This window comes from Megalops cyprinoides, chromosome 5 (genome assembly GCF_013368585.1).
Source record: "Megalops cyprinoides isolate fMegCyp1 chromosome 5, fMegCyp1.pri, whole genome shotgun sequence".
NCBI classification, from domain to species: domain Eukaryota; kingdom Metazoa; phylum Chordata; class Actinopteri; order Elopiformes; family Megalopidae; genus Megalops; species Megalops cyprinoides.
In genome coordinates this window covers 3,776,337-3,848,425 of record NC_050587.1, presented here as the reverse complement: position 1 = coordinate 3,848,425, position 72,089 = coordinate 3,776,337, and the positions used below count along the sequence as shown (strand labels likewise).

The 72,089-nt window shown below is 41.6% G+C and overlaps 3 protein-coding genes, 1 long non-coding RNA gene and 3 other non-coding genes across 7 annotated transcripts; 6 read left to right on the top strand and 1 right to left on the bottom strand.

Annotated features, from left to right (window-relative positions):
• The first annotated feature begins 24,500 nt into the window (after positions 1-24,500).
• ppp1r26 (protein phosphatase 1, regulatory subunit 26) lies at positions 24,501-31,388 on the top strand. Its single transcript, XM_036529674.1, has 2 exons — positions 24,501-24,628; positions 27,510-31,388. Exon 2 carries the CDS (start codon positions 27,569-27,571, stop codon positions 31,139-31,141), a length of 3,573 nt encoding a protein of 1,190 aa, XP_036385567.1. The 5' UTR covers positions 24,501-24,628; positions 27,510-27,568; the 3' UTR covers positions 31,142-31,388.
• An 8,207-nt stretch (positions 31,389-39,595) lies between these two features.
• Positions 39,596-41,469, top strand: mrps2 (mitochondrial ribosomal protein S2). Its single transcript, XM_036529853.1, has 4 exons — positions 39,596-39,646; positions 39,875-39,994; positions 40,125-40,254; positions 40,652-41,469. The coding sequence occupies exons 1-4, from the start codon at positions 39,622-39,624 to the stop codon at positions 41,190-41,192; spliced, it is 816 nt and encodes a 271-aa protein (XP_036385746.1). The 5' UTR covers positions 39,596-39,621; the 3' UTR covers positions 41,193-41,469.
• A 4,301-nt stretch (positions 41,470-45,770) lies between these two features.
• On the top strand, positions 45,771-48,512 carry LOC118778521. Its single transcript, XR_005004987.1, has 4 exons — positions 45,771-45,793; positions 46,852-46,922; positions 47,364-47,431; positions 48,113-48,512. It is a non-coding gene; the product is annotated as an uncharacterized LOC118778521 (long non-coding RNA).
• On the top strand, positions 46,590-46,723 carry LOC118778597. Its single transcript, XR_005005003.1, has one exon. It is a non-coding gene; the product is annotated as a small nucleolar RNA SNORA17 (small nucleolar RNA).
• On the top strand, positions 47,060-47,186 carry LOC118778598. The gene has a single exon (XR_005005004.1). It is a non-coding gene; the product is annotated as a small nucleolar RNA SNORA17 (small nucleolar RNA).
• LOC118778595 lies at positions 47,483-47,614 on the top strand. The gene has a single exon (XR_005005002.1). It is a non-coding gene; the product is annotated as a small nucleolar RNA SNORA17 (small nucleolar RNA).
• Positions 48,513-51,608: 3,096 nt separating the features above from the next.
• dipk1b (divergent protein kinase domain 1B) lies at positions 51,609-68,215 on the bottom strand. The gene is made up of 5 exons (XM_036529457.1): positions 67,661-68,215; positions 59,739-59,873; positions 54,425-54,532; positions 53,714-53,890; positions 51,609-53,164 (listed from the first exon to the last, which is right to left on the bottom strand). Exons 1-5 carry the CDS (start codon positions 67,724-67,726, stop codon positions 52,352-52,354), a joined length of 1,299 nt encoding a protein of 432 aa, XP_036385350.1. The 5' UTR covers positions 67,727-68,215; the 3' UTR covers positions 51,609-52,351.
• Between the last annotated feature and the right edge of the window lie 3,874 nt (positions 68,216-72,089).

Below are 72,089 nucleotides of genomic sequence, written 5' to 3'. Positions count from 1 at the left end.
AGGACGAATCCCCCGCAGCACCAGGGCGGGTCAGAGCGGTGGCCTTGGGAAAGCTATTACGGCTTGTATGTGGCCTTGTACATCACCATGACAGGTTAGCTGCTGGTCCCCGAGGCACCTCACAGAGAAGGCCATTCCCCCACAATCCCCTCTGAGCCGTCATTATCACGGCCGAGCAGATGAAGGCGGCCCTTGTTATTACTTAATTAACAAGCAAGTCGCACCCACCGCACTATGAACTTCAACTCCGACATGCCCCGCACCTCTCTGGGGTGTCATTAAGCACCTCTCATAACATTGGCGGCTTGCATCCTGAAAGACGCTAAGGAGAACCTTTGTTTGCGGCATTGTCTTTGTTGTCACTGTCGCTTTTCATCTGGGTTATGAAATATACACATGAGGACCTCCAGAACGTGGGTGTTTATTTTATAAAGCGCAAATTATAAACAGGATTTTGTTTTTTTGTTCTCTCTCATTTGCAAGGTACATGCCTTTAACCAAGGAAACTTGTCAATGTCAAAACTTCCAATGTCAGAGAAATTTTAGGCTTTTGAATGTATGTTTTTCAGTCAAGGGGACACATTGTATAGTTCTAAGCCATTTGAAGAGATGGCCAAAGTACTTTTCCACCTGCCACTTCAGTAACATGATACACAATTCTATGTCAATTCAATGCCAAAATATGCTTTTTTATGCATGAGATGTCATGAAAAACTCCCTGAAAAATGTCAGAAAATGAGGGGCTGTGTGATATATCTTTTGTAGGATTAAAATTAGGTCCAGGTAATGTCTGGGGGAAATCCATCAGGGTATAACACTTTAAGAGGTGTTTTGATCTGTGCACAGCACTGCAATGATAACACTGGTGACAGTTTAGCTACGTCTGAGCAATCACATTTATCAGGTTTGATTTTCATGGGCAGGCCTCTGCTCAGCTCAAATTATAACGTCAATTTCTATTCAGTTAATGAACAAGCCCTTGTAAAGCAAAGACCGCAATCAATGCCGTGTGAACCTGTTAATCCACATATGCCACAGATTGATTAAGAATCAACTGTTGGACGGGTTCTCTCCCATAACCCCATCCAGACAGCCAACCAGAGTCTTGGCCTTTTCCATCTCGGGTCTCTCCTTTGCTTGACTGCAGCCTGCAGTCGGCTTCAGATATACGCTTAATGTGTGCCAAGATGGGAGACGTTTCAGCTTGACAGAGTCCCATCAGCAAGATTGTGATGAACTGATTTGAAGCGCGTAATGAAATGTAAAAAACAGATTCAATATTTCATGGAAGCTATTACAGGGAGGCTGCTGGAGCTGCGTGTGGAGAGACGAGGGAAGGGGAGGTGAGGCAGACCGGTCGCGTGAAATCAAGATTACAGATCAGAGTCCAGTGGAATGAGCAAAGCCCCCCAGCCCCCAGGAGGCAACGCAGGGAGGAGTATGGGGGGTGCTGGGGGTATTAGACAGAGAGGAGGGCAATGATGAGGCTATACAGAGAGGCTGCTGGTCCTTTATGTTCGCCACGGGGTAGAGGGGTTTGGGGGGGGTTTGTGAGATAAGGGAGAGAAGGAGACCAGCACTGTGTTACTGACAGAGCGCTACTGTCCTCCACTGGCTGCTGACAACAGCACTGAGGGAGGACAAACACACTGCCCCCCTCACTCGCTGCTGCCCCCGCCTCCACCAAGGCAGTCTGTACACTCCTCAGGTCCCCACAGTGAAGAGGGAAAAAATGTGAGCGCTCTGTGCAGACGTCTCTGTCTTCCCAGAATGCACTACTGAGAGACTATTACAGACATGGCAACACCATTGTTTCAGATTCATGAAGAATCTGCCAGAGGAGGCGAGAGGCTAGGCGAGCATCACTCACCTCTTTCCTCAGGCCGCTTGGGTTGACATGCCATCCATCCATGATTATTACCCTTTCAATGCAGGATGCAGCATATCAGAAAAGATGACATCAATACAAATCTCATGTACAAATGCGGGAGTCCAAGTCATCTTCAACTCCATTACATATCTGTATCACTGCATTATTAAGGTCAGTGGAAAGTTGACCCCATATTCCTTTCCAATTACCACTAAGTCTGCAATACCTGCAGCTACGCAGTCAGGATGGCAATTGAAAAAGGGGAGGTAAATGACAAAAATGAGTGTCACTTGGAATTTGAAAATATTTTTTCTTTTTTTTTTTGAAGACCCATAAAATCAGCTTTTATCATCAGCAGAGCACATCAGTTATGTCTCCCATACCTGAGGCACTACAGTCTCCTAGCAACCATGCTAAGGCATGGTTCACTTAGATATGGGGGTATCTTGACGCAACATTCCTGTTCATGTAGTAAATTTGGTGAACTGGCAGCTTGGAGAATTGTTCTACCCCCTTCCTCATTATTTTTTTAAATATCACAGCAAATAAACCTCCCCCCCTTTCAATGCATATGCCACCTTAACATCTCACACATTTTTACATAAAAATACATTTAAAAGGCACATTTTCTTTCCTGGCATAGTTATTCTTTCTGGAAAAAAACCATGCTGCAAATTTGGTTTAAAAAGAATGAAAGTTGAATAAAAAAACAGCAGGAAAGCAATCTTGAGGAGGTGAACTGACGGTGGGGAATGACTGAATTATATCAACAAGGGATACACTGCAATCTCTCCACTTCAATCTGAATATCTGTATTAGTCTACTTGCAATCCAACACCCCTTTCAGCCACTTATTGAGCTTATATATACATGCCAGTGCGAGTTAGCAGGACCATTTATCAAAGTGCTCTGCTGTTGAGTTGGTCCAGCCCTCGCTTCATATGGAGATATTCCCCATTTTCTTGTCTCCTTTTCTGATAGCACCACCCCCCATCCACGGGACAAAACCTGCATTACTGGTTTCCTCATTTCTACCTATTAACATAATAATAAGCCCCATAAAGAGATGTGGAAATATTCACCACCCCTCCCGCAGATCTCTCTTGGGAAAACACAGGAAAAAAATTCTGGAATCATACCTTATGCATACCTCTGCACTGTAAATGCATACTGAATTCACAGCAAGTGATTTCTGTTATTCTCTACTGCTGTAAAGGTCTGTGTCCTTCTATCCAAGAGCAAAATTGGTACAGATTACCTTAATTCACTCCTAGGCCCACCCTCAGGTGAGGATGGGTAACCGAGTCAAAATTTCTCACACTGCAAAGTGTTTAATCTTCACTTCTTTTGCTGTCTCCTGTGTGGGGGCTCTGTGTAAGCATGTCTGGCGCCCCCTAGTGTTTCTCCTGTCACATAATTTTCTAGAATTGTGATCTAAAAGTACATTCTAAATGTACAGATGGCCTTTTACTGGCAGGTAGAAAGGTTACATGTTCCAACTAAAGTTTGCGTTGATGGGACCATTTTCATGTACCTACATTTAAAACAAAAGGTATGAAGAAATATCGCTCTGTATTTCAGTACAAGATCAACAAAAGTCCCTGCGTTCTGTCCCAACAATTGTGGCTCAAAGCACAAATACAAACAAATGAAAACACGAAGACGAAATGTAGACAACATGCGATGATTTGCTTTCCAATAAGTTGGCATAAATGCAAAGAGATGGATCACAAGCTCACAAATCTCTGCAAATTTCAGCTTTTGTTTACAATAGTGAACTATTTACATGAATAATGCATGGAAACCATGCATTTTTAGTATATGCATACAAATAGGCATAGTATATGCATACAAATGCATAATTTTTTCACCACACAAACAAAACTTTGCTATTCATGATTCTGTTGTGTTGAGGGTTGTTTTCTTCAATTAAATCATGCAAATCATGTCTTATCTTAAAAAATGTACTAATGGAGACTCAATAATGTATAAAAAGAATTTGAAATAGGAAGCGAATGGCATGTGATTCTTTATTTTTTACCCAGCATAGTCTTGGTCTAATATCACTGTAAAGCAGGACAAAACTGTTAGGACAAACGGATATGGCAGACCGCCTTACAATCACAGCCAAGCAGGTAAACAGTCATGAAAGCTCATTCCCGTTAGTCCGTCTCATCTACAAATACTTGCAGTGAGTACATAAGACAGCTAAAAAAAACCCATCTGAAATCATCTGGTATGCATGCTGCAGAGTTTACCCTTGACATTGACAGTAAGTTATTCAATGCGTTTCTCATTAACATTCTTAATTTCCATTATCTCTCCGTTACTTTTCAAAGATAATCCTCGACTCTTTGGCTGTGTGTCCAATCTGAGTTCACAGATCAAACACAATAACTTTCCCTCTCTTTCTAGTTAATGAGAGCCTGAGAGACCGTGGGATCTGTTAAGTGTGAAAGGCATACAGAAGTGAAGATTTGTGTCTTGCTTATGCAGAAAGCTCTCACACTAACTGATGTTTTCACATGGACCAAACTGGCTGATGTCTGCCAGCTCCAGAGAGATCAATGATGGGACATGAAGAGACACTGCTGTCGATACAGGAATAGCAATTCTCAGAGGAAATACTCCACACATTTACCTAGTATACTCTCTGTGTCATTTTGAGGTATTAATGGGAAACTGCAAATTTATAATGCATCATGTTGGTCCTAATGTTGTTACTATGATAGATATCCATAATGAACGGCTCTTGTTATAATAACGAACAACGCAAGCTGATTTCTGTGGTTTCGTAAACTGCCTCAAGAAGAAAACGTTCTTGATCATTTAAACACACTAATACAGACTCAATATGCTCAGCTAAGCTTTGTGTGCTAAGGTGCTCCCTGTTGGACTGTGTGCAGTTTCAGTTTATATTATCCACATTTTAAGAGGGAGGAAGCAGTTTCACAATGCATTCTGGCCACTGGAAATACACACCAATGAAGATGGAGTTCACAGGGTTTCAACTTAAATTTGAAAAAGTATTAATATTTTACTAAAAAATGGCTTAAACGTGTCAGGACAGACACCTGTTAGCCTTCAGCCAAAGCATTACAAAGGGGACCTATCCAACTTTGATGTCAGAGCATAAAAAATTTTGGAAGAAAATGGAAATGTCTTCACTGAGACCAGTTCCTTCTGCAGTACGCATAGCTATTACATTACATCATTACCATTTAGCAGACGCTCTTATCCAGAGCAACATCAGTTGCAGGTTTTTACAATGTTATCCATTTATACAGTTGGATGTGGGTTAAGTACCTTTACCCAAGGGTACAGCAGCATTGTCCCCATGGGAAATTGAACTGGCAACCCTTTGGTTACGAGACCTGCTCCTTAACCTCTATGCTACACTGTCGCCCCTATTAAATGTTAACGTAAGAAGGAACATACAGGAAATACAGTGAAACCATTTCGTTTCTACCCCATAATGCACTCCTATGACACTCCCTTCTTGTCATAATATTTCATACTTTATGTTCTGTATTCTCTCATTTCTCAATCTCTGAATTTTACCCATCCCAGAACCCCTACGATGGATGTGAAATATGATACAGGGAATGGAAGATATGGAAGATAAAGATCAAAATAAAACTGAGGAAAAAACATCCATAGATTTTCCAGCAAAACACCCACATATTTTCATGCAAATTAATTCCATGAATATATCGAGAAAATGACATACAATTTTTCAACATTGTTTATGAGTCTCTCTGGCAGAATTGAAAAAGCTGAGCATTCAAGTCAAGTGACACTTCAGTGAAGGAAACCAAACACTTAATGTTAGCCTTGTTCTATTCATCAGTGGGTCCACTTCCCATTCATCTGGAAATGGTGGAAATCTCGACATGCATTTCATTATGCATTCATCTTTTCCAGAGCCAACCCTGATAGATATAATCCCTACAGAGCCATCTCTAGGTCTCTGACCCTGATGTTTCTGTAACATACTTCAATAACTTTGTTAGCTCTGAGCTTTTAATTTTAGAGACTTGTGGGTCTCTAAACTGACTGACACAATGCATGATTGAGTTTTGTACATTGATGTTTTCTTGATATTGATTTCAGCATCCAGCTGATTTTAGTGTCCCCCTCACCGAAACCCAGCTGTCTTCCATAGGTTTCCAGGTTTTTGATCTTATCATGAAAAATGTCCTGCTCAAAATACCTATCACACACTTTTTATTAAACTAAATGAATCCCTCTCCTTCCAGTTGTACTGATATATGATAAATTTTAGGTTACTGTGCTATGTATTGATGATGGACCAGCCCCCTCATTGATCAGTGAAAGGCACTGTGTAAATGAACATTATTATAGTTGCAGTTATTGTAATATTAGTAGCCCCTCCTATTCATTAATGGGAAATACTTGTCATGAAATAGGCAAACATAAATGGAATAATCAGTTGTAATGTTCTGTTTGAAAACAGGTTGTCTCAAGGGTTACCTGTTCTAAATAACATATTTTTAACTGTTCACATCAGTTTAAAATGAAGTGAACATTTGTAAAATAATATAGACTTCAGAATTGTCAAAGGTCACATTGTTTTAGTGCTTATGTTTATGTTTATGAATTTTCATCCAATTCATTGGGTATAATTACAAATATCAAAGGCTCGTAAGTCTCTGAGAGAGCTTGCAAGGTCTTGGTTTATAATGCCAAAAATCATGTTTCACATTTAAAAATTAATTTGCCAAAGATATTTAGTATTTTGGCCCTTTGTTCTGGGTGGTGCGTGTAAATGAAGAAAAATCGTGCTCTCTACTCATGAGCGGAAATTAACATTTTTATTGCTATTTAATCAAATCCCTTGTTCACCTATTACATTCCTCATTTCGATTCCAGAGAAAACCATTTCCACTCAATGACACATTTTATACATTTTCCTCGCTCATTATTCAACTCATTGTTTTAATATCATAACATTTGCACAAGGACAGGGGGGAGTTTAACACCGAATTTCTCCCCTCGGCAAAAAGCATCCACATTTGCCTCCCTCTGCACCGACCACTGTGATTAGCTGAACAGTTGTGACGCAGAAGAGATTGTTGGGAAGTTAGCGCAATCCTCTGTTGTGACCGCATTTGTCAGACCGCTCAGCTCTCAGGTTCTTGTCAGAGAACGGCTGTCAAGCAGTGGGCTGGCAGCAGATCGCTAATGAGCATTTGGAGATTCGGCAATTCGGTCACAGGTAGAAAAACTGGCCCAATGGTCGGTCGCTGAGTGCACTTGAAGCCCTTTGAAGTGGCGTCACACCATAAATCGCATTACGGTACTTCCACTGCCTGCCTCTGCTGTGACATGCATATTTTATGGGCAACCTTTCTCTCTGATCCCAGCTCCAAAGTCCTCAGGGGCAGTCTTGGTAAAAGTCACATCGACAAGACAAACATCTCCCTGCCGCCTGCCAGAATCTCTATGGGATGAGGGGGACACTTCCCTCAATGTAAATTTTGCCATTTGAGGGATCTTAAATACAGTGTTTGACCATCTCAATGTGAAAATACCACCCAAACAGGTTGATATTTTCAGCACTGCATGGCATTGAATAATGACCTTACACCCCACACAGGAAAGAACTAGAATGGGAACTCAATCCCCTTGAAGTTCGTGAAGTCACTGATACGCCATCAATGCCGGCCTACTCCCAAGGCAAAAGGGCCTTCTCCCCTTTTTCACCTCTGCACTTTGTGCACAGAAACAGATGAATATGTCTTTCAAGTAACCCATTGCTGATGAAGAAAAAACATCTTCATGAACCATCCTTTAAGTTGTCCCATCTCCTTCTTCCAAAAGAAAAAAAAATATACGGGCACTGAGTATTATGTGATATCCTCAAGCATACCTAAATATAAAATGGAAAAAAACTTGTTTAACAAACTTCTGTTTTAAACAGGTACTGTTATAGAATCTAGCAGAATAAATGTGCAAAGTCTGCCCTACTTCAGTGTGTTTGAATTTGTGTAAGGGAAATGGGAGGCCAGGAGTGGCAGTTACACAAGGAGAGTAAACAGTCACTGCATTATTTATAGGCTGATATTAGCATAGGAACACAGGCATAATTAATATCAAGGGGTGTCCAGCACACACAAACACACATACACACACACACACACCCAGCTTGTAAGTGATGGAACAACTAAAGACCTACTGGTCCCATTATAATAATACTTTGATTTGCTTTTATATTGACCATTATTGATTTTTTGTTGGTAACATTATGACATCATTTCAATTTTGAGAGTGGTGAGGATGGGTTTTGGAGTCTGACCCTGCTCTGCCTCACTTTCATTGACCCAAATGGCATTAAGGTGCAATTAGAAGGCTAGACAGAAGCAGCAGTGCACCGAGGCGGCATCTGGCATAAAATAAAAGTGGGAAAGTATCGGAATAGCTTGATAAGAAGGCTAAATGATAGCCATAGGCTCCTCTGCATGCTATTAGGGCTGAGACTGGCGTGGTGAGTAATATATCTAACTGTGCGGGCTGTGTGCAGGCTGCATAAGGCTGGCTGGCACAAGGGCAATCCGGGTTCGACACGCTTGGCATTCAGAGCAACATCCTCCAAGACAGAGGCAATATGAGGGGCCTGCCCTGCCTGGGATGACCTTTCCTCGTTTCCGGAAGGCTCCGTAATTCCCGCCGCAAAAGAACATCTGTGGAGCGCCACACTGTCTGCCACAATTTGTGCATCAAGGTCAGCCGCCGCGAGCGTCGACCGGCGACCGGAGCCACCGCGGCTCAATTTCAATAGAATCATCCTATTCGGATGCAGCGCGAGCCGTGCAGCGCTTCCCCAGGACCCGCCGCAAGGCCGTTAACACTCCGTGCAGACAGACACATCCAAACCGCCGGTAAGGTTTTAAAGGATAAACTCACTGCCAGCAGCAGCGGCAGCTATAAGGCCAGATCATCTTCTTGAGATGTTTCTGAAAAAAGGTGTTCGTAATGAAAATAGAATTATTGACATCAGGAATAGATCTGTTATCAGAAACCAAATTGGGCGTATGAGAAGGTATGATTAAATAATTAAATATTAAAGCAGCTTGCATTCAACCTAACAGAATGGAGCAGTTTCCTCACGGTATATTTCACATCTTCGATTATGTGTCCCTGAATAACCACATGGAGTATTATCAAAATCAATGAAACATATTCTCTAAAAATAACTGAATTAAGGGCCTGGATTCCCGTCACTGCTTCACATCCCCAGCCAGTGGGCGAGTCTCAGGCTAATGGCTATAGACAAGACATGGATGTGTAAATGCTGAGGAGTGCCCAGGCTCACTGCACTCTGCCCTGAGTCAGTGCTGTGGGTGGGTAGATCAGGGGACACAATGCCTTCATGTCTGGCCCTTTGACTTTACCCATCATGCTTACAGTAAAATTCGAAAATGAGACTCTAAGGTGTGAGGGCTGTATCCAGCATTGGTGTACAGAATTGTAAAATGCACATCCAAAGTCCTTCTAGATAGGTGCCAGACAAGGTCACAAATGATGCAAATGGCAGAACAATGTCCAAACACTGTTACGTTCCCAATGCAGTTGATTTATGAGCACCAACCAAAGTAAAACTGTATTGTCTCCAATGTTCACAACAGAAAACTGCAGGACACAATGTTGTCATGCACAGTTTCATTGAAAGAGCAATGCAGAAGTGATGAGCTCTTAACACACTGCATCCTCAGCCCCAGGCTCCAGTAATGCCTGTCTTACCGTGCTTAATTGTGGATGACTGCTATGTGAATGCCATTCGAATGCAAGCATCCCTCTCTGACAGGCATATTCTTCACAGGCTGGTCCACAGTGTTATTACCAAAGAACAAGGAAAGACTGACATTCTGCCAGTAAGATCAGCCACAGTGTTTATTTTAAATTTAGGTCCACTAAAGCAAGGTCAAACTGATCAGATTTACAGGGCATGATTTCTTTGTTCAGACACACATCAGAGAAAAGCCCATTGAGCTAGCCTATGCTGATGTATAATTTCTATTCTGCACCTGGACTCTGAGCTAATGAAATGGTCATTGTCTTTGAAAGCCTTCCTTGCTGGGTGGAGTGTAGAACAGAATATATAGGAGTATTGTAACTTTTCATTATTGTCTTTCAGCAGATGCTCTTATCCAGACTGACTTACATAGGGTACAATTTTACATGTTACCTATTCATACAACTGTATACAGCTTTATACTCTCTCCCTCCAATTACTGAGGCAATTCTGGGTTAAATACTTTGCCCAAGGATACAGCAGCAATGCCGCAACAGGGAATCAAACCTGCAACCTTTCGAGTATGAGCTCTTCTTCTTACCACAGCACTACTACATTTCTGCCCCAGGTTGTTGTACTGCAGTTTGATTTTAGTGTTGCTGACAGGTCAGTGATCTTAGTATGATTTTTTTGTTGTTTTCCTTGTTCTTCATTTTCAGTCAAGATAGTTATGAATGAATGAAACACTTTTAAATCTATGGATATAATTCTGAGTCTGAGTGAAATTCATGCCTGTGATATATGACATTAGGTTCAGGAGATGATCAGGGTATGTCAACATCAAATTACATTTCCACGGCAGGTTCCACCTCCTGGTGACCTCCCAGAGAGATCCCAATTTATGCGCTCACTCACACGGAGGAGAGGACCGCTAATGAGGAGGAACAGACATCCTGTTAACGGAAAGATTAATAAAGAAGCTCACACTGTCACCTGCACCACGCCATTAACCTCCACCAGGATAATGAGGGAGGGGGAAGCAGGGATGGGGAGAGGGAATGAGCGTCAGTACAGTCAAGGGTTAAATCAGCATTTCACAGGTTTTAATCAAAACAAACAACACCATGTTTCAGAGAAATATGAGGATTTGCATGAAAATCTTTCTTGATTTATTTATTTGTTGGGGAGCAATATATCATAGAACATGAATTTGAATCTTATGCTTTGTGTGTGTGTGTGTGTGTGTGTGCGTAATGCAATTCTTCTCTAATTCCAGTGCCTATAGGTTGACTTACAGTAGATTTGTTCAAACATGTCTCCTTCCCTCACACTATTATCATTAGTAAAAGTGACCATCATGCCCTTTTCTCACCCTAGTCTCTCTCTCTCTCCCTCTCTCTCTAGCCATGGCCACTATCACATATTGGTTGTGTTCTTCCTCTTCTTATTGATCCTGAAGCCTGGCAGGACACATGTTCTGTCTTGTTCCTAGGTGAGTGTGATGTTGTTTTTCTGATGTAACGTTACCCTGGGAGACAGCACCTGAACAGATGTCTCTTCACCTGTCTGTCAACCCCCGTGTGAAAGGCACACTTGCATATCAAAACAATGCTATTGTATGTCTGTACTGTCTCTGTATTTTCAATATTGGATAGCTTTCGCCTGTGTATTCCTTTTGAATGGAGGATTCCAAGTAGAGCAGGGGTCAATCCTTTAATTACAGCCTCATTTAAACTCTTTCTGTGGGCCAATTCCTGTCCTGTGCTGTTCACTCCAGAGCAATGACAGCTTCCATCAATTCCATTCCATTTGCCTCAGTTAAAATTCCAGTTTTGTTCAATGTAATCAACCCACCTCCACCCAAGCAATGAAGGATGAGACTTTTTGTGTGTTTTTCTCATAATAAAAATGTTTTATGCAAATTTAATTTTTCTCAAATATAAGATCGGTCCCTCAGTTCCATTTGCAGATAAAATTGCAGATAAGGGGGGATGCGATGCCAATCAAATCCTCCTCTTCCTGAGCATGGGAGGAGTATAGCAGGCCTCTAAGGGCCTTGTTCAGAGCTTCTCTATTTCCTGGAATACCTTTTATAAATTGCTTTCTTGGCAGTCACCTTTGTCCCAGGTGATTAACACTGCTTCTGTTTGCAAGGAGCATTTTTACAGATTTTTTAATAGGAGTCATTCAGGTGAAATATTCTGTCTCGCCCAGAATTCAAGCTCTACCCCACCTGGTCATGTATCTAGTGCCCAAGCTATTACCCCACGCTAATCATGGACGCCAAAACCCAATTTCCCTCCAATAAACAGTACAGGCTTCATGTTACCTATTGACCTCCTTATCAGTCTGTCATTTTAAGGTGCGTGTATACATAATATTCTGTAATTTCCTTCATGCACTGTCATGTTAGCGTTCCTTACTTACTTTATCAAAGGGGGGAAGGTAAGAGCTAAATTGGAAATATTCTGTCTCTGTGTAATTAATTAACACAATTAATAATTCTTCAGGGAGAAATGCTATTAAAGGAGATATCAGAGAATGTACCCTCTATTAGATTATCAGTGGACTGAAACTACAAGCCCCATTAGACACTGGATTGGGGGGAGACTGAGGAGATGCTATGCCAAGCATCGTGTGGAAAGCGAGTTCTCTGCGAGTCTGGGGAGAGCATGATTTATGGAGAGCAGACAGCTCCTAACTACACTAGACGTATCAATTCGGACTCGACTGCGAGATGAAACCAAATGAGCTCGAGCAAGAGCTGAAGGCCTGGGCCTCTGCGGAACGGAGGCAGCCGTGACAGACTCTTGTTACGATTAATGTTGGATGAGTCACAATTATCGGCATGCAAAAAGGGGGTCAAGGTGCAGTACATTTTTTTTTTTCTTGTAGGACTTCTCTCCCTTTGCAAGAGGAGATAATTGACTATTTTGCATGCCTTGCCCATTGTAAGATTACAGTGCTATTCAGTCTGATATCTTTCCAGATTTCTTTTGTTTTCCATTTGCTTTCAGTACACTTATGTCAAAAGGTGTGTGTCGCAAATTTGTGTTTCTGAAAATAAGTCTGACAATCAGCGTTTACTTATTCAATTAAATTAGTGATAAAAGTGATAAAATTGTAGCTTTGGTCAAACAAAGAAATTGTCCCAGTTTTTACAGAAACTTGTATTGTATTACCTCATAGGGAGGATATTTCATTCGGACAGGGAACACAGCCAATAGAGGGCATGCAATATTTGATGGCAAGCATTTCAGGGGCACTAATTGTTAGTCATCAATATTAAAAAACAATGAAAACAGCTTTCACATTTTCATTACTTTGTTTTTACTGATATAGTGCATGCTCAATAAAGTTTAAAGTTACTAGACTGTGAAATGTTTCCAATTGGGTATTCAAAGGAATAACTGTTATCAGAAAAAAGATGACAGACAAGGGAGTCAAAAACCATCAACAATATTTTTCCTTCTTAAAAAAAAGAATCTGGAGCTATGGGTTGTGCAATACTGTAGGTGATCCTCGGTAATTACCTGCTGACTGAACCTTGCACCTCTCTGTCATGGTTACATTCTGGTGGGCATGGTGACTAAACAAGCCCCCAGGGGTAAGGGAGAGGAATGGTGGGGGATGTATATCAGCACCTGGCTGCATCCCTACCACCCCAATGTCCAACCGTGCTCACTTCCTAAGCCTCCCCCTTCCCCTGGTCATCCCATTAGACAATGGTATAGACATTTTTTGATGTGGATTTGTGATTCTTCCTGCTGGGAAGGTGTGAATTTAAATCGTATTTGAACAGAGGCAGAGCTACACACAGGAGAGGAGTGTCCAATAAATACTCTTCTGCTCCCCATATATTTCTCACATGCCAGGGATTAGTCAGTGATAGCATAAAATCATTAATGGAGCATGTGCATCTTCTCAAAAGAATGCTGTGTTAACAATTACCATGAAGGTACACGCAAGTGAAATGATCAGATTGTTTACAGAGCACAGCAAGCTTTCCAGCATAGAACAGTCACATCAAGCGTCACCTTCTTGGCTCCTGCAGCATATTGGTAATTTTGTTACTTTCTGAGATCTGCCTGTGTTGTCTGCGCCTCCTGATTCCTGATACTTGTGGGCAAACTCTATATAAAATTCATTGCATAGCTGTCATCCTGTGAGCACAGGAGGACCTGCAAGCCCAGTCAGGGTCCCCTCCTCTGAGTTTTCAGCTTGTTTATGGAACACCTGCTGTCACACACTGACCCGCCCATGGGGACGCACACGCATGATGTCACCTCACACACTGCTACCTGTTAATGAGGAACGGTAGCATGGAGACAGACACACAGAGTGTGGCAGGGCCCTCGGAGAGTTCCGTTTTCCACAACCGCACACACCCTACCTGTAAACACCAAAGGAGGGCACGGCACACATTTGCTCTGAGAAGCAAATCGATTTCTGCCAAGCTTTGGCCCACCACCCAATGTGGTTGCATTGTAATAACTTCCTTTTCCGTGCCAGTGTTTCCCTCTGTTTTGCAGACTCTGATGTTTATTAATTAGCACGCTAAAGTAAGTAGCGTGTGAGCCCTTTATCTGTGCCTCAGGATTTGGACCTGCGTCTGGGCCCGTCCTCAGACTGCCTCTCTGGGAGCGCCGTGGCGCAGAGGAGTCATCTGTCTAATCCTCGACAGGCCGGGTCCTCTCTCTCAGTTTGGAGGTCATGTGGAATCCTTCTGCAATATTCAACTAAATGAGCCAAGGCCCCGGAGGACCTCAAGGACAGCTCAGTGTACACCATCTGCTTAGGGGCCAAAAAATAATTTAATTTTTCAATCGATACAGCAACCTGCGCTGCACAGAGGGCTGTGCCTCCAGCATCGGCCATGCCCACAGTTGGAGAGAGAGGCTCCTCTTTTCGGCAAACCAAGGGGAAACTCACAGAATGTGCAAAATCAGCTCTTGTATAGCGTTTGTCCCAGAATGACCTATAATCGGCCATCAAGGGAGAATGTAATTTGTTCCTGGCCCAAAAGTATTGATCTCAATCCGCGCCCCGTTGGAGGACAAAACAGCCTCATAAAACTACCTATAAACAATGAATAATTTGCAATAATAATAATAATTTATTACAGTGGTTATTTTCATGGGGCTTTCAGTTACCCCAGTGAAGTGTGGAATAATTGCGAATCTATTATACTCAAATAATTCATATATGTAAATAGGTGCATTATAATCTGGTGGCTTCAGAGTGCACCATTCTCTCCATCAGAAAAGAACGGTTTAAAGAGAAGCATGGTGTTTCGCATTTCCTTCTGCCCGCGAATGAAATCAGGCAGATATGTGAAGCTTTAATTAGGTTCAGAGCTGGGAAACAGAAAGTGGTTTGTCTGAATGGCACGCCTGGCTCAAAAACATTCAGCTGGTTGTTTATTCAGAGCCCCCAGATGCTGTTTGGTCATGTGATTACACCTGGGAAATGACCTTGGCTTGGCATTATGCACCCACGCCTGTTTTGAGGGCGTCTCTTCACCTACCATCTCTGGCCAGATTCTATGCCCTTCATTTCTGCCCCAGGTCCCACAGCTCTCATTATCCACCTGTTGCAATACGCAGGTAAGACCTCTACTTCCCCATAATTCTATTATTACCTGCTAAAAGCCAGAATTCTTTAACGGGGAGCAATGCAAGGGAAACTGAACATGTATGAAGCATTTACATTTTCAAACTCTCTGATCTTGAGCTGATCTGTAGGATTTTTATACATGCATATTTGCTTACAGAATTCAGCCAAAACGCACAACCCTTCATTTTAATGTCCAAACAGGCGCTGTTTGCAGCCGCCGCTGTTGAGTGACACTTCCAAGTGCCGATTTCCATCACTGCTTCCAAAAGGGGGAAAAAATTATCAGTGCGATACAAGGCAAAGATGGATCAATCAAAGCCCTTCTCCACAGATCAGGGACGAGAACTTTTTGCATAATTGACAGCAAAATGAGTCTTGTCCCTGTCAGAATGATGGAGCAGCCTAGCAGAGAACTTGCCTTTCACTGAGAGAAACTAACCTGGAGGAGACACAGCCAGAAGCTCAGAAAGCACACAGAAAGAGGGAAACCTCATGGTCAGAAATAATAAGACTGCAGCTACTCAGCCAATGAAACCCCAGATTTTAATTAGGAATAGAGCAGAAACAGAATCTTTGCTGTCCATATTGAAATTCTTCAGCGTCACCTGAAATGTGAATTATTAGACAAACATTTAAATAAAAAAGCACACGATCACAAATAAACTGAAATATTATACACAGGGATATGTAGTCATTCTGCATTTCATATCATTATTAAACTATCAACAACAAATACATATGTCATACATTTGTACACTTAGAAATATAAAACCATCTTAATCAATGGCAGGTAGCAGCCTTCCAGTTTCACACATTAAAATGGTCTGTAAAATTGGAATGATGTTACTTGTTAATATGCTATTATACTACATACTGCAATCCAAAAGTTGAATATTACTTCACTAAACTTCTGGAGTGCTCCACAGAGTGCACTGGTAATGGGTGAGATGATGTCATAGTTGTAGAATCAGCTTCTTTACCCAGTTCAATGTCCTGCCCGGGAGCATGTGTAAATTCAGAATGTCCCCATCATACTTGAATATCGGTGGAAACTTGTGTGCCTGTCCCCGGCTCGGTCACCACAGTAGCCAAGAATCAGAGTCAGGTGAGGTTTTCAGGTGCTACTTGCATGCTGGGTGGCCACACTGGCGGTGGTGTTGCTACATCAGGGGGCTATCTCATGGTAGGGCTACCATTATTACCATCATTGAGTTCTCTTTGAGCACCGAACCTGTCCTGTAGGTATCCCTACATCTCTTTGTTACCCAGGAGTGACCACAATACCCTGAGCACCCAGCAGCAGGGATTTTAAGCATCAGCCCAGGTTTCCACACAGTACCATGGGCCTGGCATCAGCGGACACAGAAGATGCTCCAGCTCTGAGCTTGCAGAGAAAACCAGCCTTCATATTTATAGTGGGGGCAGGAACTGGCTGACAGCAGATGCACCGCGGCCTGAGGCCCACCTGCTCTTGCGGGAGTCAGGAGCCGGTGAAAGGGCTTCTTCTTGAAAGGATGAGCTGATTCAAGAGCTTGTAAGTTGTACAGAACAGTGAACGCATTTAGCTCAGAGGGCTTCCTTTCCTGGATTGGGCAGAAAGAGCAGAATGCAGAAAATCAAAGCAAAATTGTAACAGATGTAAAATGGATTTGAATGGAAAAAAGACAATGGAACAATTGTCAATGGAACGATGGATTGACAGCAAAAGGATGTGCTCAGAATGCAAAGTAAAATTCACATTTCACAGACATTTATATTCAACTTTAAAATCAGTTCTGAGATGGTGTTACAATACTCTAACAAGAAGCAGTGTGGGTGCACTCATGATATGTGGTCCAGGAGGCTCAGGCAGGGAAAACATCCTCGAAGGACGAAAGCTGGGATGTCCCTGGTGAGCAGGGCCCAGGAGATGGTGGCGAAGAAAAAAATGACAGGAGGGAGGCACTTCAACGTGAAGCGAATCTCCTATCTGACCTGCTCATAAACAACATATTACAGCATTTACAATGAAACACGAGAAACAAATACCATGATTTAATTTAATTTACAAATCTTCTGTGCAGGGTATTTTATGATCGAGGGTAAACAGCAAGGAAAAGGCACAGTCATGAGTCATGAGTTTACACAGGAACCCTTCCTCGCAGATGACTGCAACAATGAAACACAGAAATACGAATATTTTCAGCTGGGACCACTGATACATCCTTCTGTATTTAGACTGAGTGCGGGTCTGTGAGGCAGAGCAGGCTGAGGGAGGACTGTGACAGGGGAAACAGGTATCATCACCCTGGCCACCAGATGCCATTCAAAGCCCAGGCAGAATTCCTGTTATAACATGACTGGCAACCTGGCCAGAAAGGGAAAAAAATAAAAAGAAATTATCATTCACTCTCAGTCCCCCCCCCTCCCTCTCTCTCTCTCTCTCTCTCCCTCTCTGTTTGTGTGGTGTGTGTGTGTGTGTGTGTCTGGAGCCACCTGCTGTTTCAGTTACAATTTACTGAGCTACCAGTTTAATTACAGATTACATAATTAATCCAACAAACACATAGTATACTTGAGTTTATATCTATCTTAGACCTCTGCAACCATCTCTGGGATCTTTGATCATTTGATATGACATGTGATTTTTTTTTTTTATTAACAGACAATTATAGACAATCTCACTCTTTTATTTTGATACACAAACAAAACACAGATGGAAAACATTTGATGGATCAAATCAATTTGATAAAATCAAAATTTTTATAAACTACTATATTAATCTAAAGCATTAAGTTAAAGCATAGGCTCTCCTATATTACTCAATTCTTTCTTCAAAAATCATGGTTTAGATTACTCAGTTCTAAAGGATCACTGGTAGAGATTTCAACACAATGTTACAGATCCTACTTTCCATACAGTTATTAACTCTAAGGAACTATTAAACCTTATGAACTATTAAAAAGTACATTACTGGTGACACCTCAGATCCATGTGTGCTCCACTACCCAACTAATAGATATTATAAGTACAATTTTCCATATCATAAATCCCTCTGTTGAATTGATTACTTTTTGACTAATAACTCTTCACTGTGTAGAGTCTAAAGCCCCACTATTCATGCTATCACATTAATGTACAATAAAACTGATTGAGGTCGGACCATGTCTCAGTCAGTTGTATTCTACATTAACTACCAATGTTCTTTCACATTAAAACGCTTTATGACCTTTCAATATTCTTCTCCTAAGTGATAATGAATTCATTTTTCATATTCATAAAGAGTGGCCACCCTTCCCGGTATCCAGTGACACCGGCGATATATCCGCTGCCACACTCTGGGAAACCGCCAAGACAGTTATTGCAGGTTTCATCCCATCCTTCACAGCACACATCAAGAAAAACAGCTAGGATCAAAAGTCATGAAATTAGTATTCGCATACTCCCACTCTCCCACCAAGGCAAAATGCAACAGCCTGTTCAACGCAAACCAAGAACATGATAATTACATCATCCAAAAACAAGTTTTTCTAAGTTGAAACAAGAAAGTTTAGAACTTTGAGCACAAGACAGGTAGACTCTAGTGATGCATTGAAACATCACACACCATCACAGTCAAGGATAACTCTTGGAAGCAGGTTAAAACATATAAAGAAAGAAAGAAAAAAGGAGGAAAGAAAAAACATTTTCAGTACATTATACACATTTGACCACAGCCAAAATGCTGGAGAACTTTCTGCACTAAATAATAAACTTCTATGGAAGATATCAAGCAACAGTCATATTGGATTGGCTTATGGCATATGGATTAGCTTGCTCTATTAGCCATTTTTCACTGTACACTGTACACTCTTTATCCCCCCAATTCTCAATCTTTCATATATATATATATATATATATATTAGAATAGAATATCATGCAAAAAAAAATGCACCCACATGTTTGTCTCATTGATGTTTGTAATGAAAGTTGTGTCCTTGACAAACCATGGAACATGAACATGCTCTGTCCTCCTTTTGTCCTTGTACATAGCAGCACCTTGTGGCCAAATATAATAGTACAACATGATCATTTTCAGAGCAGCAGTTCATACTTCGAGCATTCAACCCTTGTTTTGTCTAATGGGTGAAAAATGACCCGCTTTTGAGACAAACAGCAGAGAAACCCCCCATATTAAAAATTTTCAGCATGAAATTCAATGACTCTTCCTGGAGTGACCTTACCATCAGAAAAGGTGAAACATTGCCCTTATTTATATTTTTATAAAAGTTGTACACCACCAGGGCAGTTATTCACCAAGTTGCTGATGAGTGACAGGTTGTTTCTTCAGGCAAAATAGATTTTTTGGTTTAAAATTCAATTAACAGGCTTCATCATAGGGGTGTGACCCTGAGGACAGTATACAAGGAGAGCATACAGAATATGAAAATTACACAAGGGTTAATATGCAAGGTCATGGCAAGAAATATGATGTGTGCTGCTGGTTTACATATTTCCACATAATAGGTATATTAATAACAATAATTCATCATCGTTCCAACTTACCTTAATAATGTTCATACACACATTGATCAAAGTGCATTGTACAAGGTTCACATTTAGTGTATATCAATAAATCAGTGCTTTCTGCACAAAAATGCTTTGTATCATAAAGGAATCATTCTGAAGGAATATTATAAATAAGTCAAGTAAAATAAAATGGGCTTTTGAGTGGTGTGAAGGAAAGCCTTTTCAAAACCAAATGTTTGTTGATTATTAGTTTGTGTTGATCAATAAAACGTTAAATGTTCAAGGGCCCTTTGTATTCAATCCAGTTCAAATCTACCAATAGCAGATCACATTAAACCAACCGTTTGTCTTTCCCTGTGGGTGTGTGAAGCCAGTCATTAGTTAATTGATCACACCTGCCTAATCAGAAGCACATTAAATACAGGTGTGTGGGGGCTGCCAGGAGACTCCTGTGAGCATCTTATGTCCAAAGCTGGGGAACCGTTGCATTGCATTTTGAAATATGTTAATAGTGTCTTTGTGAGTTTGTTCCTTCTGTTCTGTTTGGTTAGAAGAGTTGGCCATGTTCCTCATAAGTGGCTCAGTAAGAGTACTCACTTAGAGGCAAGCTTGATCACTTGATTCACAGTGGAAAAAGGGGGGAAATAAAACTTAAGTTGTATGATTTGGCTTGAAGTGTGTTTCAAAGTATCCTTTCTTTAAACATTTTTCAGACAGCAAGTACAACACTAATGAGGCAAAACCTGGCAGCTGATGGACTGGAATAATTGACAGGAAAAGGACAGAATTGTGATAAGCAAACATACTGTAACTTTGGCTGAATCTGATCTGGCACATGAGGAAGAGATCCTTATTATTGCTCAATATGAAGACATGAGTGGGGGTCTGTAAATTATCTAGGACTGAGCTTTTTAGAACTCTGCTGTACATTACTAATAAATTAATAAATATACTGACCCACAAATACAGCATGAGTGTTACATGTAAAAATACAGGTATGAAACTCCATCATGCACATTTTGGGCTGAAATTCCAAATTCAACTCTGTTGGGCTGGCTAAATACCATCCAGGGGTTTGTTGCCCCAATATCTCCACGTATCACTACATTTATGGTGAGAATTCAGCTACCAAGCACTATTCACCAAGGAAGTGGCTAAGCTGGAAGTGTAGAGTTATTCAAGCAAGCCATTGTATGCAAAGCTCAAGCATCCTCATCGCCTTCACACAGGTCTTTTGTGCATTCACACATATGCAGGGTATTTTGTGTGGTGACGGAAGTGACTCAGATCTGTGGAGGACATACTGGGCAAATATTCCTGTACCTTTACTTACACACCTCCCTGTGGCTTCATCTCCATCCCTCCTCACCACAGCAGATGAGTTCATTATTCCCTCCATTCCAGGCTGCTCTGACTTTATCCATATCCAAAGGAATACCTGGGCCTTATTGAGGAAGTGCAGTTTTCTTACTCAAACTCCATCAGCTGGGAGTGATCCAAAGACATATGGGAGTGTTGGGGTCTTACCTTCAGTCACTCCCATTTCCCTCTGATAAACTCATCACAGACCACACCATTTTGGTTAATTATTTGACAAATCTTAAATAAGTTTTAAATAAGTTTTAATAAACATTAAATAAACATTAAAAGTGACCAAATCTAATTAATTGTAGGAAAAAAAACATGCGGTAGCAAGCCACAGATACAAACTCCAGCAGGAAGATTCATGCAGTGAGTTTAGCATTGTTTTGTTCATATATCATAATTATTTTCAGATTAATAACACATTTACATTAACATTTAATTTACTTTCATGTTTGTTTTTTTGGTTTACAAAACCTGTCTTCATTAACTCAGTGCATAGATGACACCAACATCATTTTCCATTACCTATTAACATTTCTATTATTATGGTCCTTTGCTCCTTAGTACAGCATTTTACACAGTTGTAAAACTCTGTTATCAGCTGTATTCAATACTCTAAGAAGGAATAAGGCCATGTGCACACTTACAGCTTCTGGATCAAAACTGGCTTAGATACTGCTTCCACACCATAATGAATGTGCCCAGTGCAGTATTACAGAGAAAATGAGTATTTTAAGTACTACTCCATCCAATGAAAATGTATAGGCGTACAGTCTTATGCTTGCCATTTATTTCTTGTGATTTTTTTCTGCGGGTGTGGACACACCTTGCAGTGGTTCTTTTCCCATTTTTGTCAGGTTTTAAGTCATTTCCTCTCATCTCTGTGAAAGCTATCCTCATTATGAGCTGCCTTCCCTGCTGTGTTTCAAAGGCTGAGCCCAAAAATCACCTCATAACTGCCTGATTTCACCTTCACTGTTGCTGGGACTTCCTTATCTATTGCAGACTGTCCTTTCAGAATGTCTAGTAAATGTATCTCAGCTGACAACAAAAACTGTGTGTCACAAATTCACCTGCTATTCTGCAATTTTATCTAGTTATTTTTACATTACTCATTTGAAAGCATTTTTATAACAACATAAATTTTATTATTAAAGGAATTCAATTATTGCATTGTTATTAATATACATTTATGAGCACCTTGTACACAATTTCAAGTAACAAATTTCATATTAAACTGGTATTTTAAATTCTGGATGATCAGGTTACATTAAATATTCAAATTCATAAATGAATAAAAACAGTAGGGTTAAGAGAATTAAATGAGGCCAGCCATAAAAAATGACTCAACACGCATAAAAATATACAGAATTTTTAAATAAAACCTGACTACTTTTCTCATAACACTACTGCATATTCCTGAAGATTGTTGCCAAAGGCTGTGTACATCCTCCACTTTAGGGGAGTTGCAGAATCATTAGTGATTAAAACAGATTGAACTTTAAAGAGGAAAAAATGAGAGGGAAGAAAGTTAGATCTAGGATATGTATAAAATTATGTTAGCATTGTAGCATCTCTTCTTGTACTCCTTACTAATTCCTTGTACAATATACACTGCATAATGTCACTGCCAGAGCTTTCCCACAATCATGGAGGAGCCACATTTCAATTGGACAAGTGGAACAATAATGGAGTTGTTGTCAGTATGGAGAAAATAACACTTCACACTTAAAAAAATAACAAAAAAAAAACAGAAAGTGTGAAACTTACAAAACACAACAATTTATGTTAAAAAGCAATAGGAAAAAAAAAAGCCAACCTTGAACACACAGCCAAACTGCAAAAGTGACACGTCAACTTTCAGATCCCCATCTAGATCAGTGCTGTTAAAAATTGCTGTGTGTTTTTTGTTACCGCCTTAACTCTGGCACTCATTGTGCTGTTTTGAATTCGGATCTTGTTAGTTGCCCTATACCCTGTAGCTGTATGAATTAGCTAGTACTGCGTCCTCAAACAGACTTTGCTTTCAGCTGAGAACTAGTCTCATTGTGGAACTGTACACATCCTGTGCCCGTAATGTCGCTATACTTACTATATGCACTTTTGTACGTCGCTTTGGATAAAAGCGTCTGCTAAATAAATAAATAGATGTAAATGTAAATGTAGGTGAAGTCAATTAACAGCTGCTTAACAGAATTATAAACAGACAAGTGAATAGTTACAAACTGACTATTAACAATTACACAATTAACCTGCTTGCAATGTAACTGATTTGCATGAGCTCAGTTATTGGAAATGTTGACAGTTGAAAGACAAGACGCTTAAACACATATAAACAATTACACACTTATGAGTTTTACAAAAAAAATAAATCCGTTTTGGGGACAGATGAGGGAATCTGTCACAGTCAGACACATAATGAAGATCAGTATACTGTCATCTTTTGCCTGTCTGAAATGCTCAACTCAAGAGAATCATTGGTTCTTAGGCACTGCACTAGAACACCTGATGACTATTGAAACTCACTAGGATTTTGTTATTTTGCAGTCAGGTGATCTCTTGATGTAACCAATGTCCCATTATGACAATCTTGTGAGAAAGGACTGGATTGCAGAGACTCTCAAGTTAAGGTGTAGTTAACAAGTTCACAAAAGGCATGCCCAACCTCACCAGCAGTGAGGCTAGTTTGGAGGATTTTGTAAGTGGTGACAACTTGGCTTCAACAATCCTCACGACACAACCCAAAATAGACAGTTTTACACCAAGACAGTGTAACTGCAGTTGTGTCCTGCTATCACTAAACTGAGCCCAAATTTTGTTGTTGGCACTTTGTCGTCTCCTTTACTGCTTCAAATATGTCCTTTTCCCACTACATTAGACTCAAGAGCTTTTACTTGATAGATAATGCACATTTTGCCCCAAAACAACAATTATGAACCTCTGGTTGTCATCCAGGAAAAATGTGTCAGTTTATTTTCTGACTAATGCACTTGTTGCAGACGTTCTTATCCGTCGCCTTACTTTCCTAACAGTAGCGCAGGTGTTTAGCATCTGTTGAATATCTGTGCAAGGCTAAAACGGCAGTGGCTTTTCTGGGGATGGGACTTGCATTTTGCTCAATGCAACTTATCCAATACCTTATATTGCTAAACGAGATAAAGCATCTTACTGACGGAAATTTAGTTACTGAACTGCAAAAGCTATCAACGTAGCAAAATAGCAAACTGTACGTTTTGAACGCAATTACAAAGCAATGGGTTAGGGAAGGAATGGAAAGTTGGTTGAAAAGTGTTTATCCGAATGATATCACAGCCTCCATCGTGTTATTCTACGTGAAGTTGCGTACAGAAAAATGCGCAAACGGCGCCTTTAACTGAGCCGCAAGGTAAGCGGGCTGGCCGGGGGTGTTGGATGCCGTGCACTTACAGCGCGTACCCGAGCGGTGTGTGGACACTTGCAATCTTCCCAATTAATAACACCAAGAAAACCTTCGAAACAACCGAAATCGTCGAAACGAAGGCGTCTGCTATCAGGTAGCTATCAATTGTTTTTATTCTCGCAGAAAGAAATGTACAAAATATCATCGAGAGGTTGCCGAGAAGCACAATGCAAAGGTTTTTAGCTATTTGGCGACAAATTGCCGGTTCGAAGTGAAGTGAACAGGCCCGTAAGTGCTCTATTTCTCAAGACACTGAATTGTGTGGAAGAATAACTTTTCGTTTTGAAATGCAATTGCATTTGTTTATTTTTAACAAAGAGAAGTAATTTATCGTGTGCTGTTAATGTTGAGTTGTGTTAAAACCGTTAAGTTGCGCGTGTAAATAAATGAGAAGGGAGTGTGGCCGGGCAGCGGCGGAGACTGTCTGCTCTGCGGTGTCTCTTAGCGATACTCACCGGGCATCAGCGCAGTCCCAGCCGCTGCAAGGATACGGGAACCTCCCGGTGCGGGGTTTGCGACAACGGGGGCAACGCTTTCAAAATGAATGCAGGACTAAGGTGACGTCAAAATGGATGATCGTACGTAGTGAAACGGTACTAATTCAGAGAAAAGAAGGGAGATGGATAGTTTATCATCATGTTCCCATCCGGCTAGCTAGTTGTGAGACTTGGCCAGCACGCTAAGTTAGCTAGCTAGCTAGCTAATACATAATGTAAATAAATAGGCAGCTATAATAGCTAGCCAGAATAGCTAGCCAGCTTAGCTAGCTGTGGTATCGACAACTATCCAAGCAGCTAGTTAGCTATGGTTAGTTTTTTCTTGTTCGTGGCTCAGTTAATTGTGGTCATTGATTTTTATTTATTTATTTGTTTTTACGAAAAAGCTGAAGTTACTGGAGCTGGTTGAATTTACTGTGGGACAGTATATGACGGGGGCTATAGAGTTCAGCAGTATGTTGCACGTTTTGTGCTTTCTTGTAGACGCTTGTCCGCGACATTAGCCGGCTAGCTAGCTGTTTAGCTGGCCGGACACCTCACGGAAATGAGAGACAAATAGGAAGCCAAGCGCTGTCTGTGCTCGCTGCTCTCACGTGTTACTTGGGCTGTTTGCGACCCAAACAGCCCTGAAGAAAAGAAAGCTGTATACATATACGCGAATTTCCATGGACTGTTTTATTTAAGTTGTTGTACACTGTAGAGTACCTTTCTTTTCCATGAAATTTGCATAAAATGTCTTTGCTTATGTGGCTTAATTTAAGTACACGTAAATGACATTAGTTACACTAAATAAGTGCATTTAAATCGGCATCACTCAGGATACAGTCATACATATTTCAACATTTTCATTGTTGTTTGAAATGGGTGGCACAGATCAAATAATCATTCTTTTGTAGCATTCTTACCTGCAGTGGGAGCTGACACCATGATGGTGAAAGTTGAAAAGAATGATGTGGGTGTGTAGCATATTGAATTATTTGGTACAAGTTCCTTCTAACTGCTTATATGCTGGATGTGGTGGACTGATTCCAATGATTGGCATCTCAGTTAGTAACTGTTGGCAGTGTTTTGTTTTTGAGTGAGGTTTTTTTTAAAAAAAAAAACAAAAAAAACAAAATTGGTTCATAACATTTTATACATTTGACACCTTTAATTAGTCTTATAAGTAATATCCGGCAAAAACATGTCTACAGCAACATTCTGCAAGTGGAGGTTTCTGAAGCTATATAGAGGCATCCTGTTTCTGTAGAGAGCTCTCCTAAAAGGCAAACAAATAGTCATTGACCTCCACAAAATTAATAAAATAATTTACTCAAAGCTGAGTCAGACATTTTCCACTCTAGTGTCCATTGTTTAAAAAACGTAAACCTGTGCAGCAGCAACCTTGCCTTATCTTGCATTTTAAACAAGAGGGAGAGGTCATGAGACAAGTGGTTCAGGAGGCAACAGTGTGCAAACACAGCAGTTGGAGATAAACTGGCAGAGCTTCCCAGTAGCTCAATGGTGAAGGCATTCGCTTTGATTGCAAGCTGAGCTCCATGGCCCAGGTTTGATCATGGCCGTGTCATTAGCCAGCGATGACCAGGAGTCCACAAATTATTTTGTCCCGCAGGGGTTAGGGTTAGGTGCAGGGTTAGGGGTGGAGGTCAGCCAGGGTTTACTCGTCTCATCACACATCAGCGACCCCCACTGGTGATATCCACAGTTTGCCAACGCAAACTTGCGGATGAAACGTCTTTCTCCAGTTCATGTCTGTGCAGGCTTGGCACAGGGACTGTGGTGTGAAAAGAAGCAGCGCTTGGCATCATGTCTTTCGGTGGGCATGCGTTTGCCTGTACACTCACTGATCCTTAGTGGGGGGGTTGTGTGACAATGAGCTGCATCTCTGTGACACAAATGGCCATTCCACATTAACACAAATAGCATAAAGGGAACTGACACAAAATGTTAATAGCTACCATTCAAAGTAACTGTAGCATTACTGCCTGATTGTTGCATTCGTGGCCAATTTTGTGGCAAACTACAAAAAGCGGAGTTTTGAATTTCGCAATTGCATTTGAATTTGAATTGGAAGTACGGCTTATCGTCAGATGAAAAATAAATTTGTTTTTTGTACCGTAAGTGTTTTGTTTGGTGTCAAAAAAGTTGAAGCTTATGTTGACAGAGTCCTATATTACACATAAATGTTCACAAGTGTAATCTGTGTCAGGGGGAAGTTACAAAATACAGGGGTGTGACATGCATGTTTTCTGGGATAAAATGTATTTTTTGGTAACAGTTTGACTCTGTGTAAGGACATTAAGATTAAATGTCCTTACAGGTAAAAAAGCAGGAAAATTTTCCAATATTTCTGTTTGATGTTGGTGTTGCTGTTTAATAAGGAGTATAAATAAATGTGGACACTGTATTATATATGATTACATAAGCAGAGTGTTGACAGGAATGTAATGACGAGGATTTTCTCCCTTTGTTTTGCAGGATGTGAATGTGGCTTGTGCCGTCCCTCCCATGACCACGGCCCACCCCAGCACATTAGAATGTTCCTGAAGAATGTTCCACCTGTGGTTGCACTGCATACAGAATGGAGGTCCTACGGCCCGACCAGAAGCTTTAGCCTGCCGTTGTGCTTCAATGATACTGACAGCGACATATCTACCCCTGGCACACCGATCCCTGAGAAGGTCCAGATGATCATTGACGGCCTGAGAAGCACCCAGTCCTCCCTCGATATGAGCAGTGAGTATGAGGGAAATCTTCAGGCAGGTCCAGCTCCAGCCCCGGGATACACCAGCAAGGCAGGTGACGCCACGCACAAAGCAAGGCACAGGAGCACAATGGCGGGCGTTAGAGCGGATGACCAGCGTGCGGATCCCGTGGGAGCGGGCTCCAGGAGTCCCGATTCCGACAGCGATGACTCTGTGGACAGAGGAATTGAGGAGGCCATTCAAGAGTACCTGAAGGAAAAGGGTGACCACAAACGGAAACTGGAGCCAGCGACAAGTCCGTCACAGGTCCCCAAACAGGCAAAGAGAGGACTGTTCTTGTCAGACAGCCCCAAACACTCGGATAGCAATAAAATCTTAACTGCCAGCAGCAACCACATCCCAAAGAGTGCAAAAGCCTCATACTCAGTAGCTATTGATAAAAAGCGTTTCAAAAATGATAGAAGCTCTGAGGGGAATCTAATTCCATGTAAAAAAGGGGACCTCAACAAGGCAGTAAAAAATTTCTCCTTTGAATCACAGAAACACCCTTTTGACCTGACTACCTATCCCTACAAAGTGCAGCCTCTTGGTGCACTTAAAGTGGTCGAAGAGTCTCCTGACTCCAGCAGTGACGATGGGATCGAGGAAGCAATTCAGCACTACCAGCTGGAGAAGAAAAAGGATAATCCCGAAGACCCCAGAAAATCCTCCAAACCCTTGCGACTTAATGAAGAATCAGATTCCAGCAGTGATGACGGCATTGAAGAAGCCATTCGTCGTTACCAGCTGGAGAAGCAAATAGAGAAGAGCAGAAATGTCACAAAGGTCTCTAAACCCTCTCAACCCAAGCAAACCCAAGTGAGTAAAGCTACAGCACCGAGTCTGGATCACTCAGGCACCCGAGCTATCAAAAAACAGAAAGTGCTTACAAAGAAGAAGAAAAAGGAGAGGAGCCCTAGACCTGCGCTGTCTGTGCCAGTCGCCTCTTGTGACAGTTTGAGCAGACCAGTGGACAGCCACGAAGTCAAAGACAATTGTGTAAATTTAACAAAAAACACAACCCTCTTGGAGGTGCAGAGTCCAGCTCCCTTGAAGGTGAACACCACTGCTGAACTAATGTGCGCTGAGGCCATCCTGGATATTTCCAAAGCCGTCATGCCTGAGGCCTTTGCGCACAGTACAGCCCTTACAAACAACTGTGTTCAGTCTACTTTCCTCGACAGGGACGGCTCCAACTGCTTAGACAACAAAAGCGATGAAAGCTCGGTTGACAGTGATGATGGGATTGAACAGGAGATCAGAAAGTTCTTGGAACTGAAGGCGCAAATGCACAATCAGCCATCTGGCCCGCCTAGCTTTGCATGTGCAAAAGAGCAGGTCACACCGGCGCAGCAGAAGAGGAAGCTAGACCCTTCCAGAAATAAAAAGCTGAAGCACTCCCTATCGGATAGAAGAAAACACAAGGAGGAGAATGGTAGTGTTTCCAAAGGACAAGGTTCAAAGGAAGGAGAAGAGCCTCACCCAAACCCTTTGACACTGAGTGACAGACATAACATCTTCAGAACTCAGGCATCAGCTACATCTGCAGAGACTGCTGTCCCTCTCCATGTAGTCACAACTCCAAAAAGGGAAGGCCCTATGAAAAATGGAGAGCAGAAACACTCTCCCATCAGCCTGAAGGACACAAGAGATCCAGGAACTAATGAGGGAGTTTCACGCTCGTCGAGCTTGAAAAACGAAGTATCAAAATCATCAATGTTGGCAGAGAGAAGGGCACAGACTGGCGACAAGAGCAGCTCCTTAGATAGCGATGAAGACCTTGATGCAGCAATCAAGGATTTGCTGCTGACTAAGAAAAAGGTTAAGAAAAAGATGAGGGACAGGAAGGTGAGGTCAAGGAAGAGCATTCATTTTGGAGTGGTAGAGTTGTGCTGTCTGGACGAGGCCGAGTCAGAGAAAAAGGCAGCCCCCTCTGAACATAAAACTCTCCCCAACCCCAATGCTCCCAAGAGCTACATTTCTAAATCTAGCAGAGTAAAAAGTAAGCAGAATACAAATGGCAGAAGTGTAAAATCCAAAATGAGCAAGGGCACCTCAGAGCGGCCGAAGGCTGAGAAGAAGGTTAAACCCTCTAGCCAGGTAGAACAGACGGGTGAAGTGAGAATGCCTTCTGATGTAGACACTCAGTCATGTGGCGGTAATCTGGGTGCAGGTCGGATAGAGGAAGACAGCGGCTCTGTAGACAGTGATGACAGCATTGAGCAGGAGATCAGGAGATTCTTGGCAGAGAAGGCGAAATTATCTACAGAGAGAACTAATGACAGTGAGGAGAGAAAGGATAGCACAGTCAAGACCACTGTTCTGATGGCTGATGGAGGGGTAAAGTTGGAAGCTCAGCAGGCTGAGGTTCCACCTACTGCAGGAGCTCAATACACAGGCCTCCCTGATAGTGGTGTGTCTGGACAGCCAGGGTGTAGGGAAGGGGAGATTTTACAAAGTATCGCCCAAGGATTACAGGTCCACCTTCCTCAGTCAGCTGATAAGAGGTCACCCCCTGCCATAGTTATCACTTCCAACTCCTCATCACATCTGCAGGCAGATAGGCAGGGGGATGCTGGGAACGCACTGAAAAGAAGCCAAGGAATCTGGGAAGAAAGCAATATTGAGAATTCCAGTCAAGGCAAGGCAGAGGCTAGCTCAGTACATAAAGCCGGTGTTGTCACTCCCAGCACTAACACAGAACCCATTCGGGTGCACCAGGTAAACTTTCCAGCAGAGACGGGGGTGTCGCCCCTGTCACAGAGCCCACTCTACGTCAGTCCTCCCAGCCCGAAGAGGGTCAGAGAGGTCAGGGTGGCTAGCACGTCTCATCGGCATGACATACCCTGCAGCCATCAGACCAGAAGCTTTATTCCCGCGGGCGAAGTTCGCTGCGCTGTGTGTCCAGCGGCAGGAGGTTGCGAGAATACTGGCCAAGATGGATTCATTGAGCCATCTCACCACTCCACAGAAACACCCATCAGTGTCGTGTCCCCTGTCCATACCTCAGCTCCAGCCAGGCTGCCATGTGGGTATTTCATGCATGGACGGCCGAGAGAGGGCAACCCTGGCCAAAACCCAACCCCTAGCCTATTGGAGAGCACGGCGCACAAAGATGTGGTTCAAGCAAAGCCAGACGAGCGGTCTAACCTTGAGGGTAACCATGTTCAGAGGCGAAGCAGGGACCTGGGTAGGGCAGATGACAGGAAGGTTTGTCCCAGAGAAAGGGAAGACAGGAAGAGAGCAGAAGGAGAGCTGAAGGGAGAAGGAGAGGAAGAATGCGTAGATGAGACAGATTATGGTTCAGAAGAGAGGCCGAGTGGTAGTCAGAGGTCAAAGGAGAGGAGGCAGTCTCCTAGATTGTGAGTACCGACCTTGTCTCGTTCCTTCTTGTTACATCGCGTTTTCATCCCTTCTTTATTTTAGTCACTGTTCGTTCTTCTATCATGGTAAACCTTTCAATTATGCCTTCCTCAGATGTTTGTAAATTCCAGTACTTTCATATGTAAGAATGCAGGGGATATTAGTTTAGAAAATGAGTGTAGTACAAAGGTTTTTTTTGTATACTTATTTGTACATTTATATTTAAACACACACAAATGTCATTAAGTAGGTAAAACAATATCAATATTTTGGATATTTTCTCTTTTTTTATTATTCTCAATATTGTGGAATGCATAATAGAAGTTAGTGGTGTTTTTTTCCTGCACACTGTACACGCAGCTGTTTTTTTGTTTGTTCGTTGTTTTTTTTTTTTCTTGGTAGAGGAAGCAATTACAGAATGTCCTACCTTGTGTTTTGTGTGGACTGGTACTATTGGACATCCATAAACTCCAGATCAAATCATCAGCACTTTACTGATGTTGATCACTTGTGTTCAGCAACTTGGATGACATTGTGTCATGCTAAATTTGAGACAAGCAACTACCAATCTATAAATGACTACTTTACAGTAAGCTAAACCAGGCCTGATTAAAATGTCCTTCTCAAAACACCTGGAAAATTGTCAAATGATTTTGTTGGATGAGCAGTATCTATAATAAGGCGGAGGTCATCCAGTGCTGAAGTTATGTAGTATGTTGCATAAAATCTGTAATATCTTGCTATCTGTAGCAGTGTTGAACCAGCCTCACAAAAAAACTGTTCACTATATTTAGGCCTTTTAGAGGTTTGATCAGGCTTGGAGCCATGCCATCTTACTGATTCAGTTTAGGTCAAGGAGTTTCAATAAAATCAAAAAGGAACATTGAAATAAATCAGTCTAAAGGAGGCCGTGCTGTTTAGACCCAAGGATGATCTTTTCTTTCCATGTAGAAGTGGTGCCTGTTTTTTGTTTTGTTAATATACTGTCTGTGTCATGTTATAATATCTATAACTTTCCTATGGGCTACAACTGTGTCTCATGCAAATGTTATAGATGTATGGTGAGGACTGAGCTATGGCAGTGATTTGTGAGGTCACTGAGGGACCATTGATTTATACTCAGTTTTTACTGCATGGGTAAGTTCAGAGGCAGCATAACAAGGGCTCACAGTATGTTTATTGTTATAAGTTTATTATAATGTATAATTAGCTGCCGCTATCCAAGTGAACATGGTTTGTGAAGTAAAATGGAAGTGACTTCAAAAAGAAGACAGAAATGTATTTGTTTTGGTTTGACTGAATGACATCTGTTGAGATCACCTACAAATTATAAACCCTATACTAATCGTGACTTGAAATTTACAGGTGACCTTGCCATTGTCGTTAGATGTTTTTCTGTTTAATGACATGGTTTGAAATAATTCCAGACCCTTAAGTAATGTTCACAGTTTTTTGCGTGTTATTCATTTTTGAATAAGTCGCACAGTTTGTCAGTGAACCAACCTTGCACCAGTTTTGCTCTCATACATTTTGTATGTACCCAGCAGTCCAAAAAAACATCTGTTCCTTTAGAAAAAGTGTGGCGCTTTCTTTCAGTTAGGAAAATTTGAGGCGACCTATGAATAAACTTGGGTGAATGACCCGTCTATGAATTATGAAAATAACCAGGCCTGACACAATACACAGCTGTTAATAGCTAAGCGCAGCTGTGTGTTTTAAAGGGAACTGAAAACTCGGCGTCACACCTGGGTCAATCACAGAGGAGAACGGCAAACAATATGAGTAATACCGAAAAGGCACCGTTTTCATAACAATGTGGTATTCTGCATGCTCACAGATGAAGCTTGGGTTGCAGCAAAACTACTGTAGTCTTCAAGTATTTTTTCCATAAGCATAAACTATGGTGATTAACACTTACTGAGATGACCTATAGTAATGTCTCTCAATATAAGAAACCACTGGAAAAAGCCTCTCTCCCTGGGTGTGATCTAGGGACTTAAGTGTTCTTAAAGAACATTTGTTATAATAGGCACCAATGTTGTATCAAAACAAACAGTTGTAAATGTATGAGGGCAAACATTTTTGACAGTGCTGAAATACCTGTGAGACTGGGTGGAGGAGAATCAGGTCTTGCGCATTGTTTTCCTTTGTATTTTGTCCTTTGTCATATCCAAATACGTGTTTCTCTCTGAAATGAGGTTGTACCTCTTCCATTAACATCAATCTGAGGTTTTAGAATCACCTTCTGAACTTAATGTAGTTTAGGCTATCATTTTGTAAAATCCATCCTTACTTGACTGATGTTTTTTCTATGTCTCTCCTCCTGAATGCCCCCCATAACCTCCATGTATCTTCCTGCTATGGCCTTTTGTTTAGGGTTTTTTTGTTTGATTTACAATTGTTTATCTGTCTAAGCAGAACAAAATCCAGTCATAATAATTCAAATTCTCATTGATTTCACACATGCACCCACACTATTGTATCATCTCCCCTTCCAAAATGCATTGCATTCTAGATCTTTCCGTCTGCTGGGTGCAGGTTTATGATGTGGGTAAGAGGCAGTATGAGAGACCAGTGTCTACCAGGTGCAGGGGATGGTGTGTCCAACAAGCACAGCCACATTTGTAGCTGCTTGAAGGCTGGTACCTGCTCTTCCCGTTATGCTGAGTAATCCCATATTTAAATTGACATTATGAAAGCTCTTTGCCCCCTCTCCTGCCCCAGAGTGAAGAAATGTGATATACTGCAGTTTTAGTCACACTGCCACTAGCGTTGTGCAGTACACAGATAGCAGTTCAGTGGTGGGGTTAGTAAGCCCCACACACAGTATCTTGATCCACATATCTCTAACTCGGTCGTCATTTTGTTTGCTTGTGGTGTGTCTTTAGAGAAGTTTCTTGAATTTCTATTGTGAAAAGAATGTTATTTATTTTTGTTTATACAAAAAAAGAGATAGACTTTACTGACCATGCTGTGCATTGCCAGTTTTCATAAATATTTTGCAAATATGAAGCTTTTTCCCTTTTCCCTGTCTGAGGAGGAGAGAAAATCTGACTGTATCTTTAAAGTGCAGCTGTGGAATAAAGATTGAATTTCAGCAAGACCATTGTTCTTGACCTGCTGAATGACTCTGTGACTGTGATTGTATGTGTGTGAACAATTTTTTGAAGCTCATCTCTTTATATGCGAGGAAAGTGTTTCTGTCAGCCCCCAGGCGCTTCTGAAGAACTGGCCTGACGATGATCACATCTACTCCTGCAATACCACACACTGTTATTTTTTTTCCTTTTCCAGTGTAAGGTGGGAAAGGAAAATGATTTTATTAAAGGTAAACCCGCATGCTTATAATGTGATTGATGTAACTTGGCAGATAAATTGCCATTTAATTTATTATCAATTGAGCAACAAGCTAATGTTAGGATGCTGCAGTTATTTCATGAATGGAAAAGCTTTCTAGGAAGTAGTTTTATGCCTGTTTCCATGGAAATGTAGAGCATATTGACATGGCACTTTCTCAATATGGTTATGGCAAGCAGTCTCCCCTCTTCACTGTAGTAAAGGATATGCTGGAAAATGCCCTCAAGAAATGTGTTTCAGAATGAATCTGTTTAATGCTTTGCCTTATTAAGGCCCATCTTCAGCAATATTATCCTGTGTAGCAGAGAACCCCTTTAACTTCTATATCTTATTTTGTGGGAGCCCAAAATGTTAAGGAAAACTCCGGTCAAAAATTTGAATGTGTCATATTGTCAAATGTATGAAGTTCTTGCATGCAGGATTGACTGTGCCAAAAAGTACGCAGTAAACCTGTAACCTGTCCTTACAGTACACAGTAAACCTAGAACCTAACTGTCGTTATCGTTGATGATGCGCTCCAGACCTACTGCTGACCAGAGACTCACATGGGAGAGAAGAAACGCGTAGTTCCACAAACGGCTTTTATGACTTGAGGACAGAGAGGACAATTTAGAAAGAAATTATCGGGAGAATGTCAGTGTGCAGTGTGTGCGTTTTCAGTTTTCATATAGAAATAAAACGTTTAGAAATTGAGTGAAATCAAGTGAGATTGATGCTCATAAATCCTTGCAGTGGAGCTTATGTAAAAAGAGCAAGACTTGTTTTTACTGTTTTGAAAGGGAGTTGTATTTGTGTTTACAGTTGCAGCGCAACATTCATACAGTGCATTCACACAAGTGCTCAGCTTCATGCTTGCTCAAGCACATCCCCGCCTCTAAAATGTATTCTTGGGTGCGTGGACAAAACCGTCCCCTGCCGCCTTATTGGTTGTACCTCCTGACGTCGAGAGCACAAGGCACTTCCTGGAGCACAAAATGGAAGAGTTCTATTTTTCTGAGAATAGTGTCTCAAGAACACACTGTGTTCGTTGGTAGCCGTTTTAACATTTAAATCAAAGGCTTGTCGGTCTTGCGGAATGTATTGAAAAGGAGCTGAGGTGAATGGACCATTTGTGTAATGAAATCAGTGGAATTTTTGTTATTTTTTAATTTCAGTTCCTACATTGTACAGCATGACAGGCTGTGATTTAATACTGTCACGTTGTGGTGTAGTAACATTTATAATGTACATTTGTGTGAAACTAAATGAGTGTGGAACAGCTGACCTCTGAACATTTACCCCTGGATTCCAAGCACAGCTGCTGGTGGACAGTTTCAGAGGTGTCAGCCCATGCACTGGTCACCATGTTGCTGGTGCTCTGTGTCCTAAAATGAATTTTTTTCATCTATTTGGCATGTTTAAACTTACACTTATGTATCATCCTGAGTGTCTCACTTCTTAGTTTAGCATAACTAATCTAGGAAACAAATACTGACTCTTCCAGAAAAGGTAATAATACATAACACATGGGACACAAGTCTGTTCCTCTCTGACATGGCATCTCTTCTGACCTATGTGTGCCCAGGTTTCTGTCCACCAGCATTGACCCTGGAATGACTGTAAGACCCTACATTACACTGACTTCAGCCCAGAGGCACCTAAGATACTCAAGGAGACACCTGTGCATAGGGCACTCACAGGTACTGTAAGGGCCTCAACAACAAGTGTATAAACCTGAAAGTTTAAAGGATTGTTTGCATTTTCTTTTGAGTCGTTTTCTTTTTTACCTCATTAAACAGGTAATTAAAATTGCACACACAGAGTGTCAGTCAAATAAAAATTGCACTCCATAATTTGCTTGGTAATTTTTAAATATCACATTGCCCACTATTTATGTAATTTCAATTATAATCATTATAACACCCTAGTTTTATTGCACAGAGAGCTGGTTTAGTGCTGAACTGTTGTTTACACTGTGTTATACTTACTGTAAAAGGCCAGGTATCATATAATACAGATATTTATGAAGAAAACTGAAACCTGTGTAGAAAAGTCTGCAAGTGTTCTAAATTATAGGCTAAATTGCACCCTTTGTGGGCAGTTATTATCAACCAGCAGGGTGACTCCTAATTACGGTTGAATCTTTGAAATCTACAGAGCAGAATGTGTTTTTAAAAAGTGAACTTCAGCAACACCCTGTGGTTGATGTATGGTAATGCAGCGGAGTGAACCACACACGTGTAATTTTGACTAAATCTGAGCACTCAGAGTTTATGGATCAGTTTCATTATGTGTTTGCTAATTGAGTTGTTTTATTCAGGACCACTGCTTTACCTACAGTTCATACTTTAAACTGAAAGGGTATTACAGCAGTCTGTTGGGATGGCTGGTATACTGTCCTCCAAATCACAGGCTGGCCAGGCACACCCCATACTTGTACAGCACTGAGAGTTAATCCCTGTTTGGTGTTTAATGATGTGCTTTGCTCACTGCATCAGTTGGTCATGAGTCCAGATCTTCAATCCCAGCTTCACAGACTGCCTAATGCTGTCACGATTGGGATATTGTAGAACCTGGTAGCAGTATAGCGCTCAAAGCAGTGTTGCAGTGCCATGTGCTTGCAGTTGGTGCCTGTGCAGGAAATTCACTGTGGATATAAAGTTAACGATTTCCTGTGAAGATCTCCTGGAGTTTGCACACTGAAATCATGGAAATGAAACTAAGCTATACATTGTGTGTTTCTTTTTCTTGCTCTATAGTTATAATTATGGAAATACTGCCTCTGTTAAGAGGATCAGCTTTGCTTTTATCTGTCATATTCTTCTATACTGTTACCTTATTCTGTGCAGTTCTCAGTCTTACTGAAAGCAGCCATTTCTCACAAAGCCTTAATGCAGTCATTTGATGTGTGAATCAAGTTTTATTTTTTCATTGACAGACTCAGAAGCTGAAGATGCCTGTTTCCTGTGTTGAACAGATTCCCCAAAAAGAGCCACAAAGAATACACCCAAACTATGCAATGAATGTCAAGATGTTCTATTCCAAAAGGACATTTCCCTGTGCTGCCCTCTCAATAAAGGTTCTTAATTTACAGCTAAAATTTTACACATTATACACTCTACAATGAAGATTAACAGTCTTTTCCCAATTTCATTAAAATGAATATGTAATCAAGTTGAAAAAAGTCACCGTAAAACATTTAATACTCTTTTTAATATAGAAGTTTTAATAATAGAAATTAATACTAGAACTATTCTAAGGATACTAATTACTATTAAAAAGACATGCCGCTGATAGAATGGCAGACCTCTCAATCACAGTAAAATTAATGTGACTTAAGAGAATTGTGGCCAGTGTGATTGTAGTAATTTTATTGGCTGTCTTTTTTTGCAGAAGACCAACAAGAAAAAGCTTGTTAAAAGAAAGCTTCAGTTTCATACATGAGGTAAATCATATTCTTGTCAGAGCAAGATTGTATGGATTATATGGAAAGGTCAGTTCTGTTATATCAGTATCAGATCATCTGTATTTATCGGCAATGAACTTGTCTGAACATTAACATATATATGTTGTTAGCTTGTCCAGTATTAATTTGAGTGCTTGTTTACCAAACATACTTTTTATAGTGCATATACTAGTGTAAACATTCTCTTTTTGCCAGGAACAGCAAACAACTGCAGTACCTGAGACTGTGACAAGTTCCAGTCAGCTTTCCAGGGGTGGTTTATGGTCCAAATCCTTCAAGTATTTGTGTTCAGTGTTCTGCATGTCAATGTAATAATTTGTTTTAGAGGTACCACACTGGTTCCATGTGGACTTAATCTGAAGTGAGCCTTTCACAGTTCTTAACATTTTTTCAAATAAGTAAGTTGTAGAATGTATGTTCTCACCAGATTATTCCCATTTTTCTAAGGATTGTCATCAATAAGGCAACACTGAGTCTGTTTTAAAGCCTTGCCTGAATCTCATCACATCTCATCTCATCTGAATCCTGTCACTGGGTCAATATACTGCACATCATGTGTCCATATTGCATACATTTAGACAATAAACAAGGCACTCATGGTACACAAAGCCTTCTCACTGTTAGAAATGACTTAATCCCACATTGTCTACATTGTCTTAAGTTATTAGTGTTCTTTAAAGAGCATTTTCATTGAAAATTGTATTGCATGGTTGCTGTCTTCAACATTCCTTGCCAAAAATAAAAATGCCTTGTTCCAGGTGACAGAATGGTGTGCTCCTTACCCCTATGGTGTGCGAGGTTAGTGTATGAATGTATTGTAATGTAATCAGAAACATACTTTCTGTAAAGGCAGCATATGGTAGGAATCCACTACAGTGTGCTTATAAAGCTAGGCAGGAGGTTGTAGGCTTTATGTTATTAGTGTCCTCCCATTTAGAAACCTCTTGTGCCTAAGCACACATTTATTTCATAGATTCACACTCTGCTTGAAAACAAAACATTTTGAGGATATGAATGGTCTTGTTTGCAACAGTTGCCTATTTGTTGCCAAAGTCATTATGTACACTAGTGAATTATCTATTTAATCAAGTCACTTGTCAGAAAAACTCAATTAGAAGCAACTGGCTTTGCGTAAATTTTGAAAAAATTAAATGGTCCATCTAAGCGACAGGTAAGCCCAATGGTAGCACCTTCACCCTGTTTGCATTGACTACCCTCTCCCTGACAGTCTGATGGTGCCCACAGCAATGTTGGAGTGTTATCCAGGGAGTATGTGTGACATTATTAAATGTATGTCTTTCCAGTGTCTGCTTCAGGTGTATGAACACGAGTGACGGAAATAATATTATTATATTTTATTAAATTAACGCGTTACACAACTTCATGTTAATGTATAGTCCTGTTTGTGAATATTCCAAATACAATCCATTTCAAATACTTTTTAAAAGATTTGGGACTTCAGTTCTCTGGAAGAACCACGTTTCATGCACATTGTGTTTTAAAGTTAGTTTTAAATAAAGTTTGTTGAACGTACACTTTGACCGAACGATACAGAGTGCTGATGGGAGCTGAGTCCACAGCTCAAGGTTATGAGTACATGGGAATACGACTTCAAATACCCTTGGACTACATCTCCCGTCGGCACCGAAGATTGGCCTGCTGGGGAGAGAAGACAATCAGCATGGCAGCAGGGCACTTATCGAAAGGTGAAATGGAAATGCAGTGCAAAGTGAAGTTACGAGTTGATTCTTATGATCGCTTTTTATATGTGTCTCTGATTTGAGCCAGATAGTTAGTTTGCTAGCTATATATCTTGATAGCGAACAATGACATTTTTAGTCGCAGCTATGGAGTATAACGTTGAGATAGATAGCAGGCTGTATTGTTTAGACATGTTTAGACGATTGTTGCATTTACCCTTTCATTTATTTCAGCGCTCTTGCGGTTCAGCAGCCATAAACTTGTCTCGGCCCGATCCTTCGGGTTTCATAGCCGTCTGTATGGCGCTGCGGGGGTACCGCAGATGCTCCCAGTGCAGAATGAGAGCATATCAGGTAAAGATATCACATATTGCAGTGCCAATTGAAAATAAAACTGAGTGCGCAAAACTGTATTGCGTTTAGTGGGTCCTCATTTTGTACTCACAAGTTATTACTACGATCATTGTTCACTTTTTGCCTTCAGATGGAGAAAACAAGATCCTCACTCTGCCCTTGAAACAGCCTGACTTCTTTCGCCTGTCAGAACTCTTCACCCTTAAAGACCTGTTTGATGCAAGGGTTCATCTAGGCCACAAAAGGGGATGCAGGCATAGGTATGTTGTGCTGATATTCACCTTTGCTGTGCAGGTCATTCCATGCATTACATTCACCTCCAAAAATCACAGTAGAAGTAGTAGAATTGCCATTTATTCTTACCTGCGGTAACTTATACAATTCAAAATATTTCTTAATATTCTCATAGATTTTTTTCACTCTTCATAACTGGTAATTTCTACTTGCTTTTGCCTTTCTCAAACCTTTTAATTAATTTATATCAGATCATATTTTTTTACATTATTGCCCATTCCAGTTTCAACTCCAGTACATTTTAGTTTCAGATAAAGTTATTAAATCAGGTTATTAACCTATGACATAAATTCAGTTTAGTTAAGCAATAAATGTAATTAGTTCAAAGCTGACCTTCCTAACTAGGTGTATGTTCTCCACCAGGCTAATGGAGCCCTACTTATTTGGGTGTCGGCTAGAGCAAGACATAATCGACTTGGACCAAACGGTTGAGCACCTCCAGCAAGCACTCAACTTCACGGCCCACGTGGCGTACCGGGGCGGTGTGATCCTTTTCGTGAACCGGCGTAGGCAGTTTGGCCACCTGGTGGAGAACACGGCACTGGAGTGTGGGGAGTACGCCCACACGCGCTACTGGCAGGGGGGTCTGCTCACCAACGCCACTGTTCAGTACGGCCCCGGGGTGCGCATCCCTGACCTCATCATCTTCCTCTGCACCCTCAACAACGTCTTCCAGCAGCACGTGGCCGTTCGAGACGCCGCCAAAATGAACATACCCACCGTGGGCGTGGTGGACTCCAACTGCAACCCCAGTCTGATCACCTACCCCATCCCAGGCAATGACGACTCGTCCTCAGCGGTGGAGCTGTACTGTAGGCTGTTCAAGATGACCATCAACCGCGCCAAGGACAAAAGGAAGCAGATGGAGTTGTTGCACGGCCTCACTGCCCCTAACTCACAGTGACTGTAAACATGACTGGGGAGTTGGGTCTGTTATGGTCTTTATCCTGTACACCTCTACCCTGTCTTGTCCTGTTGGATCAGGCCTACTGTATAGATGGGCTGGTAAAATTTATGATGATGGGGATACTGAATTACATGTCATTGTACTGTTTCTGCAGTTGCTGAAATGCAACATAATGAAAGACATTGTGCCCCTCTTGTGTATTCAGCAGTTTCTGCTGACTTCATCCGTCATCAGTTGGAACTCTGGAAGTTAGCTGGAATTTATCATGTCTGTATCTACGTCTTGAATTAGTTTGAGTACGTCTTGAAATAAATATTGATTAAATATCATGTGTGTCATGGGTATGTAGTCATTATTTTATTAATAGTAATTTGATCAATAGAGTAGATGCAGAAGCCTCATCTACTCTCCTGCCTGACTATGCCCAGTAACCTGGCACAGCCACCCACTCATCCCACTGACCTGGCCATCTCCTTCTCCTCAGACTTTCCCTCCCTACCATTCCCCTAATTCAACTACCCACTGCCAACCAGTGACAGATGGGTTCCCCCTTTGAGTCATGTTCTGCTCAAGGTTTCTTCTTTTAACAATGTAGTTTTTCCTTGTCAGTACTGCTGTGGGCTTGCTCTTGCAGGTTCAGGCCCTGGGATCTCTGGAAAGCTGCCTTGTGGCAAATTCCCCTTTGTAAAAAGCACAATTGAAACTGAATTGAATTAAACTGAATGATGGCAATAATATTCTTGATATATTTGGTATGTATATATATAGAATGTTATTACTGGTGTTGATGCTTCTGGTCCAATAGGTGCTTAGGATGTACACAGGAACAACAGAAGTTTTAGTTTAAAAAGTTAAAAAAGACTCACGAGTCTACTGATGAATTCAATGAATATGAAAAAGATATTTGAAAATGGTTGTGAGCACCTAACAGTGTCAATAACTACTCTAAATAATTAGGGGCCAAGCACCGAAGGTGTTATGCACCTATTGTAATTGTTAGAATTTTTCACTATTATTATACTTTCTCCTCTGGGAGTCTATGGCAGCTCATAGAACCCATTGGTGGATTTTTATGAAATTTGGCACATTGATAGAGGACAGTCCAAAGTATCCAGGCCTCAAATTTGGGGTCAATCCATCCATCTCTGTAGCACCACCAACAGGCCAAACTTCAAGGTACATTTTTGCTTATAACTTTTGAACCATTTGTCCTAGAGTTGTGATCTTTTTTTTTCCTCTGAATCCTTGGGTCATGACGATTCTGCCATATTGGATTTTCCGCCATTTTGAATTTTTCAAAAAACCTACTTTTGTGAACTAGTCCTAGGCCGTTGATCCTATCACCACCAAATTTGGTACATATCATCTACAGATGGTTATTCAAAGAATTTTGTTAGGGCAAACGATGTGGCAGCTGTCGTCCAATGAACTTCCATGCCAAAGACACCAAAACAGGAAGTGAGCCATATGTCAGCAATGCTTGGTTGGAGTCATGCCAAAATTGGTATACTTTATTGCCAGGGGGAATATTGGGTACCCACAAAGTTTCATGAAATTTGGCCATATGGGGCGCTATACCAGAAAAACAGAAAAAAAATTCAAATGCCTTTAGAACCAAAGCAGATGTTTCAACCAAATTTCTTGTGCGTCATCACAGTGAAGGACCCTAGCTGGGAAAGCATGAAACCTGTGTGTCGGCCATTTTGTTTTTCAGCCATCTTGGTATTATCATTTTTTCAATGGCTTTCTATGGCAGGCCATAGAAGCCCTAGGTGGGAATCTGGCACCCTCATAGAACACAATCCAATCAATCCCTGTAGCGCCACCAACAGGCTAAATTTCAGAATACATTTTTGCTTATTACTTTTGAACCGTTTGTCCTAGAGTTGTGCTCCTTATTTCAGCTGAATCCCTGGGTCATGATGAATTGAATAGACTTATCCACTGTATTGGATTTTTGAAATAAAATCATATTTTCAATTTTTCAAAAAACCTACTTTTGCAAACTAGTCCTAGACCGTTGATCCTATCACCACCAAATTTGGTCCGTGTCATCTGCAGAGGGTTCTGACCAAAAGTTATTCAAAGAATTTTGCTAGGGCAAACGATAGGGCCGCTGTCATCCAATGAATTTCCATGGTGAAGACACCAAAACAGGAAGTGAGTCATATCTCAGCAATGCTTTGTTGGAGTGATGCCAAACTTGGTACACTTTGTTGGTATTAGCAACACTGGGTATGCACCAAGTTTCATGAAATATAACCACTTGGGGGCGCTATACCATAAAAATCATTAAAATACCCATTACTCTGGCAGAAAAGCAGATATCTCAACTAAATTTCTTGTGCTTCATCAAAGTTAAGGATCCTGTCTGGGAACTTATGAAACCTCCACATCAGCCATTTTGTGTTTCATCCATCTCTGATTTTGTCAAAAATACATTTAACCACCTCCTCCTAGAGTTATGGCACAATGAGATTTTGTGTATTACCTCTTTGGACCATTGTCTTTAACAGTTGTTAAATGATAGTTGCCAGGTTGAACAATGTGGCCGCAGTGTACCCACAAATTTGCCGCAAGTCGCCATAAAGAAAGAGTGGCCATATCTCTGCAATGCTTTTGTTCATTGGCATAAAAGTTGATGCACATGCTTACAATTAGGCCTGGGTGCCACACAGCAAGTTTAGTGAAATTTGGCCACTTTGGGGTGCTATACTGAAAAACAGGTTTAAACATCTATGTGTCCATGTACTTAGTTTTTAATGACATTTTGTTCTAATGGACATCACAAGGCACAGACCACACAAAGAAAAGCAGATATTGCAATCAATTTTTTGTAGGTCATTACATCATTACATATCAGGTCCTAACTGGAAAATGAACACATAGTGTCCAAATGGCATGGCTGCTAAGATACAATCAATTTGTAGCACTTAAAGTAGGCATATCTCCTGCACCTTTTGACCTATTGCCACAACTAAATACTGTTGAATAAACACTTGGACTTTCCATATTGGCCTGAATGTTAGACAGCGTATTTTTTCTACTTCAGAAATCACATCTGAAAAGTGGGGTTGTCTTACATGGGAGGACTAGACTTTTTAATGTCATTATACATTAAGAACAGCAGATGAAGCCATTTATCTGAGATTGTTGAGTAGTATTAGAAATCCCAGTAGACTAGTTTATTTTTATTTTTATTTAAATGTGGTAATTTCATCTAACAGATGTAGAAAATATATCAGAGTACCTTGTTTTATTCAGTGTAGTTTATTAAATTGATTTCAGATTGGGATTTCCTTTATTGTCATTTTATCATGCACTTGCGTACAATCAAGAATGAAATGCGGTTTCTCCTATATCAAAAGTGTATATAAATTACAAAGAGAATTAAAACAACATATATCCATAAACAATGCACTCAGTTTTGTAAACATTTGGAGGGGAATAGCAGCATGACTCTATGGCGGCATGTCTTTATGGTATAGTTGGAAGGGAATAGCAGCATCTTTTTTTGTCTGTACAAAAAGTGCCAGGTGCAGCATGAAATGGATTGCACTAGTGCAGAATAGTGTCTGTCTGGTCCTAAGCGGGGATTAATGGTTTGGTAAAGGGGGGGGGGGGATGGGCAAGAGTGTTCATGATCTTCACAGCCTGGGGTATGAAGCTATTTAGAAGCCTGGTGGTATCAAATGAAATGATTTCTTTAAATAAATAAGATTTGATCTTCAAAAAGTCTTTTGCCAAAAAGGTGTTAAAAAATGAGGGGTCCTTTTCTTATCAGGGACATTTTATTATATTCAGCTAATATGGTATGTTCTCTGCCATTTTTCCCATGGTTTTGGATTTTTTCAAATACCCAAAAATTGCACTCCTCCAACAGCGTTGGCACTTCTCATTGCAATGTCCTAAGAAGGCACTGTATTTTATGGCACTGCTTATGTTTAAGCTTGACATATATGTAGTGGGGGGCAGTGTGGTTGTGCAAATATGTAGCAGTACTGCCTAACATTATGGAGGTTTCAAGTTTGGGGTGTGTCTGCATTCAGTTTGTACCTTGTCCCTGTGTTCATGTGGCTTTCCTCTGGGTATTCTGGTTTTTCTACCACAGTCCAAACACATTCAGGTAATGTTAACTGGACATGCTATATTGCCCATAGGTGTGAGTGTAAGAGCGGGTGTTCAGCCTGTGATGGATTGGTGTCTTGGTCAGGGGCTGTTCTCATTAGTTGTCTACCTGGTGGCCCTGAGGTGCTTGGCCCCTTCATTGCTGCTTGCAGATATATTTTCTTATTCTTTTCGTCTTCCTCTGTGGAATTGTTACACAGACTTCAACACTAAGCGCTTCAAAAGAGCTGGAATCGCGCATGTCTGGCCCCGACTCCGGTTCGGGCTCCAGTTCCTGCCTCTAGAATGTGCAAGGATCATGTTTCGTCGATACGCGCTTATCCCAGTGTCCAATGAGAGCCATAGATATTTTGACAGGAGCCTGTTTATTGGAGGACAGTTTTGATTCTCGGATTTCGGCGCTACTCCTTTTAAAGCGCGACGAGGCGCATTGACGCCCCTCTTAACGATTCACCATGCATACTATGGAGGTAAGCGCTTACGTTTGCTTGTATAGTTAGGTATCTTAGCTACGTTATTGTCATTTTCCAAGGAACGTCTTCAGCTGGCTAACGTATAATGGCTGCATTGTGGGAGCGCGTGGAAATGCCAGCAAGCAACTTTAATTCTGTTTAGCGCTGTTTTTGTTAGCGCATAGAGCTAGACTAAATAGGAAACTGCAAGCGGATTAGCTAAATTTAGTACATTAGCCATCTTGCTAGCCACCCCGTGACTTTAGTTACAAAAGTAACCACCGGTGTTTGCAGAAAGGTGTCCAATCTCGTCAGATGCTACCTAGATCGTTAGATCAGTGATTCGTTCGTTGTAAGTGAACGCTAAAATTACACAGATGCCATAAAACACGTGGATAGCTAGCTAACAAGTTAGCTGCGCGTTGTACAGACCAAGGCCTGTTTTTTTTCTGGCTCTTAAGAGAATGTAGCTAGTTAGCTGGTTTAAAATACAAAGCTATTGTTTGAGCGTTGTCTACAATTATGATTTCGCTCACCGATGATGTTTACTATTTTGACTGAGAATTTATTGTAACGTTAGTTGAGTGCAGAAGTTTTGGTTAACCCAACCATGCAAGCGCAGCTAGCGATATCGAAATTTGCATTGCCTTGTATTGGATCAATCATCTAGTGGCACTAATCATACTGCCGCTGTAATGGAAATAAAACGTCAACATTTTAGCGAACGATTTGGATGAAATTAGCGTAAAGGAAATATTAAAGGAAGGACCTGAGTGATTTTAAAGTTGCAAAGTTCACACACGTGCTTGGGTACACTGCCACTAGAGGCGTTGCAGAGCGACCATCAGTGTCGTGTCTGTGTCATTAGTTGGCAGAGAGTGAAAGGCCATGTCTACGCTCAGTACCCAGAATGCAGTGGGTGCTCAGAATGATTAATGGCCAGACATCAGTTTATCCAGCTTCAGGATTTTCTCAAGTTTGGAATGCATGGACAGAAAGGGGTATATGTCTACTAGAGACACATTATTTTAATTTTTTTATTTAATAAACTCTGGCTGTACACTTTTTGTCCGTAGCCATGCATTGAAGGTGGAAGTCACACAGCTGGGCACTGGACTCCACCATGAGTCTGGCATTGACTGAGTAGGTGAGTGGTACTTGCATTGTCTGCCCTAGTTGTATTGTCAAATTTCAAGTTTGATCTTGACACAGTAAGTTGCAGTGGAATTGTCTTTCATTGTAGCAGAAAGCAAGACCAGGTGTCTTTGACTGCTGATTAGGACTCTTGCCCCATGAGACGTAACCTTGGCCTGTGTGTCACGGTTATGCTATAAGAGGGCAGACAGAAACTGGCTATAAATGGCCCAGTTTTCCTGCAGTGGACACTGGGTACGGTACATGGCCAGATAGTCCAAGGTTTCCCGGATGTGTGCTTTAAGGGTGAATGTGTTATTAGCTAGTGCTGTTCACTGAATTTGTTCATATGCAGGAAGTCAACTTGAACCCTGCATGCAAGTGGTTAGGTCATGAAAAGTAAAACTGCCTATTCTTTTGTCCCTTGCTAAGTGCCCTGAATGTTGTATTCTAGCAAATTGCCTATATGACAAAGGCCCACTTCTGTGAAACAGGGGCTCCCAGCTCTGGAGGACTGGAATGGTGAGTCAGCTGGCGATTCTGAGTAGGGAAACGGGTTTCCCGTGAAACCAAACTGCCCCAAGAGGCGTTGCAGTGCGGCTGAGTGTCGTTGCTGTGTCATTTGGTGGCAGAGAGTAAAGGGCTATGTCTACGCTCAGTACCCAGAATGCAGTGGGTGCTCAGAATGATTGATAGCCCAACAGAAGATGTGCTGTGTGCACATCAGGGGCAGGCTGGACCTTCTGACAGTCTGCTGATTTTTAGATTACCTTTAAAAATCCTTGCTACCTTGCTTAAAGGAATACTCTTCTGCAAATTTAAAATGCAGTATTTCTAACCTTGACCACATTGAAAAGCTCTTTGTTGGAACATGAAGTCTTAGTGGTTTTGTAACCAACTTCAGGCTATAGAACACTGATACAAAGACCAGAATGCATTGTCCCACACTTTCTGAAAATTAGAGAAAATTAGGTTTTCAGCGAAGTTGCTCCTTAAGTGACTAGTTTTCCCTGTTTTGGCCAGTACGGTTTCAGAACATGTGAAACACTACATTCAGGTAGAGCAAGAATAAAGTTCTTAGAGACCTGTGTTCTCTGTATATGTAGTCCTAGGAATAAAATGGAAGTTCAAAAATATTTGAAGGTGCACTGTATCTGAGGAAGCTCTGGCTGCTGTATTCATTGTGGTAATTTGTTTTGACAGGTGGTGAATTGTGCACTTTATGCATGCTGCGCACTCCTGATGCTGAAATATGAAAGGTTAGCACTGCAGTCCGTGCCGATCACCCTGACAAACTCGATGGAAAAAAATCTCTGGGTTTGTCATTGATTAGTTGAGGATGGTAAGCAAGTTGGAATGAGGTTGCCTTTTGTAGGTCCCCCTTACAAAAGATCCATGTTGATGAGAACTTTCTGGTAAAATAAAGATTAAATAAAAATGTGGTTTGACTCACTGACAGGATGACACAGGCCAGGACATGAGCCGTATACATTTTGTACAGTTGTTGCCTTGAATAGCTTTGAAAGGCAGCAGTGAGCATGTATCAAGCCTGTGCTTTGATGTGACGAGCGCCAGACTTTTTCCTAATAAAGGTCATTGTGTCCCCAGACATTTTGATTGTCTTGTTTTTATTACTCAGCCTCAGTGTTCTCATTGAAAGCCTCGTGTCCTTTTGAACTGTGCAACATTCTGATGTACGTGTCAGTGCATATTGGATTCAGTTTTAATAATTGCCGAACAAAGATGGCAGACATCACTGCTCTTTAGCTCCCCATTCCAACTCCAGGGGGCTGTTTCGTTAACAAGAAATGAGTGTTATCAGTGTGAAGCAGGTGCAAGTAGACCAAATCGGAAACTTGGTTTGAGGGAAAGCCTTGAATGCTTCATGTATGTGGATGGATACAAGAAATGGTGCATTTTAGGGGGTTATGGTATAGGACTAAATGATTAGTTCAGCATAATGCCTGGTATAATTGCTCAAGAATGAGTCATAAATTAGGGACGCACGATGATATTGGCATGACATCGGCATCAGGCGATAAAAACTTAAGCTAATTATCGGCATGTGCCTGGCCGATGAGGTGACGCGTTAACTATGACGCTAAATGTTTATTATGAGCGCCAGCAACAAGCTTCAACATGTCAGCTGTATGGAAGTATTTTGAAGTGTCTGAAATGGATAAAATTGCTATTTGCAATGCTTGTAAAGCACCAGTGGTGCAAGAAGGGGTAAAATATATAGCTTCTATAAGTTTCTCCCTGTGGGAGGATGCTAGCTGTGTGCTGCTAAGGCCAGGTTCACACATGGGGCTGAGGAGAAACCCAGGGAAGAAGTTGTACCACATCAACAAGCATGGCTACAACAGAAGTTCTGCGATCTGCTTGGACCCAAGAAATGGAGGAAATTTGGTTGAACTTTGGGAGGAGCACCAATACCTTTTTGATGTTTTCAAAAATAAACTCCTGCAGTACTGTGAATATGAATTCACAATTTAAGACTGTAACTCTTACATTAACAATTAATTACATAAACTATCAATAATAGCAGTACTCCGTCAAAATACAAATATTGTGAGATGAGATTTTGGCCATATTGCTTAGAGCATAATATCTTTGTCTACTGTAGCCATTTTTGGAAGAAAAAAATCCCTCTCTCACGCATGATATCGTGTCATTCCCCGTGTCACTTCTCGTGTGTGTTTTCGTGAGAAAACGTAGTCTAGAGACCAGACAGACTCGTCGGGGATTCCTCCTGGTGAAAGATCTTGTAATGTGTGACCCTCCCTACCGCTGATCAGTCATGTAGTGTGCAAACCACAACAACTTCAAGATTCCCGATTACAAGACAGCAAGTTGTGTAGTGTGAACAGTACAGCGATCTGCTGACTTTGAAAGTCGTGTAGTGTGAACTTGGCCTTACACAATGACACTGGACAGTGAATAATGTTATCTGTGACTTTATTGTGTCTCTGCTCATTCAAAATAAATATCACGGCTCCATAAGGAGAGAATGCAATGGGAAATGAAACGAGACAGCCCGCAATTGCCGAGCTCATGCTTTGGGACTCGAACGGAGGGCCTAATGGTTTCGACCGACCCCTAGCTAGGTTTCTCACCCTGTGAGGATGATAGTTGTGTGCTGCTAAGCTTCTCTCTGCTTCCAGAGGGGAGTGAGACCATTTTTAAATTACGCAGCATCTATATATATCAGTATCGGCATCGGCAATCGGCCGAAATGAGTTTGAAAATATTGGCATATCAAATATCTGCAAAAATCCAATATCGTGCATCCCTAGTCATAATGGCTTCCATTTGGACCGAGTTCTGCAGTGGTCAACATATTGCATTTGAAGAAATGGTGTAGCAGTGTGGTATCCTTGTGTGGGGCAAAACCAGGCTAATAGAAACCTAGTGAAAACCTCTAAGGATGGTGTAGAGCCAACCATTCTGCCTGTCTTTGGTGTTTGATCAGAGGCTTTCCGGCTTGTGCTGGAGTCTTAACTGGTCCCCTACACAGCAAGACGATTCCTTTGAACCTTTCATTAGACTACAGGCAATCTTTTGCTGGAACAGACTGTTTCCCAAAGATGTCACATAATGGAATTCCATCTCAGTTGCCTACACTCAAGGCATTATGAATAGAATTCAACTTAAGTCCAAACTGACTTATTTTAAGACCTTTAACATTGGGTGCCTTATGACTCTGAGGTCATGGAGAGGACTTTCCAGTTTCTTGTTCAGTGGCTCCAAGTAGTTTCTTATGTAATATTCATATTCTCATTTGATACCCAGCGCTCGACCATATGTGACAAATGAGTCACAGGAGGTTATTTAAGCTGACTTTGAAACAGGGAACCATGCTCCAGACAGCATGAAGCACCTGCTCCAGAAATATTTACACTAAATGTATCAAAAAATCACTGACTCATTTAGAATTTAAAGTGTTTATCTGAAAAAAAAACCCCCAGAAGTCCAGAATATAGCATTGCACAGTCTGTATATTTTAGAAATTACACATGGGAGCATTCCCCTAGATTCCCTTTAGCTGAGAAGGGAACAAGTCCCATTCGGTCCTGCCCTGCATCCCAGAAACTCTTCAGAACCACCCCTGGCGGTGGCATGTGGGACATCGCAAATCCTCTCAGCGGTGAAATACAGCTTGTACCCAATGTCAAGGTGCACATCAAAGAAAGGGAACCAGATTTATAATACAGGGATTGCAGAATTGAACTGAGGTCTAAATTGTCCAATTAATCTAATGGTCAAACCACACATGTATGCTGACAGGGAGGAGTACTGCACACCTACAACTGATATGGCTATCAAATACTCATATAGTACGCCATGTCTCGCATATCAATGGATTTTCACTGCTGTTTACTAAGTTATGAATGGGCAGAGTTCCTTATTCAGAGCAGAACTTTTTTGAGGAAGAGAGTTTTGCAGAGGACTTGCCTCAAGACAGCCACATATAGAACAATACCAAGACAAGTAATGTGACGACAGTCGTTTTGTAGATGTCCCATCCATCCTGAGACTTTATCATGACCTGAAATATGTCAGACACTGGTAAAGTTGAGAAATACATGACAAATATGACAAAACGAGGAATACAATGACTTCCAACTTTTTCTCCCATTTTGAGGATGAAGATGAACTCTTAGTTGGCTTTCAAGAAAATTATTTACAGTTTGTGAGCTCTTAATACAAAAGGTTAACACTTATTTCTGGTTTGGTAATATTATCTAACTGCCTTTACTGGAATAATATGGTTAGAAAAAACATACAGGAACCGAGTGTTTCACCTCATCCAGGTCTAGGGTTCATCTACATTTAACCACAAAGAAAATTGGTCTATACACAGATATACACACTTCCATCCTGCCTCTTCTCCGGTTACACACACACGCATACACTACGCAAACATTGCCCCTGGGAGTGACACAGCCTTTTTTTATCCAGACAGTAGCGTCTGCATGCTTTGTCCAGTGTGTTACCCAAAGGCTTTGCATTATCAAGACCATATATAACTGTCATGTAAGCATGGCCCTGAGAAAGCTTAGCAACAGATACACAGTCATCATAAATGTATAAGTCATGGTTTTCCTTTGACAAACACTAAAAATCATCCTCAGAGGTTGTGGTGCAAAGTGATGTATGGTAGTGATATAGTATGTTGTATTTCTGTAACTGCTCTAGGACCAGTCCACAGTTTCAGGTTTACCTGAACTCAGTTAACAGACATTTCTTCTCTTCAAAAGAGTTTGGCAAATAATTAAATCAGTAGTGATTAAGAGTCATTTTTTTCTTTGTGGTTCATTGAATCAGCATAATTTAACAGGACTTCAGATGCCTCTATAAGAAACAAACCTGGAGACAGGGAGGGAGGGAGAGGGGGAAGGGTGTGCGGTCTGTGTTCCACAGTGTGTGGCCTGTTGTGCTTCAGGAGTATTTAGTGTTGGAGATTTTCTTCCACAGAAGGGTCTTGAGGTTGTTGAGGACGAGCGAGTGGTGCACCTCCATCTGGCTGGCGAGGCCGCTGAGCGTCACGCAGGTGCGCAGCTGCTTCTCCAGATCTTGCCGCAGGTCGGGCGGGGCACCGAACAGCAGGTATTCCTGGAGCAGCTGGCACACCTTGGCCAGGTTGGGCTGCACCACCTCTGTGTTGCACTGCTTGACCAGCTTGTCACAGGTGGCGGTGCAGTCCTTGCCATAGGTGCAGTCCATGTTGGTCTCGCAGCGCCGGCCCTTGAGGAAGCCGCGCACCGCCATCTCAGACGCCACGCTCCGCAAGTCGGCCATCTTGCAGTCATACTTGGCGTTGAAGCCCACGTGGCGGGGGCTGGCATCGCACATGAAGAAGCTGCCATAGGAGCCGTGGAAGACCTCCTCCACAAACTCCAGCAGTCCGATGGTGATGCGCGCGCGGCGCGGCCAGGCTGGGGCCAGCCACTGGTTCAGGCTGGTGCTGAGGGCGGCAGGCACCAGCGGCTGCAGGTAGTGTGGGACCTCCAGCCTGTAGAGGGAGCTGTGGCCCACCCGTTCCGTCACGTACAGGTCCCCACAGAAGCCCAGCAGCTTGGGCGTGTGCTCCTTCTCCTGCAGCGCCACCATCAGGAGGAACTCGTTGACCTGCAGCAGCGCCCACACCGACTTGGCCTCCGCCAGAGAGACCTTGCCATCCTGGTTGACGTCGGCCAGGGTAATGATACGCCCGACCAGGGTCCCCAGCGAAGGCTGTTCCCCAAGATTGGACTGCACCAGGGACACAAAGAGCAGACCGTGAGACACCCAGCCGCATTTCCTGAGGAGACACTAAATTTGAACCTTACTTTAGCCAGCCACCATTAATTAGATGAAAGTCTTCTGTCACAGTGATGGTATACTGCCATATGAGTCCCCTTTCTCTGGCTGCCCATAACTCAGGGATTGTAAATTAGCCTGATAAATCAGACAGCCTGACTCCATGCTCTGTTTAATGCAGGCAAACGCACTGTACTGATGTTATTTGGTGCTCGCGCTCCTGCAGTTTGGCTATTTTTGGCGCACAGCTTCAGCCTCCTGGGATGTGCTCTTTGGATCCCTCCCTGCGAATGGAGTGTTACATATGGGACTGTATACCTCCTCTACAGTACAGTATTCTCCACTCCTCGGTTCATATTACCACCATTAGGTTCTGTATCATAAATGATAAAAGCATTTTTAAAGGAATTCAATTTCGGCGATTGATTTATGAAACTCGAAACTTGTTTTTTTTTTGATATTGCATAAGATTACTATGTGGGTGGGGAAGCAGTCACAAACCTTGAGGAAATTGTGGAGCATTTCCCGGAACTCATCCATAGAGGTGCCGCGGGTTGGTTTATCAAAGAGCGTCATCTCCTGCCGCAGCACAGAGTCTGGACCTCCATCACCCCGTAACGTCTCCTCAATCCCGCACTTTATAATTACCGGCTTGTCCTTCCAGATACCACCATAAACCTGTGAGCCCAGAGACCCGGTTACCCAGAGTGCCTTGGTCTCACGTCACCTGAACCAGTGGCTCTTTCTATAGTTCCCTTGTTCCCAACAGTTAATTTTGGTTTGTCTTGGCATAATGACACTATTGACTTAACACAAAATCTGTCCTTAATGGTGAGACAAAATCAGACTCATTTACATTTACATTTAGTCAGTTAGCAGACACTCTTATCCTTACAACAGTGTGTACAAGAAGGTTAATCTAAGAGCAGAGCCACACTATCCATATACTAGTGAGTCATTACACAAGATGTCATATTCTGTAAAGTGTCAAAGTAGGTGCAAGAGCAGGTTTGCTGACATTGCAGATGTGTTTTGAGAATAAAGCATGAAGGAGTTCAGTGTTAGCTGAACCAAGAAGCAGTTTGAACAGATGAATTTTCAGTCTGCGGCAGAACCCAGATGCGAGCAGAGGAGGTAGACTCCTGCCTTCAGTGTGCTACGCTGTAGTTTTGCAGATGTTTCGTGGCTAAGAGTGTCTGCTGCACGGTGTACCTGGTGCGTGGGCGAGGTGGACATGCAGCGCTGGAGAGTCAGGGTGTTCTGCTCACACAGGGACTTGCAGGATGACCCTGAGATGATGCCTCTCCTGTAGTGATCACACTGGGGAGATAAACAGGAAGCGGAGCTCCATCAACAAAAGGAACGCCCACAGCAGTCTCCACAGCAGGTGTTAAGGCATAGCAGGCGGTGAATGAGTCTCGCACCGGTGCAAGGTCACACAGCCTTCCGGGACACACTTGGGCACTTTATACTTACTCCCTTTGCTTTTACAGCCTGTGGGACTGTTAGGCAAAAAGGACACGCGGACTGTGAGCAGTGACCTCCTGCATTGTATTACAGTTGCCATGGCAACATTCTTTTTCTGGCTCATTTGACGTGAGCCATCCAATTACAGGAGAGCTCTTTGGCCCTGCTGTCCAGTGAGGGGACAGATTTCAGATTTGGCCGTGTACACTGCCCCTGTGCATGCACAGAGCACCCCAAGGGTGTTTAAAGCAGTGACGGCCCTCTCCAAACATGTTAATTCTTGCTCCGCTTAAACATTCAGACCGAGGAAGGAAGGATCTCTCATTAATAGTGCTGGCTGTCCAAATAGATGACACATCTCTCTCCTCTTGTGCTTTCTCTGACAAGGGCATTCTGCTTCAGACAGAAGGGCCACTACCTTTCACACCTGAAATGACACAGGAAAAAACTGATTTCCTCTTTATTTTGAAAGTGTCAGAAAACAAACCCTCACAAATAGAGTCTGCCTTTTGTATATTATTGATTGAGTTCTTGTGCTAGATAGGCAATGCGTGATTGTTTTGTTCTGATTGCAGTTGGGAGGTGAGGGACATCTGTCACCACATGTAGCCTACAGTATTTTTTTCTCCTCAGGAAACCAATCCTTTGGTTTATATTCCCTCTTAAATTGACAATTTCTTTGCTAGTGTGCAAGAAACCCTCATACATATTCTTTATCAGTTCCAGATATATAACTGGAGTATTTCCAAAACAACTTTGGTGCAGTATTCACTCAGGAGCAGAACAGCATCACCTCATCCAAGACTTGAACCCACAACCTTCTCATTGCAAGTCAAGCAGCATCTTTGCCCAGCCACTGCCCTGAATATCAAATAAATCTGCATGATTGGAACTGCAAAGTTGTAAGGTTCAACCAAAGTACAAAGAACCCTTCCACAGGCATAAAATCAAAACCCAACAAAGCGCTTCACCTATTTTACATTTTCAAAACCTTGAACTGCAGATGCAAAAAGGGAGTGTTCAGACAGTCTGTCTGACAAATCAATCTAAGTGACAGCAGAACAGAAAAAATCAGCCTTAAGTATTGGTCCGCCCACAGCAGGGGACAGGGGTTATTCACGTTTCTATAGAAGACTGACAGGGTGTTGACTGTTCAGCGAGACTACTTACTTACATTATTCAGTCTTTTCCATTCTGACAGTTTGTTGTCTGTCTTCAGAAGGTGTCTAATGTGTAGATCTAAGGACCTGAGTTACTGACATCAAAGGCTGTCACACACTCTGTCCCGTTCTTAAGAACAATGACAGAATACACAACAGAGGAAAGTAATACAGCCAGATACATCACATTATTTGTATAATTATTGAGACAGCATGACTCTTCACATTTTACATGTATTATCTGGCTGTTTGCAAAACTACAGGTATGGATTTGGTACTCTGTGTAGTATGGCTGATGGCTGGCAGACCCATTTTCTATCGAGGTATCACTGGTCATCTTTCTCATTATAAAATCACAGCTGAACAGAATATTACAGTCCTACTGCAGTCCACGGATCAAAGAGGTGATCTCCTTTGAACTCAGACATGAAAACGCTGTTGCAGGACTCAAAAGGTACATTTTGAGAGAACATTTTCAAGACAGTCGTTACACTTGGAATATACCTCTCCATATTATTAAACACGGCACTTTAAGAGGATACTGGCCCTAAGAGATCATTAGTGGTTAAATTACAGATGGCTGTGCATTTTTCCGAAATGACACAGCGTTAATTTTCAGACCACACAATCCAATGCTGCAGTGAGCACATCTTCATCACAACTTGTATAATTCAGCTTTCAGTGTATCGTTTGTTCCAGAGTTATTTCCCTGTCCGCAGATTAACAACCATTAAGCACAAAGTGTTCTCAAAACACAAAAATAGCTAAGAGGACAAGAACACTTTCCCCTGGGTAAGATTTAGAACAGGTAATTTTTCTAGCATGTCCACACACCACATGAACCTAATCTTGCCTTTTAATCCTACGGGGGATGATGAGGTGGATGAAATCTAAAACACCGACTTTGAGTGATATTGTGCAGTGTGAGAAAACGCACTGTCCTTTTGCTGCAGTGCATTGCCTCAGGAGCCTGGACATCCTCGCCAAACACGATGTGCTTGACATCTCATCATATTCTGATATGGTTTAGCACAGGGCTCCCTGCTCTGTGCAGGGAGTCCTAGCAGAAGGCTGTGCTGGTTTATTGCAAACCCCACACCGTTTTATCACACATGGTTGGTACAGTTGCTACAAGGCACTGGGGACACCTGCCAACACAGGACGCTGTGACAGCAAAACAGTTGCAGTCACAGCTACAGAGTGGTTCAACCACTGACAACCACTGTGAAGAACTCCGCTTAATGTGCATCTTTCTCGCACTTTGATTTCACTTCAGCTACACTGAAAAAGGTGCATCAAAAGTATTTTGGCAGCAGCGCTAACGTATGCAGAAACAGGAATAAGGATGTTTCTTGCATGCTTAGAGCAGCGTTGCAAAATTGTTCTTGCCAGCAATTAAGGATGCTTTCCCCTGTGCCTTTTTAAAGTACATTTGTGATTCTGATAGATTTTTATATCAGATTATATATTAGATTTGGGGTTTTTTTTGGTGAAAGTGGGAAGAGCAAAAATTATGACACCTTCCCTATCAACAGGTAAAATGACTGAAACCAAATAGTGACAGTAATTAACAGTGACAGTGATTAAGGGTGATCCAGTACCATAGTGCAATAAAGCTACAGGGTGAAACTGCAATGAAGGTGCCTCACCAACTTGCTGTCTGAGCATCCTTAGGCTGGTCTCCACAAAGCTGTCCAATACAAGGACAAACGACAAAAATTCCAACCCTGCAAGGACTCCGCTCCAGCCCCCACACAGGTCTGGAGGCAGCTGATCGAGGCAGCAGACTTCCTTCCTGCCCCGCTGCCACATAAAGACCCCCCCCCCCCAGGGTGGAGCGTCCAAGGGGCCCGACTTCCACCGTGTCCACGGAATAACATTATTAATCCACGGGAACCTGAGCCTGGGCCATGTCCAGGCAAGCAGGCCGCCTAAATCTGTAATAAGGGGGGAGAACAAGGCCCTGGTCCTGGCAGTGACGTTCTGCCGGCTGTGCCACATTCAGGCTGCACCCCGGTGACAAACATAGGCCGGGCCAAGCTAAAACCTCCCTGACCAGGAGTGAACCCCATCAGGAGCACAATTACCTCAGGCCAGCTAGCTTACTGCTTCAATACTGCAATAACAACATGAAAAAAGGTTAAGCCGGAGAATTAGTAAGGTCTGAGTCCAAAATTCAGTTGCTTTACGTACATTACATGTTAGAAACGTTAGCGTGTCTCTATTTTTGGAGGCTGTATTTTATTGCCATCTACCAATGCTTTGAGGACAGCCTTGGAAAATATTGGCAAATAAAGTAAGAACTTTATAAGAGTGTGCTTCTTTTCAGCTTAAGGGAAAAAACAGATTTACCTCTTTGTTAAGACTGTACTAAATATCTTAAAAGGATATTGGTTCTCCACCTCCACTGAGGTTACTGCTAACTCGACCGAGCACTCCTTGAACTCTGGGGTGGCTGGAATACACGTGTGCACAAGTCAGAACAACCTTGCTGGGATTCAGTTATAGCCAGGACTTTGTTAAGGCCTGTATCATATTTATAGCTGGAGTAATTTAACTCCGGGGGCTGTTTAACTCTCCTACTTTGAGCTTTGTCATTAAGTGCCTAAATCATACTGCCATGTAATGAAAAAACTAACAGAAAATCTTATATTGTTTGAATGTGTTTGTCTAATGTAAGTACAAATGATAAAATATAAGCAGTGAACAGCCCCCACAGCAGACTATATTAACAGTAGTAAATATAGCTACACACAGCTTGGAGCAGGGCACAAAAAAACTTCTGTAAAGCCCTGTGTGCAATTATAGGTCAGAGGGGAGAATGACAGAGTCACTGGCTCATTTCTTGTGTGGTTTATAATGAGACAAAATATTCTACATTCTAATATTGCATGTCGTGCCATACACTGAAATTGCTTGTAAATATGCTAAGGCTGTAGCTAAATTTGGTAGAAGCAATAATGCATTTTATACAAGAAGTTATGAAAGGGATCATAAAAATATCATGTGTGCCAATGTATAAAATGAGTTGGGGTGAGCAGATTTTCAGCTTTGTACTATCTGTGTACTATATGGGTCTGGGAAGATTTTTGAAAAAAAATCAATAAGAAATTACATAGAGTGTTCTTTCCATGTGACCTGTTAACCCCAATTTGTTACCAAGGACACTTGCCTTTGCCCTCTATATATGAACTACATTCTTTACAATTTTGAGGAATCACTTCAGATTTATTGTCATTTATCTTCCAAAGTAAAAGTATTACTTCAGACAGCATGATTGGCAGGTGTCTGCTATGTTACCATAGCAATTTGTCCCTCCTGATATGAGACAACCAAGTGTCAAGTTTAAGATTCTGCATCTAACTGGTGAATACTGAACATTTTCTGAATTGAATGAATGCAATGAAATGAAGTATGGTACCTATACACTACTGTACCAAAAAGTACTGCTTTTGAGTATTCAATCCAAAAAAGGTAGCACGGGAGTATGCTTTTGAGTATGCAATGCCCCTATGCCCCCCCCCCCCCCCCCCCCCCCCCACACACACACACACACACACACAAGCATGCCATGGAAAAATCAAACAACTGACCTGTTAGAAAAATAACAAGAACAATCAGAACAACTTCATTAGGGTGCCTCTGCCTAACTGTAGGATTTAAAAGGACACACCTTTTAAAACTAAAACAGGTATGTCTGTGATTTATCTGTATCTGTTGTATCATGTGAACTGGAGGGCCTGACTTGCTTCAGTTAAGTCTTGACAGTTAATTGTATAAGTGTCCTTGCTATAGGCAGGCATGCAGAATTTAAGCCCTCTTTCAGAGTTCTCTGTCCCTGATCACATGAATAAAAAGGCTGGTGACAATATGAAAGAGGAGGGGCACAGTCCACTTACAATGACCATGTGGCAGACGTGTCCGCGGCACAGCTCGGAGTAGGTGGAGTAGTGCATGTAAATGACCCAGCTGCCCACCAGGATTCCCAGCCACACCAGGAACAGGTACTTCACCTTGATGGCTGGGAGACGGCTCTGCAGGGAAAAGAGGCAACAGGGGAGCGGGCTCAGGCAGGGACCAAGATAATGCCACATAAACACATGCTGACAGCTTAAAATGGGGAAAAAGGGAAAATAATACTATCCCTTTCGCGCTCGTGCAGGACGGGTGCTCATGACGCTGACTGCCGCCACCATGTACGGGGATTAGCGGGCTGCACTACTTTGGCAAAAACACATTCCACGCATCAAAGGTGCACTTCGGCCTCACAGAACGCTACACCTCTCACATCTTCAACACTAGTTTTACTGGGCTAGCTGACGCACTTTCACCCCCTGAAAATGTCTGACCTATTTTCAACCGATTTCATTTATTTGTAAATCAAAAGCGAATGCCCACTGGGAGAGCTGTTAAATCAGCCAAGCCTCAAGTCAATAAAACAAATAGTTCTCCTGATACAAACTATTCATTTTCCAACACATAGCAATAACCTTGTGATGGATGCCCTGTGGCTGGGCTCGTGCAACGAGATCCTGAACAAAATGTAATCACTGCCTCTTTGGTCCGTCAGGTAATTAAGTTTGGGGAAAGTGACTTCAGCTGTTTAAGCAGGCACGGTGGTGTGATAAGGTGACTTCGAACCAATCCTACACAGAAAAAGTCTACCCACACTTTGGGAACAAATGCACCTATGGAAAATGGGACATGAGTTCACTCTGACTGATATCACAATGGGCACATTTGTATTCAGCTGTTGTGTTTTCTCTTCATAGGATGCATCTGAAGCAATTATCTGTTATTGCAATTATCTGTTATTGTTTGGGCTTGTAACCCAAAAGACTGCTGGTTCAATTCCCCTCTGGGGCACTGCTGTGGTACCATTGGGTACTTAATCCAGCATTGCCTCAGTAAATATCCAGCTGGATAAATGTAAACATGTAAAAATTGTAACCTGTGTAATGACAATAAATATAATAATGACAATATAACGTAATGCAATCTAATGGTTCTTATGGCGATTCATTGCATCCTGCCCTGCTCCTCCAAAGCACTCCATTTCAGAGCAGCTCATTCCTAACTACTTCAGGGCTGTAATTCTGTAAAAGCGAAAATAAGAGAAACAGTGCCATTGATGGCTACACGAGAGCATCTCCCTTTCTGCTTTCCGGCTTCATTTCCTTTCCCATCCAGAGGGTGGGTCGGCTGAAGGTGAAGACACCTCCTGGCCCGTAGTTGCCCCATGCTCACGGGTGGTCGGCTCCCCCCGGGACCCCTGCTGTCCGAGACGCGCCCCAGCATGGCCAGCGGCGTCAGGCCGGTCCTCCCTCAGCAGGTGGCCGGTGCAGCCGAGCACAACAAAATGCGTCAGGAGGGATAGCTCACGTGCTGCCGGGCACTGAGAGCTCTGTGTCTTCCTCTTCCCTTGATTAATCACAACTGACCTGCGTTTTGCACATGCTATCAGAATCTGTTATCCCTCCAGCTAGTGGCCCCTGTCCCCACCCCCACCTCCTAAATGTGTTCGCACAAGCTGCTGTCCCTCGCAACACAAACACACTTTCAAACATCACAGGAAGGGATGCTAATTTTCTGGGAGCTGATCTCTCTTTCATTTTTAGCCTTTGCATAAATCTTCACGATTGCACCTATTAACTAAAAAGTGTTGCACTCAATGGCTGCAGATAGACCTTATGACTGATGACCATCTTTATTTCAGCACTGAAACAACCTCAATCCATCTTTTGACCAGCAGAAGAATTGACACAGGCAAACTCATTCCCACAGGCAGGCTGCTCGGTGTTAATGTTAAATGAGGGCAGCAGAGCTTTTCAAATTCAACATTATTAAGACTGAGGTGTGAAACAACCTGTCATCAACATATACTCAACCCCACCTGAAAGGTCATTTGTGCAACTCTCTAATCTCTTTTTTCAGCATAAAGCAGTTAGCAGACAAAGCTGTGGACTTTGTGGTTGCATTTAGATTCTACCCCAAATACATTGTTTTGTATTAAGCAGTGCAAATTAATAATAATAAAAATTTAATTAAAACATTCACAGTACAAGCACAATGGCCTTCGCCACATAAAAGGAGCCTACTGCAATACATGTCATTATGCCAGGCAGACACATTCATGACCTCTATATGGGTGTAGAAAGCACTTAACCCAGGTTAAACCATTCTAGATAACCACCTAATTAATGATCGACCTGCACAGAAGAGCACAGTTCACTACAGTACACAATCCAAATCACTCTGTAAGAAAGAAAGAAAAGTAAGCTGGAAGAGCATGTATAAATGTATCAACTACCAATTCAACACAGGAGCAAAGGTGTCCTGCTTCAGCGTTAAAAAAATGTAAATGAAGACATTCTTTTTATGTAACACTATTTCCACACATAATCAATCTACACTAAGCTACATCCCCTTAAATCTGCACACCTCGTGTGTGACTTCCAACTGAAATGGTTCAATAAAATGCTTGTTTTATACAAACAAAAAGACAATATCAATGAATACTTAAATGCTGAAAACAATTTGAGCTTGATACTTCAAAACCTAGGTATGACTCACCCATGTTCTGCTGCCTGAGCGCAACAGTGCCTAGCCTATTAGTGGAGAGAACATGAAACTATTATATTTCAAAATATGTTATTTTCATACATACATACATTCTCATTCTCATACCCAAAATGGGCATACAATATCAATTTTGTAGATTTTGTAGATTTTGTACAATTCAACAATTTATGCTAATCAACAAAACAGTCTGATAATGACATCAAGCAAGTTTATTTGCACAGCCTACTTATGATATAATTAAGATTCTGAATGAATGTTTTCCCCACTGAATGCTTGGAATAATTGATTAGTGCCCAATCAATTTAATATTTTTGCAAACTACACGTGACAATATTTACAAGTACAATAGCTAGCTCAAAATCTTTGCTAAGGTGGTGTATGCAAGATCATGTTAAATTAACAGCAACATAGTTCCAAATAACAATATACAGTAACAACTGAGCCAATAGCAAAAAGAAGTTATTATTATAGCTGACTTCTAGCCAAAACAAAAACACAGCCAGATGAGTTCGCTTGAGTTTTCTAAAAATAAACAGCTAAACTCAAGAAACAATATGACTTCACAGTCAAGCAACTCAGAGCAAGCTATTAACAATCCTGTCCTCAGAACAGAAGCAGGGAGCACAATGTCCATACAATGGTTCTGTATTGATATTAGAAGAATGAAATCTGTTTGATATCCAATTCTGAATTATCAACTACAGTTCAGCTAGAGCAAGCAATTTATATTATATATTACTGTAATGTCTTGATCAGGAAAAGCTAAAGTCAGAGAGAGTGATTTGTCTTCTCAATATATTAAATGGGTAGACCAAAATGACACCTTTAACAAGGGGATATAAGTGATTTTCTCTAACACTGGAGTAGCTTTTGTTCCACATACCTGCAGATACATTAAACGCAACACACATTAGCCAGCTAGGTTTTCTGCACACTCAGGATGGATATCAAAAATTGATATCTCAGACCCCTCACTATACCACAATCTGCCTATAGGGTACATACTCCTGACTCCTACCATAGCCTTTGGTCCTGGGCTCTACCTCATGAAAAGTAAACACGTCTAGGCGATGTAAATGGACATATCGTCATGTATACAGCACATTGCCTGCCCTTACGATGTAGACTGCCTTCCTACAATTTTTTTGATAGCAACAACAAGTGATGTTGGCATAGAATTATCCAGCTGCAATGCTGTCTGCATCATTACCAAGCAGAGGCAGTCAGCCAGCTACAGTTTTTGTGATCTGAATCGATATTTCTGAGTTGAGAGCATAACAGCTTGCACTCCAGGATTCCTGTCTTCCTCAATCACTATTAGGAGAAATAGTGTATTTAAAAAACACATTAATAAATAAGTAAAATTGTGTACGCCTCTTCTCAAACACTGTTAAATCTAATTTTGTTGTGTGAGACTCTTCACAGGTAACTGCATAACTGCCTGTGATATTTAGGGTGGTACAGCAGGTGATATATCTTCTGATATGCAGAACACTTCTCCCTAGCGACAGATGTTCTTCTACACTGGCAAATCAAGCAGGTGCAGCTGCTGCGTTACTACATCACATTGCTCTGTTGTAGAAGACGTAAAAAGCAGGTGACAAGGCCAGAAAGATTGTGAAGGCTGGTTGTCACAAACTGAGGAGTTCACTATTGCTAAAAACCATCTCTAAAAAATGGGAAGCACTAGAGATGTGCATGATAAAATAAATACAATGGTAGGATTGTCTCTTCCATGGAAAATCTGATGAGACATGGAAGATTTTCTGTGGCTGTTTTTCTAATGGCAATGTTCAGATTAATGTAAAAGGCAACATTATGAATACAGAGTGACTGGTGTACCAGCAAACATTTGTTCTTGTCAAGTGTGTGACGTTATCTAGCAAGCAGCAGTCATCCAGCCAGAATGGTGCCCTGGTAGCTAACCTTGCTTGCAATCAGAGAAGATAGTAAGTGTGTGTATGCTTCTTTCTCCTCCTTTTTGTATGCATTTTCCACTAATACAAACGTTAAGCTACGCTCCAGGCTGAATACATTATGTCACCCGTATCTCCAATAGGCTGCCATGCATGTATTTGGGAAGACAAAAATCATACCAAACGCATTAGCCTATATAAAGTTTTGGAGTTTCTTTTATAAGGTTTTCAGACTTAATTTTTTTTATTTAAGAAGTCATGATTGTGAGCTATGAATACAAAATAGGTACTCCATATTGTGGGAGAATGATATTCACTGTAAGAACTTAGCTTTAACACTCTTAAAAATTCTGAATATACTACTGTGTAAATCCATTTGCAGAGTACTTGCAGCAATGGCACCCAATAAATATTGACACTGGGTGTTGCAGGTTCGAAGTGAACAACGCACTTGACTGTGCTAATATTCATGATGTATCAAAGACTCTCCTGCACTGCTCCATTAACTCACAGATATGCCTCCATCTCTTCCAGCATCTGCAGCACCTATACCCTACCTCTCCTTCCATTAGAATTTCCCAGAACAGAGGCTGAGGGCAATGGAGAGCAAACTAAACTTGCATGAGCCCACAATCCAGGTTTTTATTCTCTGCACAGAATTCAAAATGCTTCCAGATGTTTTTTAGGATAGATTTTTTTCACCTCAAATTATGATTATAAGACAGACTGCATACATTTTTATTTTGTTTTTTTCTTTCTCTCATTGACAGAAATGTCCAGTGCTTCTTTTACACACATGTAAGATGTTTAGAGAATTCATTTACATAGCAGAGAAGCAATTTAGATATCCCTACACCTAACTGCATGATCTGGTTAAAACTAGACTTAAGCAAACCCAATTACCACTCATTTGTAAAAAAAAAAAAAATAAAAAATAAAAAATACTGCGCATATATATATATATATATATATGCAGTATCAAAAGGGCAAGGCCTAATTTTCTGGCTGGGTTATAATACAATGCTTTGGGGCTTTTTATATTAGAAAGCAGCAAAAGATGAATTGGGGCCAAAGGCCAGGACATCTCTTCAGTATATATGAAGGTCACTCTCCATGTCAGTAATGTTCTTAAATTACACTTTAAAACCCTAAACCCAAAGAAAACAAATGGTAGTTTAAAATGAATGCCTTTGCAACAAAAGCCTCAAAACCTAAACATTAACGTGAAAAGAGGACGGCAAAGAGCAAGCCTCTTAAAATAAATTGTAAATAAAAGATTAAGCTTACTACAACCAAACCGGCAAGGGGTCTCGCTTAACTACCAAATTAATAAATTAAATCAGCGTATTGTAAGTAGTCCCTAAGAATTTTTCATGCTTCTAGGCTCACCTGTCATGTAGACTACTCATGTAACTACACTACACTGAGGAGAGTAACAAGTGATGCATGCTGTAGGAACAGCTTTCATTGCATTCCCGAGCCCAGTTATATTCCACAATCAACGTTAGAACGACTGTGTCAAATCTTTTATTCCATTGCTTTGAGCTGCTTTGTCTCTTTCCCACGCTTGCCTTCTTACAGTAAAATAACGTTGCGTATTAACGTTATTTTTCTTCTTTTTAATCATCATCGTAATTCTCACAGAGCTTCAAGCTAGTAAGATTTTTTTTTTCATTTCGCTAATGTAACGATGATAAGGTACTGGCGAGTAGGCTATATGAATGAATAAATATGCATATGCCATGATTAGCTAGGAATAAATAACTTTTCCTTTTTGTCACAACAGTTCGAAAACTCCACGTCCAAACATGGCATTCCAATCGCACATAAACGTTAACTCACTGTGTCAAAAAACTTTCTGAATCAAATTCTGTTCTCCCAATGACAGATTGCACCATTACCAAATTGTCGCCATAAGATAAAACCGCTGGGCAGCTCATTTCACAGCACTGCAACAGCAGCTAGGCCTAACATTTGCGTCCTGGAGCGTTTCAGAAAACCGTGGTTGCACCAATTTCTTCACTGGGACGTCAGTCCCTTATAAAGTCACAAAAAATATCAACCTGCACGCTTTTGTGTCTGTACAGTGCTGAGCTGGGTATACAACGTGCTTAGAGTCGAAGAATGAACAAGCTAGTAAAATCCCTTATTTCGTTATATTTTACTCATTTCCTTTTTAACTGACATGCAGATCCTCAACAAAAACTTGATTGTGTCAGCGATGGAACTGTGTTAAATCCCGACGTAGCGAGGCCATAAATGCAAGATATAACAGACACACTGTTTGGGTTTAGAGCTTATCCAGCTTAAACACCCTAAAACACAGAAAAACGCACATTTTTGCATCATTTCTGAGTCCTAATTACCTCTGACATAATTACCTGCATTTTAATGTTACCGTTCAGTGTACTCTATACCCTTGCACACAGAACCATAACAATCATCTGTAACAACTGAAGAGGGGCTGTATGCCCCTCTGTATGCGCGGCAGTGTTTATCAATGTACTGTAGATTTTAGAATTATAATGTTGATAATGTACCATCATGGATGTATATAAGAGCAAATACTGTTTTACACATTTCTGTCATAGACCATCTACACAGAATAGCCTAGGGGGGTCATTTTCAAAACTGGGTCATGCCGTAAAACTGAACTGGACGCCGTCCGAAATTGTGACAGTTACATACAACTGCGACAGCCACTGTTTTTGTTTTGTCTTCCTAAATGTGGAAAACAATTTCTTTAACACTTCCTCATCATACAAACACCATCGCTTGCCGACAGGACAAAAATCACCCGAGGGGTCAAATTTGGACGTCAGTACCATCAGATGAGCACCTTGACAGGCAAGCACAATCTGGGCTTTCAGAAGTAATACTCTTTTTAAATAACGTAGTAAATTTATAACTTTTAGTAATAGTCTACAACTGTATTACACCGAGGTCCTTTCTTTGATCTCTGTATTAACTACGGTTTGAGCCCAGCAGGCTGAATCCACGAGAATGGCTGGCTAATGTTAGCTACAGACATATCATCAGGAACCTGTTTCTTTTGCACGATGAATGAGCCCACTTTATCATAAGATAACAATGCATAATTATTAGTGTCCACTACACAGCTCCTCCGATGCACATTTAACTCGCTGCTTAATTTATGCCTGACACTGCAGATCATTTTGGAATGGGCTCAAGCAAATGGTAACTGTGAAGTGCGTCCCTTAGTAAATATATAGTTAGCTCACTAGCGAACAGTTTATGCTACCAGGCTTGCAAAATATCTTGCGAATGTCATATTCTCCATGAATTTAGACAACTGTCCTTACCTGTAAGCCTTTGGAAAGGGGACAAAACAGCACTAGATGTACCAGTCTTCGTAAACTCCTCGTCATCTTAAGGTCCGGAAATGAAGCGTTCAAAGATTGTAGATGACTGACAAATCAGTGTACCTTTATTCCGATTGAGTCACATCTCATTGCCTCGTCCGCACAAAACATGATCGAGCATCTCCTGGTTCCCCCGAGATTAAACTGACATACGAGGCGTGCATGTGGGTTGAAATGCAGCTAGAAAGCGTACTTGTCCTTTCCAGAAGACCCAGATAAGGTTAGCTGCAAGTGAGGATCTGGTTGCCGGGTCAACAAGCGCGGATTCCCTGACACGCTGGGTGAGAAGATACGGACCTCTCCATGCAGCGGGCTAGCCAGCTAGCTAATTCTCATTGCAACGCAGTTCATCGTGGTAAAAACAGTAACGGTCGTACCCTATTCAAATAATAAATCAAATTCACAAAATAGCTTGCTACATCTCTTCCAATTTGCTAGCCAGTTGGCTAGTTAGCCTTACAAATCAAAGATCGCTAGGTATGAAAGCAACGTACGATATCTCTAATGCTTCAATGAAGGAAGGGTTTTGTTGCAAATGCCACAGATAGCTTACGTTACTGTCGCAGGAAAAACGTCAACGCTTTTAGCTAGCCGGCTGCATCATATGAGTTCTCAGAAAAGGTCTTTATGTTTTAAGCACCGCAGGCAGTTAGTCTGCTTGCTAGTTAGCTCGCCATGTAGCTACGGCACTGATGCTGCTGAAGTCCCCGTCTTGCAGCTACTGCGTTTCTGAGGATCAGACATGAAGCTTTAATTAAAGGGGAAGTGATGCTCGAGCGAGACCCCCGCTTATAGCCCTCCGATGTAAAAAGAGGAACACTCGACAGGGGAAATGGTACTCGTATTTGGAGGGTGCGGAGCTCCCCGTATTCTGTCGTGAATTGCAGCTCAAAGTTTAGACGTAATTCTTGAAATACATAAGACAATTATAAAGCATTTATAGTATGTATAACATTACTAAGATGCCTTGCTGAAGAGGTCAAGTAATTAGTTTTAGTAACTGGTAAATAGTTTTGTTGTGCAAATTGTGTTACAACTTGTATAATGCTGAATAAATTCATGCGCTAACATACATACAAACTCACACATACATACAATCACGCATACATAAACACACACACAAAGACACACACTAGCTGACTTTGTAAAAATGATTACTGCAATTAAACATAAATAGGGTGAGCCTAAAAAAAGCCAAAAAATGTTTCAGAATTTCAATTTTTTTGACCAAGCACAGAGTTTATACTGTCTTTCTTATACTTTCATATACTGTTGCAAATGTAAATATGGACACTTTTAAGTTATTTGCAAGATAAAATTATTATTACAATAAGGAACATTTAAAATAAAATAAAACCATGGAGTTTCCACACTGAAGGAGTTTCGGCAGATGCACTATGTACACAATTTCTGAAGGCAGGAGGCTCATCCCTCACAGCGGTCTAATAAGGACACTTTCTTAATTAATATAATAATTTGGAAGCAGAAAGACTGCTAATGATAGTATTTTGCAGAGACTGAGACTTCCTGAATGCAATGTCATTCCTAAAAGGACATGGACCTTACCTTGGAAAAAAAATGTTAAAAGAAATTCTGTCAGTTGAACTTGCTTTAAAAAATTCAGTCAATTCAGTCATTCAATTTACATACTATCTTTTTGATACTATTCATGCTTTATCAATGATATAAGACAATTTTAAAAGGAATAAATGTACAAATCAAAGAGCAGGGGAATGAAGAAGTGAAAGCTTTGCTGACCTTGTGACTGACACTCTCACAAGTGTTTCAGGTCAAATCCTTTCACTTTTACATTACATTACATTCATTTAGCAGACAGTCTTATCCAGAGTGACTCTCAGCACTTTTCCCACCATCTTCAGCTTGCTAATACTTCCTGATAGATTAAATCCCCCCCCCCCCCCCATTCCACATGCCACCAAGGTCAGTAGCACAGCCTCACTCACAATCTCTGCAATCGGACAGTACTGTCGTGGAGCTGCAGAGAGGCTGATCCATTATTTAGCATCTGAGAACCACCCTAGCTGACGCAGACTTCCCATTGGACAGGTCCTGTGAATACTCAAGCCAGCACCTCTAGACATATAGGCAGCAGCACAAAAGTAATGTGACACACATTAATAGGCTGATGGGGTATGTGCAGAATATAAGGGAACATTCCAAAGCCTCGGATATGCTTGCCTTTGTCCTCATACAGAAGTAACCACAGCTACCAGTAGCAGCTCCACTGTATTCAACACTTACTGTCTGGTGTAATATTGTGTTCTCCGGATGTCTCTAGTGTCCTCAGCTGAGAGCTTGTGCTTCAATGCCCAGGACAGAATGCTCATTTGATCTACCCCAGTGAACTGGAACGTAGCTGAAGAAGCCTTTGGGCTGGAGAGCAAGCCTGTGTTTACCGCTGCAACAAACAGGCTACTGGTGCAGGATGTGTCTGCACTGAAATCTCACTCTGTCTGCATGTCCCTGGCTGGTGCAGTGGCTCACAAGGGCTCTGTAACACAATTAGATTACAATTTTTATTACAATTACTAGTTGTGCATCTGAGAGTGAGCTATGTATGTGCCTACAATGACTGGATCAGAGCCTTTTGCTGTTTTCCCTCTCAAATGAATGGTACATTTGACCTTGTAGGCTCATTATTCTTCATTTGCAATGGTGTAAAGCCATTAAAGATCCCAGTGAAAAGTATTCAAAGAACGAGAACAGGTTGATTTATTTAGAAAACTAATGTAGAAAAAACAGAAAGTTTTCTCTCTTGCTCTCTCTGTCCCTTTGCCTCATCCATTTTCTATTCAATTTAGGGTTCTTTCTACTACCTTCCTCATGTATAATTTAATGCCTTCCTAATGGACTCCGTCTGCATCTTCTGTCTACAGCTCATGACAAGTTAATCATGCCATCTCTAAATAAACACTGAGCCTGTTGATAACAGGCAGTTTCAATTTAAAATGGGAAAGGAAAATGGGACCCATCCTTTAGTGTCCATGGGTGACCGGGAACAGCAAAAAGAATCCTAGCGGAGTGCACTGCTACCCCTGTGCTCACCATGCTGGTGTGCAGTACTCTCCAGAGCACGTAGGATCAAGCCCTTAAACAGTTAAGACAGTATCACTCTTGCTATCAGTGCCTTAGTGCTGCTAATCCTCTGGGTACAGAGGAGCTTGTTCACTAACACCCCCCTCCCCCATGATGTTGGACACACACACACCACAAACACATGCTGGTAATGAGAGTGAGAGCAGTCATCGCCTGAGGCCTGCCCAAGGAGGGCAGCCTGCTGCCAGCTCACTCATCCCTGGATCAACCACCACCAGCTCTTACAGACACACAACACCTCTCCCACCCCAGGCCTTTTTTACTCTGCACCTGAGGCAGTTTCGAGCCCAACCCCTGCACACACTGTAGTGCAGCTACTGTCAGAACTGAAGTAAAGCTGGCAAACCTGCAAGACATCACCTCACCTGCACATGAAGCACAGACAGCCCAAAGTCTCAGGACTGCATCCAGTTTGAAAACAATCAAATGAACCTGCTGATGGAGGCAGGGTCTATCAGCCAACCCAAACTGGAGGGCTGTCAGAGAAATCTTAGGACACACAGGACAGTACTGTAAACAAGGCCTTTGTATGCGGTATATGTAAATTACTGAAAGAAAAATCAATTAATATTGTACACCTCCATAAATATTGACACAAAAATAATCTGCATTTGTTTAATGACATACAGTTTTAGTAAGTGACTGTCTCTACTACAGGGGCCTCCCACTAGTTCTCAACAAATTGGAAGGAGTCGTAAATCAGTGGGATATTTTGTGATTGATTTGTTTTATTTTTGGACTGACTATTCTGCAGTGGCTGGGGTATGTACTGTATGTGAATGTAAAAGCAGGAGGATAAGCTGGTGAAAAGCCTACAGATGTGCTGCAGAGAGAAGGAAAGGACCCAAGCATAGGACCAATCATCATAAATTAAAGCATCATTAGGCTCAAAGGCTAAATATTGGTGTCAAAAGATCAGTTTGGCGAAAACTGAAGGCAAGTGTAAATGGCTAATTGACTCAGACTAAGACTTCAGGGCCCATTAGTGTGGTCCCAGGTCAAAGCATTAAAATAATGATGAAGATGGCATCAAATTTATCACTGACTACAGATGAGATTGAGCTGAACTGTGCCGACGTACAGTTAGTAGAGCCAATGTAATTCCCTTTGGAAAACAAGATGGCATCCTTCACAATGGCAAGGCACACTCTCTAAGTCCCTTTAGCTTCTGCGCCCAAGATGTACGGGTGACTATCACAACCATGAATCAGACCAGCAGGGTTATGTCACTATTCCGGGACAATGCCACCTT

Coding starts and splice junctions, on each gene's coding strand:
- ppp1r26 (XM_036529674.1), top strand. CDS start 27,569: ATGTTCCTGAAGAATGTTCCACCTGTGGTTGCACTGCATACAGAATGG.
- mrps2 (XM_036529853.1), top strand. CDS start 39,622: ATGGCAGCAGGGCACTTATCGAAAG. Junction 39,995..40,124: donor GCAGAATGAGAGCATATCAG/GTAAAGATATCA, acceptor TTTTGCCTTCAG/ATGGAGAAAACAAGATCCTC. Junction 40,255..40,651: donor AAAAGGGGATGCAGGCATAG/GTATGTTGTGCT, acceptor GTTCTCCACCAG/GCTAATGGAGCCCTACTTAT.
- dipk1b (XM_036529457.1), bottom strand. CDS start 67,726: ATGACGAGGAGTTTACGAAGACTGGTACATCTAGTGCTGTTTTGTCCC. Junction 54,533..59,738: donor ACGTCTGCCACATGGTCATT/GTAAGTGGACTG, acceptor TTATCTCCCCAG/TGTGATCACTACAGGAGAGG. Junction 53,891..54,424: donor CCACCTCGCCCACGCACCAG/GTACACCGTGCA, acceptor CTGGGCTCACAG/GTTTATGGTGGTATCTGGAA.